The sequence below is a fragment of the Vitis vinifera genome, chromosome 19 (genome assembly GCF_030704535.1).
Source record: "Vitis vinifera cultivar Pinot Noir 40024 chromosome 19, ASM3070453v1".
Classification (NCBI taxonomy): domain Eukaryota; kingdom Viridiplantae; phylum Streptophyta; class Magnoliopsida; order Vitales; family Vitaceae; genus Vitis; species Vitis vinifera.
Genome location: NC_081823.1, coordinates 26,967,102 through 27,022,741, shown reverse-complemented (window position 1 = coordinate 27,022,741; position 55,640 = coordinate 26,967,102). Strand labels below are relative to the sequence as shown.

The window sequence follows — 55,640 nt, the reverse complement described above, 5'->3', positions numbered from 1 at the left end:
AATACACAAGTAAAATTTTGTGAATCACAAAAATCATTAAACAAGAGAAGAAATGGTGATAGCATAAGCGCATACTTAAGAGTGGCATGAGCACTATCAACCGTAACTTGATCACGAGTGGCCTCACGGTTGGGTAGGCCAAGATCAAAGTATTTGATATCCAACTCTAGAAAGGGGAGAATAAGCTGTGGAATACAAAGAAAAAGAAAAGAAAGAATGATTAAACAAAAACAGAAGAAAAAAAAAAGAGGGAGGAAGCATACAAAGAAAAGCATAAGAATTACCTTATCCTTGATTGATTTCCAGAAAACCCGAGTCATTTCATCACCTGCATGATATATAAATTAGTTGAATTGGAATTGGGGCTTTGAAACCCATATCTCAATTGGGTTGGAATTTGAAAATCCATGGTGGGAGTCAGGATTCAATTCAAGAAAAGGGGCGTGTGAAGTAAAACAAGCAAAAAGAAGAAAAGAGAAGAAATTGATTGAGAGAAGAAGATAGAAGAAAAGGGTGCTGACCATCCATCTCAACGATGGGGTTGTCCACCTTGATCTTCTCCAAAGCCATCTCCGATTTATCAGTGAGTTAGACACAGTCTCTGTCTGCGACACACAATCCAACGTAGAAAGCGAAGGTATACTGTAAATTCCCTTCACCTCCAGAATGCATCGGCCACATTGGTTTGATACACCGTTCCACATTTCCACCTACAGAAACGTGAAATTTCTGTATTACCCTCACCAGGCGCAAAAACTTAGAAATGGAAATCAATTATTTTTTTGGAGTAAGCATTTCCTAAAATGTAATGAATATAGTAATATATTATCGCTGAACTTTCTTCTATTTCATTTTTTATGGAGAGAAAGAATATTCTCTCCTTATTCTTTCTTAGTAAAGTTTTTAAATTAGAAATTGACTGATTTGTTCTATAAAATTTGAAGAAAAATGTAAATGAAACATAAATAAACCAGATATTTTCTTAATACTTTTTCTCAAACCAAATATAGCATTTAAATTATGTGTACATAATTCTGTTCATTCTCTAATTAGCATACAAACCAGATTCATTGGTGCAAATAGAAATATTTATTTATATTTGAGGTTACGTTCTTAAATATTATTTTATTAAAAATGAAATATATATATATATATTCGAGGTTATAACACTCGTGGTCCTACCATGTCTAGTCATGAGTCATGAGTCATGACCTTGTTGATTTGATCTAAATTAATAACATAATTTTATTTCTTATTGTTAATCTGAATTGAATCAAACCAAAACAAAACAAAGGAAACCAACAAATTAAGATTGATTAGTGTGTTTTTTGTCAAAAAATTCTTACAAGGATTGTTTGAAGGTAAAACGCATCAAATGATAAAACCCAACAACCCGTATGTTGAATAGATATTCGGCAAGCATACATTTCTTATTCTTTCTACAACATGATATGGTCTTTCTCCTAATATGTATGTTGTTATCATACAAAGTAGGAGGAGCCTATTTCCTAAAAGTACTCGAAATCAACATAAGAAGCATCATTCGGACTATTCTTGTGTTTATCACCCCCAGTATCTGAATTCTTCTTCTCAGCATGGCCCGACTCTTTACTAGCAAAGTGCCCAAAGTCTACTGGTTCGGGTATGTGGGGAGGCATGGCGCTCCTCACTAGGGCCCAGTTCACTCCTTCAAAGAATGGGTGTTGTTTTATTTCTGTGGCACCCCTTTTGTATGCAATTCGCTTCTGCGGTTCCTTCACCAAAAGCCCTCTTATAAGATCACGAGCCATGAAACTCACTGTTGGAGTATCTGGAAATCTTAATGGCTGCCCTACAACATTAAACAGAGTGGCACGATTGCCTTGGCCCTTGAAGGGAGTTGTTCCATGCAACAGCTCGTACAAGAATATACCAAATGTCCACCAGTCCACAGCACTGCCATGCCCCTCTCCTCTTATGATCTCTGGGGCCAAGTATTCATGGGTTCCCACAAATGACATTGATCTCACGTTTGTGGGCTCTGCCATTAGTTCTGGAAGGGACCCTCCAACGAAGAGGCCAAAATCTGATTTAGATTTTCGGTTTTTTTTAGTTGGTAGAATGCGTGGGAGAAAAGTAGAAGGCTGGATACACCCCTGCACTGCATATTCATCATCCAGAATTGCTCCGCTGCTGATACCTCCGCCACCACCACCAACTGTGCTACCTGAATGCCCGGATGAAGACTTGACTAGCGTTGGACTCACAGAACAGCGGAGTGAGAGGTCAAAGTCAGAGAGCATGATATGACCCTCATCTCTTACTAGCACATTTTCTGGCTTCAGATCCCTGTACACGATGCCTAGCATGTGCAGATACTCAAGTGCTAGCAATACCTCTGATGCATAAAACCTACCAAAGTTGAACCAAGAAACATAAGTGATTCTATCTGTTAATCTCAAGGAACTTCATAAGAAACTCAACTTAGCTGATAGAAGAGACATCAAGACATTTCCTCTGTAAAACCAAAATTGCCGAATCCAAATAGAGTTGGAATATCAGATGAAATCAAATTCTTTGAAGCCAAATGCAGCCCAATTCTTTTTGTTTATGTTTGTCAACTGGTGGTGATGGTGGTTGGGAAAAGGGAGATAGAACACTAGTAGACCAATATGAAAAGGAAATACATAAAATTTATGCTCCTATATGGCTAATTGGTATATGATAAATAGGCTTCTAAATGGTGAATATAAGAAGTGTGCTTTTGATGGGAAAAGTTGGGCATCTTAAAGTAATCAATTTTGCTAATCCTCTCCTGGTTCTGAAACTAATTTGTCAGATTCCGAATTATACCTAAATGATCTGGATAACCTTTATCATAGTGCTCATCAAAAGGTATGTATAAAGCATATGCAAGTACAAAAACTGAACCAGACATTCCAAAGGGGAAGAAAGGGAATAAAGTGATAAACAAAATGAAGTGGAAAGGTACTAACCGGGCAGCTTCTTCAGAAAAATGCTTGTTGGGTTGTTTCTGCCGCAGAGAATGTAGATTACCTCCACTGCAGAACTCCATGACCAAGCAATAGAATTTATCAGTCTCAAAGTAGGAATACAGAGTGGGCAAGAATGGGTGGTCAAGGAGTCCAAGAATCTCCTTCTCTGTCTGGGCCCGAAGTAGCTTGTTTCTACTTGCAAGAGATGCTTTGTCCATCACTTTCATTGCAAAGTAGGCAGTGGTTCCTCTGAGTTCAACAAGATAGACACTTCCAATGTCACCATAGCCAAGGCGCTTGAGCAGCCGAAAATGGCTAAGCCCAAGAGGGGAGTCTCTAGAATTGGCCAAATTAATAGCATCCCATCGAATATCACCACCAGTGTGGGGTCTCAAGGGTGTGGTAGAGCTCTCTAAGCTGTCACTACGGGTGCTAGTGCTCATCCCTCTGTTATTGTTGGGGCCAAGATAACTAGTCTTTGCATCATTTGTCTTTGCAGATGGTGGGTTCATAGACGAATTTGCATTAGTTTTGGAAGCAGGATCCACAGGTGCATGTGCAGAGGCCAAATCATGAGTTGCAGTTGCAGTTGCATTGGCGGCGTTACTTTTGACTGCTCGCTCCTTTTTGGATTCCTGAGGCGGGGGGCTGTGGGTTGAATTGGCACTGCTCTTGGCAACTGGATCCATATGTTTGGGCTCGCATCGTGCTTCTTCTTGTGAACTGCAACTCATCTGCACTATTGGAATGGACAATAATTCTAAAAACTAACCAATAACACAGCATATTCATGAAGAAGAATAAAGGCAGAGAGAGTATGAATATCAAGTATGAACACATACCTCAGATGAGTCAAGCCCTTTCGTAGGCTTCAAAGACATCAATTGGGTAACACGGCAATGCCCCTCAATAGGAATTCCTGATCAGAAGATTTTCATGGAATTGCAGTTAAACTCTCAAACACAATGTAGAATAAACAAACAAATTGAATGAAATCGAATCAGAGGAAGTGGTGCTTTGTATTGAAACAGAAGATACAAGTGGGGGTTACTGTTGAATGGGGTAGGAAAATCGTCATCAAAGGCATATGCATGGATGATGTCCAATATCAAAGTCAACAAATGAACATGTATATATATTTATATGAGAATTTGTGAATGTTCCATTCATGGTGGTTCATGGCTTGCATTACATTTTGGGGCCAAGGGAATCAAACCAACCCTTGCTTGCATACAATATTCATGTGTGGAGGGCACGTAACAGAATCGCATTCCAACCAAATCATTTTTTTTTTTTTAACAGAAAAAAAAAAAAAAGAAGAAGAAGAGGAAATATCAGTCGACAAAAGACAAACTTCAAAGGAGGAGGAGGAAGCGATGGACATACATTGATAGATGGGAAGAAAGAGAAGAAAGAGGAAAGATGTGAGGAAGGGAGGGGTCTGGGAGATGTTGTGATCATCCCATGTTAGTCGAAGAAATTCAAGGAAGAGAAAGAGAGAAAAATGTGGAAAAAACAGAAGTGATGGGAAGATTGAATACAAGAGATGAGAGAAAGAGAGAGAGAAGCGGTCACATAAGGCCCCGGGCATGGGGCATGGGGCATGGGGCATAGGGCATAAGAACATGGATGGATGGCCGCTTAACACTGGAGAATCGTGGTGCATGAGGCTTCTCCATTTTCGCCCACTTGCTCTCTTCTTCCAATTCCTCACCTCCACCTCACCCACTTGCTCTCTAATTTGTCTTCCCTCGATTCCTTGCTCTATTCTTGTTTGATACATCATTCTCTTTGAATATTCAACCACCACTTAGCCCTGCACTATAAGAGTCTTTTACCTTTTTTCATCTTATTACAAAATTATTATATAATCTTATTATTTTGAGTTTGGATCTCATTTCCCCATTTTCTTTTCATATGAGTTTCATGTCAGGTTAGATTTACATTTAATAATACGTCTAAATGATTGTTAGGTATGAAACATTTTTCCATTCACTCAACTTATAATCAAATATTCCTTCTTTTTTTAAAAAAAAATCAATTAATTAATTAAAATAATACAATGAGATGAAAATATGACAACAGACTTTTTTTTTTTCGTAATTGAGAAAGAAAAAGACAAAAACAAAAACAAAAATCTCTTACCTCTCTTGTTCATTTATTTGAAGAAAGTGTCAAAAGGGAAAAGGCTGAATGGAAGAAAATAGAAGGGGATGAAAATGGGTGGTTGAAGCCTTGAAGCATTTACAGATTACAGAGAAAGGAGAGTCAAACAAGAGTCAAAACCAAAGATGGATGCCAACAACAGTGCCAGGCCCCCACCTCCCCCGGTACACCCTGCAATACAGCCCCTTTCCTACCTGCTGGGAACATGGAGAGGCCAAGGCGAGGGTGGTTTCCCCACCATCAACTCCTTCTCCTACGGCGAGGAGCTCCTCTTCTCTCATTCGGGCAAGGTACTCCTTTTTCTCTTTCTAAATACTTCCTCTTCTTTTGATGATGATGAAGACGATGACTTTTTTCTTTCCTTTTTTCTGTTTTTCTTTGTTGAAAAAGCCGGTGATTGCGTATAGCCAGAGGACTTGGAAATTGAGCTCCGGCGAGCCTATGCACGCCGAGAGCGGCTATTGGCGGCCTAAACCCGACGGTACCATCGAAGTTGTCATCGCTCAAAGCACTGGTCTTGTTGAAGTTCAGGTCCTTCTCCTTCATTTTACCCCCTTTTTTTTCTTACTTTCTTGTCTGGGTTTTCAATGTATTTTGGAGTAGCTTTAATGGACCTGGGGCTGAAATCTGCATTTCACAATCGGAAACACGAGTGTTATCAGTTCCCATCTCCGGGACTGGTCATTTAGTTCAATTCTTGTTTAGGTTATATTGTTCCCACATCCCTGTCATATGCAATAGGCAGTTCAGTTATTGGACATGTGTTGTTCCTTGGATAATGCACCTTGATTAGATGATTTTAGTAACTAACTGCCTTCATCAAAGCCTTCCCCTGAAGCCTGCAATCCCAATGCGTATAGTGCTTTCCACGAAGAGCACAGCCTCTTGTGTTTTGACAGATAAGTTTACCACTCTACTATATTATCAATGCAAGACTTCATTAACACCAAGAAGACCTCTTCTTTCCTTGATACTTATATTGCTATGTTATTTTTAATATATTTCTTGTGGGGTCTTACCTGTTTAATGCCACTAATACTTCGTTTCTTCCAGAAAGGGACATATAATGCTGAAGAGAAACTGGTGAAGCTTCAGAGTGAACTTGTGGGAAATGCCTCCAAGGTAAATTTTAAGTTGGCCATTAGAGGGCAAACCCATACAAAAAGTTTGATTTATTGCCGTGTAGCTTCGGAATGGTTCATAAAAATAAATTCACATTATATATTTTCATAATGAATGGATAAAATCTTTCTGGAAACACGTGGTATTCATAAAAGGGAAATGCAATGTAATTGCATGGCTCCTTTAGGGATAGTTGTTTTTCAGTCAGAACTTTGAGGGTAGTTGTTAAGAGTAGTGCAAAATCATCTTATTTAGCCTGCATTGATGTTCCTTTCTCAAACTAGGGATCCTTGTGAATCAAGAATCTCCCTTTGCTCTTTTCTGGGAGGATCTTTAGCTGGGGCTCTCTATTCCTAAAGAAATGTTTCCATGTCTCTTTAATAATCTCTCTTGGTTCAGAAGTGCTTCTTCATTGTTATTACTATGTTTTTCTTAGGATTTAGATTTTTTGCCCATAACTGTTGATTGACCTTCTAAATGAGGTCTACATTCTCAATCCCTTCCCTTATTCAAGAATGTGGGCAGTTGAATTGAATGATTGCTAGTGGGATATCAAATGCCTCAGGGAGGTCATTCCAGGGACATTAGCAGTCTTGGAGATTTCCCAATTTGTTGTAAGTTTTTTTTTAAACTGTATGGTCCATGGAATCTGCAGTCTAGTGGACCTATCACACTACAAATTCAGGTGTTGATTTTTTGTTTTTAACTTTAGGCTCCATTTGAATTATGGAAAGTACCAAGGAAAAAGTATGAAGGAATCACAAATTTTTTTAATTATGGAAAATATAAAGGAAAATCAAACACAATGGAAATTATTAAAAAACTGATACATTTTCAAATTGTTAATTTTTCATATGAAAGATGAAAGAATTAGGCCTCTATTTTCATTTTAGTTTATATTATTTTCTCTATTTTGGCCATTTCTTTAAAGGCCTGTTGGTGCTTGCATGTTGTCCCTCTCCCTCCCTTTCGTTCCTCCTTTATCTATTAATAAATTCCACTTCCTAGTCAGAAGTTGAAAACTTGTACTGAGGATGCTTTCTTTTAGTCTTCCATATTAAGCTCTTCTTTATGATTAATATCAACATGAACATATGGACATGGGTGATTTTGGGATGTCCCATGCAAAATAAGACATTCTGTTTTATTAACCAAGCTGAAAAGTCCACCTAGTTTTGACATAGCATATGAATTTACCTCATTTTTGTTGGTTAAGTTCTTTTAGTGATTTTGTTAAATGTTTTGGTTTCAAACTTATAATGCCAAGCATCATGTTGATTGCTTTGCTCTATTGGTTGACTGTTTATATTATAACAAACAACTCTAAGCTAAGGGTGGATTTCATATTTTAAATGCCATGGAAAATGCAATGGATTGATATATCAGACAAGCCCTGAGCAAATGAGATGGAAGAAATGCAGCACTTTCCCCCTGCTTTTGATTTTATTTTCCAGAAAAATTTATATGGAAATGCAAAACATCAAATGGGAATCTAGATTCTAGTTTCTAATTGGCGTTAATTGAGCTGAGTTTGGCTGACCTAATTGCTGTCTAAAATGCCTTTACTTTGCTGAATGCAACATGGTTATAATGAATTGTTTTGAAGTATTGGCCTGCCATTATGTTGACTGGTTCATTAGTCTTCCACATTGGCAGTATGACTTTGTATTAGATGTTAAACAAAATGTTGATGACAGTTCAGAGAATGTCAGGAGGATTAGAATTACTCATCTGTTGCTAATTGATCCCTCTCTATGCAGTATCTATGTTAAAACCAGTTTGCTTCAACTGTGTTTGGAAGTGACTCTTGAGAGTAAACTTGCTTACCTTTCTCTTGGACAGGTGACGGAGATAAGTCGTGTTTTTGAGTTGGTTAATGGAGAATTGTCATACGTGGTTCAGATGGCTACCAACCTTAATAGTCTTCAACCCCATCTGAAAGCTTTGCTCAAGAAGATCTGATGCAGTCATGTCTTACTTAAGATAGGAAATACAGATCAGCTTCCCTCATATCCTGTGTGACCACCTCCCTGATGTTTGTTGCAGCATTGCATCTTTTGCTGCTTGCTTGTACTTGATTAACTTTATTTTCTTTAGGATGGGCAAGGAAGCTTTAGCTAAACTGAAGTTCTCTTTATCACATGAATACTCCAACAAAATAAAATGGTGAAGCTTGTAGAATTTTGTGAATGAATTAATAGCATTTGCATTCATTGTTTGTACAATAGACTTCTTTTTCTCCTGGGATATTCAGTTCATTTAGAACTATGTCAAATTATAAATTCATTTCAAAAACATGAACCTAATTCAAACCAAGGGAATCTATTAGACTAACAGGTTCTACATTTGATGATATGATCAAACTGACATGGGTAGTTATCTGAAAGCAATCATGTTCTTATAGATTGGAATTTATGGCTTAAAAGAAAAATGTATTGTGGCAGCTGTGTAAAGATTCTCTTTTGATTGTTTAGGATTTCTCTGGAAACTCAAAGAAAGCAATTGAGAAAAGCTTTTGTGCAAGAACAAAAGGAAGAGATTAAATCTACTTATTTTCCTCCGTTTATAGAGAGAAAAATATTAGAGGAAATGGCCAAAATCTATATCCCTTTGCAAGTAGTTTTGTCATGTTGGAAATTATGTGCCTTGATTTCCTCCTAAATTTCAGTTCTTGCAATGAAAAAGGGGGGTTTAGAAGCATGCTTTCCTTTCAAGGTCACAAATGCCATAAAGATTTGCCTAGTGCATTGCACGGGTTTATAGGAGAATTGGATGCCTCTTCTCACCCACAAAATTGATTGAGCATTTCCGATTCAAAGATACAAGCGTTTGTCATCTTCTTTTGTTTAATACCACGGGACCATATATTTGCAGATATGTTTTTGAGAAGATACGGTATCAGGTCCAAAGCAGATAATACTTAAATGGGTTGTGACTTGTGACGCAAGGCATATGAGCCAATCCCCAACTCAATGTGTAGAATTTGACCAGCTGTGATGAGTTGATGTCCATCACTTGAAAGAAGAAGTCTTCTTCCTAACACCTACAAGATATGATTCACCCGATACATTTGCGTAGACAGTTAAAGCTGAGAGGTCCATAAAGTGATGTAATGTCGCATACTACTTGGGAGAAGTTCCTTATATGACTGATCAAGCATGTACAGGTCTGTCTTAAAGCTGAGAAACTTATTAAGAGCACAGAGCAAGCTTCGAAGCATGCAAAAACTAGGAGCTTCACTGATGACAGGATCCAAGGCTCTAGCTGAGGCCATACAAGTGGCAAGGGTGAGCGTTTGTGATACTGAAAAAGAAAAATCAAGTCTCCTGATCACCATGCTCTGTTCAGGCTCCATGAAAATTGTTTTTAAGAAGTCTTTCTTCTTAAGATTTCTGCTTGAACAAATCCCTCAAAACAGCATTTGAATATAGAATTGGTAAAAGGACCAAAGACAGCACAGGTATGACAATTATGCACTGGCCTATAGTGGAAGGAAACCTTGAAAAAGACAGATTCTCATTTGCCATTAGTAATAATACATCTAGGGTTGAAATTCAAACTGAACTACATATACCACAGTGAAACTATTTTGACCTGTTTAACCTACACATGAACTCAAATTATAGTATTTTGATTTTCAAGGGGGCACTACATCGCTTATTGTCCTAGATCAGTCTTCATGGCTGTGGGGGTTCGCTTGTCCTCTGTGCAGAAGAATAATAATGAGATTCAAGCTCCTTGAGGCTAGCAGCTGCCTCCTCTCCAATTCTAGCTAACAAGTGGTCAGTTTTTTCTGCCTGTTGGTTAAACTCAGCCTCTCTTTGATCTACATGGTCATTAAGAGATGCAAATCCTGAAAAGATTGCAGTCTGCTTCAGCTCTGACACCAACTTCAGTAGTGAGTCAGCTGCTTGAACCTGTTGTTACATGAATATTAAAGAACAAAGAATTAAAATAAAATAAAGTAAATACAGAAAATCATTCAGGAATCATGCCTACCAGAGAAGTGGTGTTTCATAGAGACTTGAATTGATGTCCATGGACAGTTCCCAACCATATACTTACTTTGGGAAAAATGATCAGTCAACAATAGTATTTGATGTGGATGGAACTCAACTAGTCCATGAAATTTGACAAATCCAATGGAAATACCTTTGAATAGATGACAATTTCAGGGTTGACACACTTTCAAGTTACACTGACCAAATGGGGAATAACACATTTATTACAATCTCATCTTGTTGGGGGATATTGAGTGTTTCAACTTATATCTCTTTTGCTACAGTTGGAAGGTAAATTTGGGAGGGATATTGTGGCCAGTTTATCACTAGCATTGTGATGCAGGGAGGGAAAATCCTGGCTAAAGGTGGGTTGCAGGAGAGGATGGGAGACAGCAGCTGAGATCTGGAAACCCTCAACTCTCACTAGTGGCATTCTTTATCGAGCTGACAGAATGGGAAAAGATTTTGACAATTGACCTGTTGATGCACAGAGAAGGATCTTGGGAAATTGGGGTTACTTGTGCAAATCTCATGTTGTCATCATATCACAATTTGCTCCATTATCTATTTACCCAAGGAATGTTGTCCATGTTCTTATTGTTTTGGTTGGTTTTGCATTCCCAAGGACAGTATTTGTGCCTTCCAGCATCTGGCAAAACAAATTTATCAAGGGGAATAGCAGGAAGCAATGGTGTCTGGCCTCCCAATTCTTGCTTGGAATCTCTGGCAGTAGCATAACAGGAGAATTTTTTAGGGGATTTAATCAGTTTAAAGAAGTATGTTTGGACAGAGGGGCTAGCAGTGGTCGAGCCACTCAAGGCTGAGGGGATCGAATCAGTTTAAACACCATACTGTATATTCCACACAATGATTATGACCCAAAAGCAATGCAAACGGCTAGGTTTTCAAACTAGATTTTGGTATGACCAGTCAATTCTGACCATAGACTAGAAACTTTTTCATCAAACACAGGTCTTTCCCCTGAAGCTAAAAGTTCCATCAGACATAGGTCTTTCCTCTAGGCTTGGGGGCAAAGTCATAAAAATTTCTTATTGCCAGAAATTTCTGTATAGGTACATGTGTATTTGTATGAAAAGAAGTCATCTTCTCATCAAAGAGAGGTATTTCCTTCAAGACTTGGGATTGAATATAATTTTTTCCTTTTATTGCTTTTATGTGCGTCTATCTATATGCATGTGTGCGTATGAGAAGAGGACAACTACAATGAAACACATCTATTACCATTCTGGCTGCACGCATCTCCATCATGAAAGCCTCCTGTGAATTTCTGACTGGCGGGTCATTCACCTACAACAAACAAATTACTGTCAAGAGAATATTACATTAGATTCATTGCAATGCTTTAAAATATTTAGTATTTTCACAATTGTTAAGATGTATTAAATCCATGTTTGACATCTTTAAGAAGAACCAACTAATCCCTTGGTGAATACCGAAATTAATTCACCCTCCCTTTTCCATATCTCCCTCAGCAAACATTAAGTCGCAACATTTATTCAGGGAAAATAATGAAGAGCCCCTTTCTCAGCCAATATTGCTGGTAATACTTGTCTTGGTTGTTAAATTCCTTCCTACAGATCTCCATATCACTTTAAGAACCAGCATAGCTCAGACTTTTGTCACCTATAATTTGAAAATAAGTTCCTAATTTTGTATTTTTGTTGGCTCACATCCTAAATTTGCAGAAATTAGGGGCCCTCGTCAATAAATTCCAAATTTCAATCATATAATAAATCAGGTAGGGGTTCTTGTGAACCACCATGGCTTGCACAAAGGGTGGTGCTAACTAGAAAAATAAAGCATAAGACAACTTTTAGTTCCATCTCTACAACAAGAAACCAGAAACAGACAAGTCAAAATCTCATTAAATCAGGACGACAATGAAACACAACAGGCATGATAAGTTGAAATAAAATATGCTTAGGTATTGCAGAGGCATGACAACCAGTCCATTTCATAGTGGAATGGGTGTTGACTATCATCTTTAAAGAATTATATCACTGTGGCTATCAAGGTAGCTTGTTTTGCTACAATTGAGTTCGCCTATCCATCATTTAAAGATGCTATGAGGGGCATGCACACTAACTCATCACTCATACAATTGCTTACCACTCTGATATGTTTGCATCCTTGATGAATGGCATCAGATTGTGAGACTTGCTTTGCTGAAAACTTCCAGCAAGTGCAAGTTGGTGACATCTATGCACCATGAATTACCTATTGGTAATTGAATAGCTAAGGCAAAGGCAACATTATCAATGCATAACAATGCCAAGTGTCTCATACATCCAAATACACAACTTGTTTACTCATGTAGTGACATTGAACTTAAACTTAAAAATAGTTATTATAAAGAAATTAAATCCTATAAATTATTTGGAGCTACAACCAAAGTTGTGTTAACCTCAGCAGACATAGCCTTTTTTCTTTTCTTTTCTTTCTTTCTTTTCTCTGAAAACCAAAAGTGTAATTTCACCATGGTCATCAAAGCGCAAGGTGTACTTAAGATGGTCTATTAAAGCATAGGTGCAAGGTGCAATCCAACATGCATTTGAGTGAAGTAGGGTGCAACTCAGCAGACTGATGCAATTTTATATGTCACAAATTTGTATCCACAAGAAAATAATATTGCAAGCAAATTTGTGGCTGCAAGAAAATAATATTGTAAATTTCACAAGACACTAACACAATGGTATATAAGTTAATATGCTAACATTTGTCATGTGTCACCAAAAAAGTTTTAATTTAATTACATTAGCACATGATATATCAAATTTAGTAATCAACCGCATAGCACCAATATGTAGATCCAAAATTTCAAATTCCAAACACCAAAAAACTTCCTATCATACAAGAAATTGCAAGAACTTCAAAACTTGAAAGTTAAACAATAAACATGTAGCCTCATAAATCATTATCAATCATCATCAACAGACATAAATCAATCATCCTATTTTCAATTGTTAGATTTATAACCCTAACCATTTTCGTTCTTTTTCTTCTCCAAATTGGCATCTTCATCATCAAGAATTAGTCTTGAAGGAGAGGACCTAGTCCTAGAGGTTCATTCCCCTTGGTTTGTATCATGGCATCCAGTCTAGACTCCCCAACTCTAGTTTAACAACATGAAACCATGTTAAATTATCATCGCCAAACATAAACTCACCTCTGCCTGTTCTCCTACATGTGCCATCCTTTCATTCACCAATCATTACTTTCATCAAGTCTTTCAAATGATGGGATCAATGGTCATTTGACTTTAAAAGAAAAAATTAACCTAGTGAAATCCATGTTCCACATACCAAAAAGGAATGATTCGTCAATCGAGAAGGGGGGCTTCTCTTGAGAGGTAGCATGGATGTGCTTCAAAAAAATAAATAATTTTAAATATAAAATTTCAAAAATACATCCACAAGATAGACTCTCATCAAGATTACTTTTACAAAGTTTCAGAAATTCGATTTGACCGTTGTTTTTTTCTATACGCTATCGTGACTAAACTTGATAAACCCTTGTCTCCAGCTACTTGGAATTTGGTCACATGAATCCTTTTTTCCCATTCAAATCTAAGGACATATTTCCCATTAAATTGTAAGCCGTTACTTCTCCTCACTCCAATTTAATCTTTGTTGCACATGACAAAACCATCTTTAGGCAACTTCCTCTCATATTACTATTGGTTGATGCTACATCTCAATTTTCATGAACACATTCATTTCATCATGATTTTTCTAGTTTCAACATTCCTGCATCTCAGTAACCACATCTCAACTGTGTTAACTTCATGGGTACATTGTTCCCCCATCTCAATGTTTTAACTTCATGGGCAAGTTGTTTCTATTACCTACATTGTGTAGCTTAAAGCATGCCTCACCTTACAAACAACTGAGTCACTGAACTCAATAAAGTTATATATCCCAACTACTCAGGTAAACTGCATGAATCATTTCTCACTGCTAAGGTCAATCCTGAATATCTCCCGTGATAGCCATTTGTCACACATCCATCTTAATACCATAGATTCCAGAAAGAAATAATGCAGGCCTGCCTCTCTGGTCATCAATTTTCTTAGTGTTGGTTTAGATATAAAAAACGAAAAATAGTGGTAACTTTTATATAAAATACAAGAATTAGACTTATATTGAAATATGTTGGTTTTTATAAACTAATTAAAAAAAAATTAAAGTAATTTTTAGCAACATAATGTCAGTCAAAAACAAAAAACAACAAGAAATGTCTCCAAAAGAACTCTTTGTTTTCTCATTTCCACTTGTATTTTGAACAAAAATATAAAAATAAAGAATAACATAGATGCTCAACGCCCTAGATTGTACTGTCTGATACATATATTTGAAACCACATTTTACCAACAAGTTTCTGCCAATAGATAAAATCATGAAGAAAATGAAATTAAAAAAAAAAGAAAAGGAAGAGAATTTAAAAAGAACAAAGTAATGGTACCCGAGCAACGTTAACTAAGAAAGTGAAGTGATCAACCACATTAGCGATGTCAGTTTCAACTCTCTGCAACAAAGTTTTCTGTTTCTGAGCCGCCGCCGCTGCCGCCGCTGCTGTTGGCCCTCCACCGGCGCCTCCGCCTTTGTTCATTTCTGTTCAATACAAAAATCCCTTGGTAAGAAATTTCGGAATTTCGGGTGCTCCCATGATTGGAATTTTCATGGATCTCCCCCATTTTCGGAATACTTTTTGAATTAATTTGCGAATCGGCGTTCAAAAAACCCAAATGTGTTTTCCCATTTCATTGAACAGATACAAGCACGTGAAACTTCCCTAAATTCTAGGCAAGAAATGGAGAGATCAAATAGATAGAAAGTATGGAGAGCAATACCCCGGCGATGGGGTTGAAGTGGGTGCTGCGGATGGCTCGTAGGCAGTCGCTAGTGATGGCGTGATGATCGCCGGCAGCGCTGGGTGTGAAATCAAAATTGAAGAAAGAGAGAGAAGCCGAGAAGAAGTTCAACACAATACAACGCTCTTCCTGTGGGATGTTTGTGAGAAAAGAATGAGGTATTTTTATATCAGAAAGATTAAATTTTTAAAATTGAGTTTTATCATTTATGATCTTGTAATTAAATAACCTTTATTTATTAATTAAGAAAGGTTGTAAAAATAAGAATTATTTTATTAAAATATTAAATAATCTAAAAATGTAAAAATGATCCATGAATTTTAAAAATAACTTTATTTTATATATATATATATATATATATATATATATATATATATATATATATATATATATATATATATATATATATTTATTTATTTATTTTTTTATTTAAAAAAAAGATCTTTTCTACAAGAAAATAGAAACCCTTTTGTTTTTGAAATTGAAATAGATGGGATGCTTAGAATTGTGAATTTAAGATTATTTCATCATTTTGATCTAATAACCCTAAAAAGTAAAAACAAAACATGTTTTTCTAAATCAAATTATCCCAAATAAATAAGAAAAGAAGGGTACCTTTAAAAACCTACCAAATTGAAAACAGGAGGGTTCCGCAAAAACCCTAAAAGATTTTTCCTTTTCTGTGTCTCCTCTCTTAGTCATCTTTTCTTTCTCACACCAAAATAACAAAGATGATCATCCTACAAAGCAAGCCACTCGTCTTTCATTTCTAAGAATCTCAAGGTACATATATATTTTTTTTCTGGCCATACTCAGGAGTTGAACATGTTGCCCATTAGTATTTTGCCTTGATCCATTATGCATTTTGGTCATTAATTAAATATATTCCGTAAATGTGTTACATGTTTGAAGTGTATTTAAATTAAGATTTAGTTTCGTTGAGTTTATTTTGAGTGATATTTAGATTATATTTGGTAGTGATTTTAGGAAGCGTTTTCAATATTTTTAATACTTAAATTTTTTTTATCATTCAAGCATTAAAAATACTAAAAACGTTTCCTATAATCACTATGAAGCACACTCGAAGCACACTCTTTAAAAGTATATTTAACAATGATTTAGGAAGTGTTTTTGATATTTCTAATACTTAAAAAATTTTATTTATTAAGTATTAGAAATGATATAAACACTTCCTAAAATCACTCCCAAACGGACTTTTAGATTGTTTGATAATGATTTTAAGAAAAACTATTAACTTTTTAGCATTTTAAAATTTTTATCTTTCATGTTGGTAGAAGAGTTAGAAAAATTAGAATAATTTGATGAAATAATTTTAAACACCACACAAGATCTCATGTAGACATTAAAGCATGTAGTAAAATAATAGGAATTATGAAATGGTTACCTTGATTGATCCCATAAAAAGTCATTCCTGTGCTCCACTGGTGTTCAAGGATACGCTCAGTTCGTGATGAAGTAAAAGATCCGGGTTCAATGAACTCTTTCCTTTCCTACACCCAAAATACAGTCCTTGTGTGTGCTCTGAAGAGTTCGTGCAATACGTGCTCTTCTTAACCCTCAAGAGAGAACAGAACAGAATAAAAACTATTTTTTTTCCTTTATGTGTATATATATATATATATATATACCATATATTATACATACAGATTGGACCACTTGACTTAATGTAAGTGAATTAGGGTGAGTTCATAAAAAATCAAACAATAATGTGTCTAGCCCCATTATGGACCATAATTCAAAAATTAAAATAACATTGATTTATGACATTATCACATTGATTATGTAAGTCCACACATAAAAATTCCAACAATTCTCCCACTTGGACTACATAATCAAACATCACAACATAATCATAAATCAATGTCCCATAGAATCTCATCAAAACAAATAATCAAAAGCAATCATATATGCTTCATTGCTTGATTCACAGGGAAATATACAATAATAGCAATCCTTCCAACAATAGCATAATATTACAATACTAAAAATGGCTCTCACTAACTTAATGCAACATAGGCTTCCAACAACCCCATTCGAGATACATGTTCCTGAAACACAACTATGGGTAAGCCTTTTGTTAGTGGATCCGCCAACATACCTTTTATGGACATGTGCTCAATATCAATAAGAGACTCTGCCACTTTCTCCTTAACAAAATAGAACTTTACATTAATATGTTTGGAGCGACAAATACTCCTAGTGTTCTTAGAGAAAGCAATAGCTTCGGAATTATCACAAAATAGTTTTAGCGGTTTAGAAATGGAGTCAACTACTCCCAAAGTTGAAATAAAATTCTGCATCCATATAGCATGACAACAAGCCTAACATACCAAGAACAACTTAAAGAATTTTAAGAATATTGTACTATTTTTCCTTCGTTAGGTTTTTCCCATAGGGTTTTTTATTAACAAGGTTTAATGAGACATATTCTTCAATGTGGTGGACATCCAAGGAGGAGAGTTATAACTGAAGTAATGAATGTCACCACAATAATTATAATAAATATTAATTAAATATTGTTTATGACTTCCATTAATACTTATTAATGGAAACCATTAATGTTATTTATGAGTTCCATTACTATTCATTAATGGAAGCCATTTGGAAAGCCTATAAAAGGGCTTCCCATCCCCTGTACTATGCATTCCTAAGCAAGAAAGAAATTTTTTACTTTCTCTCATTCTCTTTGTCTTTCATTATTTCAATTTTCTCAATTCTCTTTTGTGATTTATTCTTTCCTATTATATATTATTATCAATGTAATATATAATTTATCTTTACTATTTTATTTGCATTGCATTTATCCTTGTTTTCCAATAGAAATGTATTTTTTTGTTATTATTCCTATTTTTTCATATATAGATACAAAAGATGAGTATTCTTTATATACAATGGTAATGCACATAAAATGATGAAATTTTGAGGCGATCACAAAGTATTCGTAGGCCTTTTGAAGATTTTTTTTAAATATAATATTTTTAAAAAATATTTTTTAAAATAATGCACATTGAAAAGTATTGATAAAAATACAACACATTTTGCCACATTCCAACTTTTAGTAATAATTGGAATTTATGGAATTGTGAAAAGTGTCTCTTCAAGTGATACCTTTTATATAAATTAAAATTTTTAGGAATTGTAGAAGGTGTCTCTTCAAGAGACATCTTTAGCTTTAAAATCATAAGACATTTAAATTTGTCAAATTGTGGAAGGTGTCTCTTGAAGAGAAACCTTTAATGCATATTGGATTTTTTGTCACGTGGAAAGTGTCTTTTCAAGAGACACCTTTAATATAAATCCAATTTTCTGGAACTGTAGAAAGTGTCTTTTCAAGAGACACCTTTAGCTTAAATTAAATTATTTCATGATTTTGAAAATTGTGGAAGGTATCTATTCAAAAGACACCTTCTACTTGGTCAAAACTGTCGTAGATCTATCAATATTTTTTCAACTACCATTTTTTAATAATTATTTTTTAAAATTGCCGCAAAAGTTAAAAAAGCCCCCTTATTGAGAAGGTAGTTGCTGATGTTATTTTGATTTTACAAGGGATAAGCAAGGTATATTGAGGATTATTTCTATCTGAGTTGTGCTCTAAGGCTATTTTCATTTATTGGATATTAAGTTTTGTGAGGTAGGCTTTTCATTAATTCCTAAGATTTAAAGGCAAATAATATTTGAGATTAAGTCATGTTCTAGCCTCAAATGTTCTTATTGATTGTGTATCATTTCACTGATATTGTTATTGGGAACTATTGTTGGGTTCGTGTGTATTGGATTATTGGTGACACCAACATGGAATTCTTGTGTTGGTGTTCCCTCAGCATTGCTCTGGTATGGTTCTAAATCCCATCTTCTGCTAATTGGTCTTGACTTTGTGTTGGAATTCTATGCTTGGTGATCTTTTGCCAAAAATGCTTAGTAGACTGTGGAATCATATGTTAAAATCATTTACATTTGACAGAAATTGATAGCAAAATTTCCTCTACTATAAGCTAGTGTTCATGGATGAACATATGAAAATTGCCTCTTCTTATTTGCCACAATAAATAAATCTAATGCTGAAACATACAGATTATTGGTGAGTAAATTGGGGGACACTTGGTTCTCACTTGAGGAGTATAAGTCTTCTTTAAAAAACAAAGCATTGTGCCTGTTGTAGTGAGCCTGTATTTCTAGTGAGTGTGGCAAAATTTTGCTTCAAACCAAATTATTTGGATGTGAAGCTGTTGAACTTAACCTTTTTTTATCAGGTGCTGTTGAACACAGTCATGATGGCCTGAAAAAGAGACGATAAATACCTTCTGGATTAGTTGGAGCTGCTCAAATGGGAAGTAATCACATTGATTCTTTAGCTAACATAAGACATGTGCAAGAATGATAGAAAATTGGGCTCTTTCTTGAAGCTTTTGGCCATAGCGTTGTGCTTTGATCAACTTGTTTAGTTTAACTTCACAAAGAAACAGGAAACAATTTTTTCATATACATTGTTAGTGCTAATCTCTAGTTGAAACATTCTATACTTGAACCATAGTCAACCTTATTTCTTTTGTCTTTCCTCGAGTTTAAAGTGGGGTCAACATTTGATTCTTTGTAACTATTATAGAAAAGAAAGAGGTTACTGTATCCAATACACTTTTGTTTTAAATGATTTCATAGAAGACATTTTTTCAACCAAGATGAGACCCTCATCCAATGGTCTCTTGTAACTCCAAATTGTGGAGAGAATACGTTCCTAAGTTGGTTTGTGAGTTGAATGATACAAGCAGTTTGATATAAAACAATTATTTGCACAACTCTGTTTCTTGAATGCCTTAAACAACTTAGGGACCTTTTGCCTTAAATCTAATGGTTCCATGAGAACTGGTAATCAAATTAGTTTAAAAGTCTAAGAAATCTAACACTAGGTGGAGTTAGTTAAGAGGCAGTTTTATGAGTAATTCTTAGAGTTAGACATTCATCTATTTCATGTATCTGGATGTTAGATTCGGGTAATCACGAATCTTAGGGCATTGGGCATCAAGAGCATGGTTGTATCGTTGGTATCTGTTTAGTAGAGAACATGCTGCAAAGTTACATGTGAAACTTTCTAGTGCTTAGAATATGTGTTGTATCTTTAATCGATGGTCTATTTGGTCCTTTTTCATATTATAGATGAAGAATTTTTATGTTATTGAGAACATAGTCCATATGAGATGGATGTGTTTTCTATTTGGAGAGAAAATCAATGCCTTAGGATAATGTTCTTGGTTGATTCACTATGACATAAGCATCACTTTTTCTTGGTTGATTCATGAGTGCATAATCTTCTCTTATGGTTTGTTTGGTAGCTGAGAAAAGGCGTCACGGTATTGAATTTCAGAACTCTAACCCAATTCTCATATGACTATTCGGTGTGGAGCTTTTGATCTGGAGAATTTCAAAACTAGACTGGACTAATGGAAATTGGGAGCCTTCATTGTCTTTTACTTGGGATTTGGGAGTACAAATCCATCAACGTGAATGGGGTCATTGAAGGAAATGAGAACCGGGTTTCTAGGATTTCAGGAAGTGATGCATTTTTGTAATTTTAAAATCATATGTGATGATGATTGATATTGATTTAATTGGAACTTCTATTGGATCATTAATAGGAAAAGAAACAAACTCAATCTCTTCGAGACTAAAAAATGAACTACTCCCTTGATTTGAATACAAGATGTATACCTCAAACCCCAGCTTGGACGAATGATATTGAACAATTAATGGTGATTATAATTCATTTTAATTTAACAAGGCAAAGTTTATCCAAACTTTTTTTTTCTTTCTATTTTTATTTTATACATAAATCTATTTATTATTATAACATGAATTTTTTACTAAACAATAATTTTAAATTATAAATAAAAACCATGCTACCTTGCCAATGTTAAAAGATAAAAAACTTGAGCTAGATAATTTAAAATTATTACAAGATAATTTAGAAGACAAAACTTTATATGGAAGAGTTTTACACTGAACTCATCTTTTCAACAAACAAGTTTTAATTTTAAACTAAACTTGTCAGTTGAAAAGACGAGTTTGAATTTTACACTGTACTTGTCTTTTCAATAAACGAGTTTTAGATTTTACACTGAACTTGACTATTGAAAAGACGAGTTCTAATTTTATATTGAACTCATCTTTTCAATAGACGTGGTCTACGTGGAATCCCACTCACAACAAACTGTTTTAGTTTTAGAAATAGTTTGGAGAGAACGATATTTTAATTAATATTTTTAAACTATGGTGTACTTTTGTAGAAACCTCAACCTTTTTACTATGTTCCAAAAAGAGAAACGTGGCTTGTCAAGATGGCCTTACCGATGGTCAGGTCATGGGTTTGACCCGAAGGTGATGGTTTAGAGGGGTACCTACTAGTGGGAGGCACCAGGTGAGTTTCTTCCCTTTCTCGTCACTGAGATGAAGTATCTTCTCCTAGGGGTATCTTATTTTGGTATAATTGATCCAACAATAGCCATGTAGGCAACTTGTTCATTGGCAAGATTTGTAAACAATATGACAAAAATGAATTTGATAACTAGTGATCAAACATACCTTTTTAATTTTAAAAAACAATGATGTTTAAAGTAATAGTCATGCACAATTTGAAAACTAGACACTTTATTTTCTTGTTGAATTAACAAATACTATTATATTTGTCAAATTCTTGCTTAGCATCAAGAAATTCAAGACAAGTTTAATGCTTTCATGAACAATGGTACATAAGACTTGGTAACTTCTCATCCTTCACAAAATTTGGTATGTTGCAAATAGATGTCTTATATCAAACTTACTCTTGATGGGGCCATTGACTAGTACAAGGTGAGGATTGTGGCCAAAGGCCTTCATTAATGACATGGTATTGATTATCATGATACTTTTAATCTCATCATAAAACCAACCATAACCAGACTTATATTGGGTATGAGTCTCTCACAAGGTTGGTCTCTTTGTCAACTTGATGTCAATAGCGTCTTTTTTCAAAGTCACTTAAGTGAAGATGTGTTTATGACTCAACTATCAAGCTTTGTTGATTCCAATTATATCAATCATGTGTGTAAATCGTAAAATTCTCTTGATAGGCTTAAACAAACTTCACAAACTTAGAATCATGAGTTGAGGGAATTTCTTTTCTCCACAAGTTTTGTAAACTCTTATTATAATACATCTATTTTCATTTACAATGATGATGGTTTCACTATTCACCTTCTTGTCTATATAGAAGATCTTGTTTTGAAAGATAATGATGCTTAAGTTCTTAGCAAGTTTGTCCTATGACTTGCTTGTTGATTTTCCATTAAAGATCTTAGGGCTCTTTCATATTCATGATCTTTTAGACAAGATAAAGTTGCTTCAAGTCAAGGAAGTCCTAACACCTCTCCTAATGAATCAAGTTCTCACTATTAATGACAACTTATCTCTCATGGATGCCATCAAATATAGACAAGTTTTGGGGCCTTACAATATCATCTTTTCACTTGCTCAAATATTGCCTTTGTCATTAACATGCTCTCATAGTTTATCATAAATCAACCATGAGACATTGGACTACAGTTAAGTGATTGCTTTGTTATATTTGTGTTATCAATGATCATAGGCTTTTTCTCTAACAAAGCTCCTTCATGTGTCTTCATGCCTTCTTTGATGTTTGGGTCGACAATTTTGATGATCATAATCCACAAGTGCACATATAGGTTTTCTTAAGCCCAATCCTATCTCATGGAGTTCCAAAAGGCAATAGTACATAGTTTGTTCTTCCATGGAAGTTGAGTATTGAGTCGTCGTTTCTATTACTTTTGAGCAATTATGGATCTAAGTTGGTTTATTTATTTTTTCCCGTGAACTTAGGGTTTCCTTATAATGTCAATTGGTCATAGAGCTACTTATCTTTGTGTCAATCTAGCATTTCACTCTCATATAAAGCACATTATTATTGACTTTCATTTTGTTCATCACAATATTCAAAGTGGTGAACTTTGAGTCTCACATGTGTTTTCTTCAGATCAACTTGCAGATACCCTCACCGAACCTCTATGTTGCTAATGTCTTAATCTTCGAGTCAAAATTGATGTCTCCAATGGAGCACATCGTAGGGGACATGATAATGGTATATGCCGTTGAATATTCACTTTTTTATATTATTAGAAATTTGTGTAACTTAGAAATGGTTGAAGGATTTGAACTTAAAAAACTTCAAAGGGAGCCCCCTTCAAATCTTTGTTGGAAGCTATTAATGAATATTTATGTCTAATAATTCTAATAGATTAGAATGTTGTATTCCTATTTCCTCACTAGTTTTATTTAATGTTAATAATGTACCTTGCTCTCCAAGTGTAAAGGCCAGCAAATTAATCCGGCACAATAAAAAAATGAGAATGGGTCAAATCTCCATGTGATAAGGCTGGATTTGTGATCACTAAACCTTGCCATACATCATACAGCTGGCTCCATTCAGGATTTGTTGAACCCGTTCCCTCAAACACATTCATTTTTTCTTCCAACTTTTTGACATTACCTCCCATGAATCTTATCACACCCTTCCCTTCATACAATATTAAATATTATCATTTGAGATTCTCAAAGCTTCAATGTTAATTTCCCATATGCTTCCACTATATATAAATTATTTCCCATATAATTTCTATTGTACTAATATACTTACTACCTATTACAAACAATAGACATGAATTGATGTACAGAATTACTATTTTAAAATCTTTTCTATCGCTAGTTTTAAGAATTAATTTATGAATATTTTTTTGTTATAACCCCTTGGAAGGGGTCAATCATCATCTTGTTTTTTTATATGATCTTTCCCCCTTTTGTAGGGTCTATTATTGGAATCACTTGAGGATCCCAACATGCATTACCGTGTCGTGGGAAGAAAAATGATTATTTTTCAGTTTCTATATCAAAAGAATATAGTCCTTATTACCAAACTCTCATGATTAGTTTGAAATTTGGGGCATGGTCAAGCTATTGACATTAACAGCCATGTTCTTGTCCAGCTTGGATTGAAAATCACATGTAAAGGTCCAATTGGAGTGGGTAAAGCTAGGAATATTACCTGTAATTGCAACCTATTTCATAATATGAAGCATAGATATATCAATAAAGATTTCTTGATTGATTAAATATCTCATTCAAGAATTATTTTTCATCTAATTCATAGGAATCAATAAAAAAAAAGGCAAATCCCTTATGATACATTAGATTCGACTCGACTATGAATAGAATCAATCAATCTACCATTTTTAAAATTCTTTCTCCTAATTCAAAATCATGGTATAATGTGCATATCTGTTTTGATCATAAAATAGATAAAATAAATTAAAAAATAGATTTTTGTTTAAGAATGAAAGCTTATTAAAAATGTTCATATTCAATTCATTTTTTGGAACCATATCATATTCCAGATATTCCAGATATGATAAAATAGGATGAAATGAGACGGTGTATATATATGAATGAGGTTGAGAGGGTGGTATCATTTGACCAAAGTGCAATTGGCTTTTGTCTAGAAAAGATGGTCATTTATTTATCATTCTTGAGTGTATGCCAAACAAAAGGGTTACTTATATTGTTTTAGATTGCATTACTCTTTTTATATTTTTGGCTTTGAAATTAATAATTCGACCCACTTGCTCATGTGAGAAAATGTTCGGTGGTTAAAGTATTTTATTTATACTCACCTCCACTCCCACCCCCACCTTTTTTGGATTTTTTGAAGTTAAAATTTCAACTTTACCTTCTAATAAAAGCTAAAAATAGATTTTATATATAAAAAGAGAATGAAATTTGAAAAAAGACTAATATAAAATTAAAAAAATATTACTTCTTATGAATTAAATCATTTTTTTGAAATATATAAAAAACCTATTTCATATTTATATTTAATAACACATTGATGATACTAATCAAAAATTTGATTTTATAAACTAAGAAACCCAAGACCAAAAATCACTCTCACAAAATCCTACAAATAAATAAATAAAATGATACAAGAGGCTTAACCTCGTGCCCACTTTTGTCACACAATAGCAAACCCTTAGCCGTATCTCAAATTATTTTTTGTAACTATTTTAAAAAATATTGACAAAGAAAGCTATCATTTCCAATTTTCTGGAGTTATCATCTGTACAGCAATGACTGATGAACCAAGAGGATAAGGGAATAGAAAAAGCAGTAGATATGAAGCAACAGTTTTCTTTGACAACCATTCCTTTTCAGCCAGCTTGGCATGCAGAGCAAGTCAAAACTCAGACTTGTCCACATGGAGTCACAATGGCCGACTTCTCCTTCGTCCCCACCTGCCCTCCCTTGACTTTTTCCTCTCACCCATTTTTTTTATATTTTCAGGCTTTTCCCTTCATCACCACCCCATTCTCCACATTCATATTACCCATCATCCTTGCCATTTAATGATTGATAACCCAATTTCCAGTCTATTAGCCTGCCCATGACAAGGAAATTAGACACGTAAATATAATGAATTGGGTTGAATTCCAGAGCTCAATGATGATGTGGGGGCAGAGGGAGGGATAAAGAAAAGCTAGGAAGACAAAACATCTTAGGAGACAAATCAACCATAAAAATTTAAAAAAACAGCTATGATAAACAACAATAAACTAATGAGAAAGAGCAGAGAAGATATCATCACCAAAACCCCCACATACCACCCCCCCCCCCCCCCCTCCACTATATCTATATGGTATGGAATTAAAGCAACTCCCCTTTTAACCTTTCACAGTATCTTTGTTGCTTTGTTGAGAAAGGACCCCCCCATCTTCATGACCTCCTTTTGCCTTTTGACGCCAATCAATTGAATATGCCTTCTACTGCAAAACCACCTCATACTCTCTGATTCTCTCTCTCTCTCCCTTGTTCTTCTCCCTCTTCCTCTTTCTACTTCTCTTTCCTTTATACAGTACCACAACTAATGTATAGGATGAATTGGAGGTCTATTTCATTCCAACTCTTCGTCCTTCTACTTCCCATTATTCATGGGTTGGCTTCAGTTTATGCAGCGGTACTCTCTCAGGAGTACAATTCAGACACAATGAGGCTTGAATTAATACACAGGCACTCCCCTCAGGTCATGGGGAGGCCCAAAACTCAACTGCAGCGCCTTAAAGAGCTTGTTCACAGCGACAGTGTTCGCCAGCTTATGATTTTACATAAACTACGGGGCGGACAAATCCCGAGGAGAAAGGCTAAGGAAGTGTTGAGCAGCAGCAGCGGTAGAGGCAGCGATGATGCTATTGAAGTGCCTATGCACCCTGCTGCAGACTACGGTATCGGTCAGTACTCTGTGGCATTTAAAGTAGGAACCCCATCCCAGAAATTCATGCTGGTTGCTGATACTGGGAGTGACTTGACTTGGATGAGTTGCAAATACCATTGTAGGAGTCGCAATTGTTCCAACCGAAAAGCCAGGAGAATCCGTCATAAGAGGGTGTTTCATGCCAATCTCTCTTCTTCCTTCAAGACAATTCCATGCTTGACAGATATGTGTAAGATTGAGCTCATGGATCTCTTCTCTCTCACTAACTGCCCCACCCCCCTCACCCCCTGTGGCTATGATTACAGGTACCTTCTCTTCACCATCAATCTCCTTCTACTTCTTTCTTAAAACTTTTAGTCAACTCCAACACAGTCAGCGTCTGCCCTGTTTTTGCTTCCTTCTCCACAGGTCCACAAATTAATTTGGCCAGCCAATTTTCTATAGATGATGCTATAGAATCATATTTTGAGGACCTGAGTTCAATCCTAAATTATAATTCATTATTACTAATCATATAACTCATTTGGCAATCCTAGAATCTATCAATACAGAGTGGCAGACCAAGATACACGAGTTTGTTGAAAAGTGGAGAATTATCCATGTAGCTACAGATACACCCAAACTATACCTCTTCTTCATTATAGAAAGTTAATGGGGATGAGCTAGCTAATCTTTTCGTGATTCTAATCATCATGTATTAATGCTCCCCTGGTTATGGCTAGATTTGAATAAAACATGAAATGACTGGAGGATATCTCGGGTGGGACCATGGGGTCACCATCTTAACTCTAGTGTGTGATCAAATTAATAGTCAGTCTCTGTAAAGTAGGTTAGTTCATAACTGAAAAAGTCATTTGGTTTTTGTATTGAGACATCTTGTTTGATTGTTATCCATGGAAGGGTAGGAAAATGTCATAGAAATGTGAAACCCCCATCTTGAATGAGGCCACACATGACTTATCCTTCCATTCAAACAAAATGACAGTAGCTATGGTGGCTATAAAGGGGACCAACCAAGTCTTAGAGAAGAACACTGTAGACTGGTGACAGGAGTTGATAGGAGATATAAATCTCAAATGGGGTTCTGATCACAATCAATGGTAGCTTCAGGCAAACAAACCTTCTGGTGAAATGATCAAAGCCCTCACCTACATTGAACACAGGAGTTAAATGGCAGTTATTGCAAGTAGGTAAGGCTCACATGACCCACATTTTCATACCTACAATGGGAACTGGTGCCTCTGTGTTAGGTCAACTCCTTAGGGGTCTATCAGGGGGCTGGAAATCCATTACTTAAATGTCCCTGATTACATTAGTGGAGAAATCTATTTATTCTCCTAAACACATGTATATCAATTTGACAGATTGAATATTATCTAGCTAATATTTTTTCTTTCATATGCTACAATGAGGGAGGGAGAGAATCAAACCATAAAATAAGAAGCATGGCTAGAGCATAATATAGTGTGTTTCTCAAGGTTTTTAGTCTTGAATATGCTGGAATAATACTTTTTGGTGCTTGATACTATGAACAATGCCTTCAATTCTTTAAACCCTGATTAGATTAGGAATCTTAGTACATTATCTTTAATTTTATTTGCTAATTCATGGTGTTTAGGTACTCAGATGGGTCAACGGCATTAGGCTTCTTTGCCAATGAGACAGTAACAGTAGAGTTAAAAGAGGGTAGGAAGATGAAACTACATAATGTACTGATAGGGTGCAGTGAATCTTTCCAAGGCCAAAGCTTCCAAGCAGCTGATGGTGTCATGGGGTTAGGCTACAGCAAGTACTCCTTTGCAATAAAGGCTGCTGAAAAGTTTGGTGGCAAGTTCTCGTACTGCCTGGTTGATCACTTAAGCCACAAGAATGTTTCAAATTATCTCACCTTTGGCAGCAGTAGAAGCAAAGAAGCATTGTTAAACAACATGACATATACTGAACTCGTTTTAGGAATGGTTAATTCATTCTATGCTGTAAATATGATGGGCATCTCCATTGGTGGTGCCATGTTAAAAATCCCATCTGAAGTATGGGATGTAAAGGGGGCTGGTGGAACCATACTTGACTCAGGTTCCAGCCTAACATTCCTGACAGAGCCAGCATACCAGCCTGTCATGGCTGCATTGAGGGTGTCCTTGCTCAAGTTTAGAAAAGTGGAAATGGACATCGGACCATTAGAGTATTGCTTCAATTCCACAGGATTTGAGGAGTCCTTGGTGCCAAGATTAGTGTTCCATTTTGCAGATGGAGCTGAGTTTGAGCCACCAGTGAAGAGCTATGTCATCAGTGCGGCTGATGGAGTAAGGTGTCTGGGGTTCGTATCTGTAGCTTGGCCTGGGACCTCTGTGGTTGGCAACATTATGCAACAAAACCATTTGTGGGAGTTTGACTTAGGCCTAAAGAAGCTGGGTTTTGCTCCCTCCAGCTGCACCTGAATTTATTTTTATCTTTTTTAAAAGTTTGGAGAAAGTAATCACCCACCGTCATTGTTAATTCTTGTAACTTTCCTTCTTTTCCTTTTCTCATATATGTTTAATATCTTGTGTATCCCGCTATTTGTTCCAATTTTCTTGTAATATTATAACAATCTCTAGCTCTATTGAATCAGCTCACTGCTTCCTGGTTGGTTTTAAGAGATCTTGTGGGTGAACATGTTTGTTTACACTTAACGAAAACTTTACATGCTAAATTAAATTGTTTCATCTTGAACTTTCCAATCATGTAAATATTGTTTGTCTTCGGCTCAAAAGGTTCTCACAGTTTTAAAACACGTCTATATGGTTAAAAAGAGTCCATATATATACAGTGAATATCACATAAAGAATCTGGTTTGAGCTTTGTTTGCCATTGATCCGGTTTCTCATTCATAAAAGTAAGGTTGCCATCGGAGCACAATGTGTAAAAATGCACCTATAAATCTTGATTAAGTGTGGACACCAGCATAAGAGGACAAGATAAGTTGAGTTGTTGATTCTGCAATAAGCATGATGTATTAGTAGGTCCAAATCCAGATTAGGATCTCCAGTGGATCCAACTGACTTTGCATTAGTTAGTACTGTCATCAATTATATTTTGTACTCTTTATGCAAATTGATGCCACCACTGGCCCATCCTGTGAAATGTCCCTAATCATATTTCTTGGTGAGATTTGATCAGGAAATTAGGCATTGGATCTGCCGATATCTGTGAGAAACAGAGATAATGATGCTTTTAGGGTTGATTATGATGGAAAAAATTCTAAGATGGGATAAAAGTCCATATACATAGATATATATATATAAAATCAATCCAATCAAATTATTAGCATCAAATCTAGGTGAAGACAACACTCCATGAATTCTGGCCGCTAATAATGCTAGATCTTGGCAGTTTCTTGCAGAGACTAATTTCACACTCCATTCCAACAACTTTGTAATAATTGAAAAATGATGATGTGGGTGATGTATTGGATGAAGCTCTATATCATTAAATCATTGATAACATGGAATAGAATTGAATCAAAGGTGATGTATGAATTGAAAAGAGGTGGAGGTGGGCATCCAATCATGTGCTGTACGTAAATCATGCCACTTTCTTCTCTGCCAAACAGCTCTTACCTCCCTTTTTTAATTTTTCATTTTTATTATGATATTATATCAACCAATCATCTCAACTGAAAGTCATGAATCCCATGTGCATTTTGGTCAGCTGAACCCATGCGAAAGTAACCAAGCAAGCTTACATGTGGTAATAATATGCAGATTGAGTTCAGTGGATGACAATGAGGACATGTCTGTAAAGTTGAAACCAAGAATGGAATGGGAATTCTACTCCATTCCTTATTGTCTGAAATGAAAATAACATCCAAATATTCGTTGTTATAAAAATTAAGTCACTCTGTTGACATGAGTTTGATTCTTCTTTGGTATTATAATCAGGGATACAAAACCACGTATTCATACTCCACAGCTAATGTGAAAACCAAACAGTTGTCAGCTTCACCCACCCCCAAATCCTCTCCCATTGCTTATCTCAAAACTGATCTTATTATTGAAAATGTTTTTAATATTTTTAATATTTGAAAATTTTTATTATTTAAATATTAGAAATATTCTCTAAAATTACTCCCAAATGCCCTCTTAGCCTTTTGATCCAATCCAATTTTGGCATGACAATTTAATAATTGATTGGCGAAATATATACCAAATTGACCTTTTTTAACCAAATCAAACTCAGTTCGACAGTGATTGGTTTGGGTTGATCTAGTCTAAGCTTTATGTATATATCCAATCGGAAGTATTAAAAAAAGAAAAAACAATTATTAAAAAAATGATTTTCTTATATTTGATTTTCCTATAAAAAATATAAAAGAAAATTAAATATAATTAAAATTAATTATTTTTATAGCAAAAGAGTTAAAAGAGTTTATAATAGTATATAAAAATAGTTTATTAATTTTAAATTTATTTTTTTTATTTTCCTTCACTTTTCTTTCCATCTACTTTTTCTCTCTATTTTTTTTCTATTTTTTTCCTCAAAATTTTAAAAACCTAACATAACCTTAAAGTTGAATCACTTAACAAATATAATAATAATAATAATAATAAAATATTTTTATTAGAGGATTGAATTGATCTCTTAGAAAAAAACTCCTATACCAAATCAATTCCAAAATTAATTTACTTGGTTTTCATTCTACATTTAATTTGAATTTGGATTAATTTCACTTGAATACTCTAAGATTTGGTGCAAATATACCAATTGATTTTAAATTTCATCAATTAGCATTTTCATAAATATATTATGGTTCTAAAATTTATTTTTAAAGAGATTTTAGGTGGGTGTATTTATCAATTATCTAAAAAAATAAATTTTGTTTTCTAAAAAATAAACTTTATATATGAAATACATCTTAGAGTGACCATTGGACAAAATTTGAAATCCATGACTTATTATATTTATACTAAATCTTAGAAAATTTCAATGAAATTAATCCTTTAAATTTTTTATTTAAAATTTGTAAATATAAAATAAAAATTTATAATTTTCTATTTAATATAAGTAATAACACCCATATACTATGGTCAAACGTTAATTAAACCATTTTATTAAGGAACAAATTTATTTTTATTTTATTTTTAGTTTTTTTTTTAAATTTTACATTTGGACATAATATAATGGTGACGTTGCTTAAGGAACAAATTAAAGAAGTAAATTGAGGAACGGGTGAAAGTGTAAAAATGATTTTTATAATTTATCTTTCTGGGTTTGTATTCAGGAACTGCTTCTTAAAATAGGTTTTTTGAAAGCAATTATTTATTTATTTATTTTTTATTAACATTTCAAATGTTTTGAAGTGTTTTGAGAACTTTGGTAGGTGTAGTAGGTAAGCGTATGCATGATGTTTTTATGTGAAATTTTGGTGTCTTTATGAGACTATATTTCCTGTTTGAATTTCGAAAGCATTTTATTCCTCGACGCAACAAGTCCTCAATTTATGCGTTTTGAAAATTTGGAACCTCTGCCCTCCGACCAAGTCACTTTCAAAGTTTACTCTTTCAATAGTATGCTCCACTACGCTTTGTTTGGTTGCTAGGAATGGGTTTTCTGGCCTTCAAGACTTGGCATATATATATATAGGAGACTACCCTCCAATTTTATTCAGTCAGCCCATCATGCTTGTTTTGTTGTGTTGTATATATGCTTCATGTCCTCTGGAAAAGTTCGATCGGTAGATGATGTTGTTACTGTCTTCCTCTTAAGAACATTCTATATAAGGAGGGTGAAAGATGAACCTTCTAATCAGATTACATTTTCACTACCATCTCCTACGGAGAAGGCAAGAGTAACAGCCTAGACACTCATATGATACGCTGCTATTTCAGGGTGGCGAATGTTGAGGAAGAGAAGAGACTAAGCGTTGAGCATCATCACTCTCCTCTTAGAGCTATCGAGCTAAGGAGAAGGGAAACGCACTCAAGTATTGAGACGCTCGGTGAACGGTAAATACTGTACCTCCTATCTCTGTAGAGAAGAGAAACGATGTCATCATCAACCACAAAATGAAAGTCAAAGATGGAGATTTCTAAAAGCACTCCTTTTCCCATATTTTTCTATATATTCTTAAAACTGCTAGAAGATGTGAGGGGATCATGAGCATTGGGCTGTGAGGCAGAACAATCATGGGCTAGTTAACTTCATGGGCTAATTGAAGAAGACTTAAAGTTGTATATAAAAATGACTCCACATATTTAATGTGTTGACTGTACATATATTTATACATAACGGAAGTCTTGATAAGGCATTACAACCATACAAGAATTATGTTTCAAATTTATTTTCATGTGATTGCTCCAAAGATTTATATTCATTGCATGATTGTATTATCCCGTCAGATGCATAAGGATGGATGATGAAGATGATGGTGCCACTCTTGAAGAGGAGCCTTAGTATTGAAACAAGCTTATGATTGTTTAGAGGAAGAAGTCATGCCCATTGGTCATTTATATGATGTGAAAAACCTGGATCTCTCTGTTTTTCAAGTCTAGCTAGATTATATTAGGAACATACATAACTATCCTAAGGTTTTCTAAATCCTATACACAATGGAAAATTTTCATTTTTAAACTTTATACGAATTTAGAATATGCTAATGAAAAACATACCTGAGATTCAGATGTTCTCAAATAGATTCCATACGATGAAGATTAAGAATAAAGTCACAAGAAGTCTCATAACTCCAACATCTTCCGCTTGATGACTTGAACCTTAATCTTAACACTTCTGATAGGAATGGAAAGAATGGTGGATGCTATGACTCTATTTCTCTAGAGATGGAAGACGACTCTATAAAAAAAAGTTATGGAAACCCTAACCCCTAAAAGGGTATTTATAGGGTATCTCACTAGGCTTAAGTGACTTGAGCTCACTAAGGGCTTAGGTCACTTAATCTAGCCTAAAACATGTCATAATTGATTAATTAACCTAATAAGACTTAATAATAAATCAATTAGCCCAATTCAGAAACCTTATTCACTTACTTTTATGTAACTTTGTGTAATTACCAAAATGCTCATATGCACAAAAGTGAACCTAGATCCAATTTGACCGTCATAACTTGTACCAACAAGGTTATGAGTGTAAAGCAGGAACCATTTGACCTATAGGAGTAGTGACTCCCTTAGAATCCAATTTTGAAGTTGATTTAACATCTTACTATACAGAATCAACTGCACTCTAATACCCTATGTAAATAACTAGAGATGGAAGACAACTCTATAAAAAAATGCTATAGAAACCTTAACCCTTAAAAGGGTATTTGTAACATCCCAAAATTTAATCTAAGAGCAAAATAGTAATTTATAAAGTAATTAAATAATTAATTAAATTCATTAAAGGTGAAAGAGTCATTTTATAATTAAAAATCTTAGGCATAAATTAGATTTTCCTCGTCTTCTTCATTAAAAAAATCCTATAAACCAGAATTAGAGAATTGGAAATCATAGGGCTTAAGAGTTAGAGATTTAGAATTTGAAGTTTATATTTTTTTTTTCAAGGTAAGATTCTAAGCCTAAATTAATATATTATATTTTAGTTAGTTCTGAACACGCTAGATTTCTTCGGAAAATAAAAAGAACACGTGTGCACTAGAGGAAGACTTTTACAAAATATATATATATATCTTGGGTGTTGAGCATGTGAGAAAGAATTAGTAGGATGAGGAAAATAATAATAATAAAATAATATTAAGAATAAGGGAGATATGTACGGAAGAAGTGTGTTTGGTGGTTAATATATATATATATATATATATATATATATATATATATATATATATATATATTAATTATTAGTAATAATGGAGAATTGTTGGGATACAGATTATGTTTGGTAAAAAAAAAAAAATGAAAATGAGAGAATAGAAGTTTTAAATAAAAGAAAGTAAAGTTTTTAGTATTATAATTATGCTAATGATGGGTGTAAGTTAATAAATAATATAGAATTTAATTAGTGAAATAAATTTTAGTTTAATTAAATTATGTTGTGCCCCAAGAAATAAATTGAAAATAAAATTTAAGTTTTATATAAATTAGAAATTTATTAATTTTTCTAAAATAAGAATAGATGAAATTATATTTCATAATTAAAAACATTAATTTGAATGTCTAAAATATTAGGATTTTCAAACCTATAATTTAGATAAATAGCAATGGTTATTTCTCTTATACTTTGTTAGGTGAAGAGTAGATTTTTTGGAATTATTTTTCTCCAAAGTTTTTGAGGACTTCTTTTGAGGTAAGGGAAATTAATACAGATTTTGCAAAATAAATAATTATATATATGTTGTTTGAAATGTCTAATTGTTAATTTTGCTTTTAAGCATGGATCAAATATATTTTTGTATGGAAAATGTGTTATAACATTTATTTGGTTTATATCGAAATACTTGGGGATTTTCTACTTTTGTAAGTTGGAATAAATAAAATAAAGAATTTGACTCTGATTTGTTTAACCCTTGTCAACGAGATATAATAGTTGACCTTTACATTTTTGTGATGGGAAATGTAATTGATTTGAACCTCGACTTCTAGGGGTTTGGTTAGAGGTTACTAGTACTAGTAGTGTTTGGTTTCATCCACCTTAAAATGAACATTTAAGGCTAGCCACCTATTTGTAAAATCCCACTTAATTGGACACTATTTGTTATTTGATAACTAGAGTAAAAACAATTGAAATGTATTTGATTTGAAATGGATATGAAATGATTTTGATATATAGGAAAATGTTTGGTTAAACACCTTAGGATGTATTAGCATATTTGTACTCAGATGTTCTTATGAAAATGACTTCACACTAAATCTCCTATTTGTAAGCATGATTGAAACTATTTAATCCATGAAACTGTATTAATATTCCTTATTGCGCTTTGAGCTCATTCCCCTTTGTTGATAATTTTCAAGTACCTTCAGTTCGGGTGAGGAATGACGGTTAGGAGGGGAAAATTGGCTTGTTGGGACTTTTGTCAAAACTCTGTTTATTTTGAGCATTGTTAGAAGTTAAAATTTATTTTCCATTGGAATTATTTGAGTTTGGAGTTATTTGGACAATAACACTTGGTTTGATGTTTTAGTTTCAAAAATTGTTATTTGGAGATTTTAGATTTTTTTTTCTACTACTTTGAACAGGAATTTGGTAATTGGTAAATTTTCAATTACAATATGATCGTTTGTGTTGTTTCCACCCTAAGCCTCTTGAGGTGTGAATGATTGTCATGCCCTTGGAGTGGGTTTTGGGGTGTGACAGTATTTATAGGGTTTCTCACTAGGCTTAAGTGACTTGAGCTCACTAAGGGCTTAGGTCACTTAATATAACCTAAAACGAGTCCTCATTGATTAATTAACCTAATAAGACTAGATAATAAATCAATTAGCCCAATTCAGAGACCTTATTTACTTACCCTTATGTAACTTTGTAATGACAAAAATACCCATATGTACAAAAGTGAACCTAAATCCAATCTGACCCTCATAACTTGTGCGAACAAGGTATATGAGTTTAAAGTAGGAACCATTAGACCCATAGGAGTACTAGCTCCCTTAGAATCCAATTTTAAAGTTGATTTAACATCTTACTATAGAGAATCAACTACACTACAATACTCTATGTAAATAACAATGAGACACTATGTGTTCGAGTTTATAACTTGTTATCCATTGCGTTTAGTCTCCCCATGAATTGATGTTCGTAATCTAACAAAGTGAAAATGATCAACTTGTCAACATTACTATTATTCTTGAGTTACAAATCCTCTTATTATGTGTTCAACAGACATATCTTAACTCTCAAAGAGCATAATGTCAAATTTCACTTAAGAGACTACTACAACCATAGTTTTTATAAACACATCTCCTTAAGATCACCCAAGAGGACACATTGTCTCAATCCTATAAGATATCATTATGCCTTTATTTAGAATTTCTATTGCTATCGTCTTCCATCAATAGTGATCCAATCCATAGGGAATATATGATTAGCTTATGATCTCACCCATAGGTTAGAGTCACTGTTAACTTTAGCATAAACTTAATATTCTCTTAAGGTTAAAAGATAATATAATGAAGCAGCTTAGTGAAATCATAACTACTTGATAACATTAAGTCACGATCACTCACCGTAGGTCCAGTTCAATGTGTAATTATACATATTAGTGCACTTACATGAGAAACCCATCTCGATAGTCAAGACCAATCATCCCTCCAATTAGAAGGTGGGACACGACAACCTCTAATGGGTTGCCTAAACCCATGAATCGATTGTGAATAAGTCATTTATTTGTAAGGAACATGTGAATTGGATATTCCGTGCAACTCCTAATGCACCTAAGTCACGTACAATGTAAAAGATGCAAGTCAAGTACTTATAAGATATAATGTATGGAAATAGGATTGACAAAAATGAATTGGAATTAAATAATAAAATCTAAGAGTTTGTTACATTATGTCGTACTTTTAAGGGCTCTATCATAACATCATAGTCATTGTCTCGACTCGAGCCTTTAAGCAATGACATCCCCATTAGCAAATCCATTATAACAAAATGAGAGGGAAAAAATTCAATGGACACAATGTTAGTTTTACAAAATGGGAAAATAGAAATAAGGTTCTTTTGAATAGAAGGTACACATTGTCTAAAAAAAAGGATTGAGTAGGTGCAATAAGTATGGTAGAGTCAATATGAGATATGGTAAGAGTAGAGACATTACTGATAATCATGTCATCACTACTATCATAGTACAAATAGAGAGTAAGGTTCTTTAGATCACTAGTCATATGATGCAAAGTAATGAAGTTTACTAACTAGTTTGCAATAGATGTTCCTATAGCAATAGTATAGTTAGCAATAGGTTCAGGTGACTTTGGTAAATGAATTTTGAAGCACCTCTTTGTGGTATGGCTTGACTTATCATAGACTTGGCATACAATTAGAGAAGATTTTGGGTTGGATGAATGCCCATTGTAGATCTGGTGAGGCCATGTGCATTATTGCCACCTTGTTTGCCATTTTTGTTGTTTTGATTACTATTATAAGGACGATTTTAAGTGAATTTGTTAGAGAAATTAGTAGCAATGGGTATTGCATTTTGGAAATCTAAATGTTTTAGGAACATTTACTACTTTACAAGTTTATCAAGAAGCTCCTCAAATGTTATTAAATTTTCACGTGCTCGAATGGTAGCCACGATCACCTTGTAGTCAATCCTAAGCTCATTGAGGGCATAAATGATGACATCATCACAAAAAATTAGAGAATTAATTAATGCAAGATCATCGATAATGCACTTAATGGCTTGGAAATATTCAAAAATAGACTAGTTGTCCATGGTAAGAAGGAATAACTTGTTTTTCAAATACATGATACTTTGTCTTGAATGATTAACATATAATCTTGTGAGTTTCTATGCCTCACATAATGTCAAGGTTGATGTAACTAGCAACTTAATCGTCTGAGAGAGAGAAAGAGAGAAGAAGATTTCATGAAATAGTGAGTGATCTTGACAAATCCATGAAGTATAGGAAAGGTTTAGCGCTACTTGTCCATTTTGGTTAATGGTTAAAGAAGGGGCAAGTGAAAGTTTCATCAATGAACACCAGTATATCATATCCATAATAAAGAGATAAATAGAGCATGCCATGAAGGAAAGTTTGAGGGTGTTAGTTTGAATGGTAATTGTGTAGCCATGTTGAAAGAGATAAGATTTACTCCTTGGACGGCTTGAGTGGTTTGGATGACTTGAATGGTTGTGGGAATGCCAACAACAATGCTTTGGACATTGTCAATAGTAACTTTGCCATTGATGGGTTAAGGTAAAAAAAAAAAAAAAAAAAGGTTTTGATACTACTCATCAAAGTTTCAATGCTCTGATACTTGGAAAAGACTTAAAATAACATATAAAAATGATTGTATATTTAATGTGTACACAAATTATGTTTCATATATCTTTCTTGTGACTTCTCTAAGGTTTTATGTTGACAACATGATTTCTACATTATCCTATGTTTGTGCCATGATTGTTGGTAAGATGATTTTCTCTATTATTTATGGGGTAAGAGCTTTGTTGGGTTTTAGTGACCAAGGAGGGAAAATAGAGATATTTAAAAAGGGTGTCTGTTATGATCTATTAGCCCAAGAGTTCTCCTAATCAGGTTTTGATGATAACAAACCATGGTTAAGTTACTAATTGGTTTGAATTATAAAGAATTTCAGGTATTAATTTGGAAATTCATCAAATGACCTAAAGGATGAAAAATCAAGACTTTTGGAAGACCTTTAATCATAGAAAACAAATGTAAGATGAATGCATGGGTGCACTTAGGATTTACATATCATTTCATGCATTTTTTAAAAACTCGGTTTATTCTTTAAAGTTACATTTCCATTAAAACCTGAGTTTTATCAAATGGACCTTAGGCAAATCACTTCAACATCGGCATATTAATTTACCTAAAGACCTTGCCTAAGTGTTAAAAGAGAAAATAATAGAAAAAGATAGGTTTTCAGACAAAAAATGGTGAACCGGTTGAGGCACTGGCCAATCGGCTCAATCAACTAGGGGTACCGGTAGACCGGTTCCCTTTTTTTCGGTTGATGTCCCGTCAAGGAGTGCAAAAAGCACTCTCTCTCTCTCTTTCAGTAGCCTTTCCTTTTCATTCGAGGTATTTGTCTTCCTAGTCGACTTCCGATCAAGGTCTGGTCAAGATCCGATTGAAGGTAACGGTCACCTGCCAAGCATTAAATGCTCCAACGGCTAGTGAACCGGTCGACTCCTAGCTTGACCCATTGAGGCTGCTTTTTGGTTTTCTTGGCTCCCGAGATTAGAAACCTATAAATAGAGAGCTTCATTTCATTTATGAGTAAGATAACACCTACATTATTTGTCTACCCACTTGTTCTTGCCTTAAAAGCTCTCATTCCTTTCTTAGTGCATTAAATCTTCATTTGCATATCCTTTAGTGCACCTTTGTGATACATCCTAGCCTTAAGTTATATTTGAGTTATTCTTAAGCTAGGTTGATAGATTCATTCTTGTTAATTGAGTGTTAAAGCCTTAAAATGAGTTGAAACTTGAAGAGATTGTGTAAGAGCCCATTAGAGTTAGAATCCAAGTGTAAAGGTGATTAGAAGCTTGGTTGAAGCTTCAAGTTAGTGGAATCCTCACTCGGTTAGGAGTTTGAGGAGAGTGGATGTAAGCAAGGAAGTGTCGAACCACTATAAAATCTTAGTTTGATTTCTCTAACTCTATCTCTTTATATTTGCTTCTCTTGTGCTTAAATTTGTTGTGTTTAAAAAGAATTTTTTTAAATCCCAATCCACCCCCCTCTTAGGTGTTTTCTCTTTTAAAGATTAACCTTTATTTTCTCATGATCTTTGTTTCATAGAAAAGTAATATAAAAACAATTCAATTTGATTATAAAGTAGGTTTCTTCCTTATCATATGTTATAGATTATAAATACATATGATGGTCTTTTTACCTTCTATCATGGATTGTGATGAATGGATGTTAATGGTCATTGGTGTGAAGAAGGAAATGGTTCTACGTTGGATTCTTTGGATACTCAGAAAAACATCACATCTTATCAAGTGGGAGAAAATTGGTAAGTATTTTGAGCCTCAATTTATCTTCGACCCCACGTTCTACACTCTATCTTCTATAATTGATTGCTTAACTTTTAATTTGTAGAAAAATAATTTGCTAAAATTTGTGTATTAATTGGCAAAATGGGTCAGCAATTAAAAGAGAGATATGAGACCTAATTTTCACAAGACATAATAAATTATTGTAAAAGTAATTATAGTTAAACTTATTTACAAATAACACTTGACATGCAGGTGTGTCGATGGAGTCAATCATGTGCATGAGTATGTTGTGTCCCTTTGCAATTAGAGATGTCACTCCTCCCTTTGAACAACTATAACTTTTCTTTCTAAATTGTTTTGGCATATTGTGCAAAACATATGAATTGTTTATCTTTGATGTGTAATGCCCCAAACCCAATTAGGGGTAAAATCATAATTTAGAAATTATTAATTAATTAAAGTAATTTAATAAGGATAAAAAAGTCTTTTCGTATTTAAAACCACTAGATATAAATTAGATTTTGCCTACATTTTCTATTCAGAAAACCCTTTTACACAAAAATTAGAAAAATCAAAGAGCATAGGGTTGAAGATTTAGAGGTTGAGGGTTTGAAGATTAATTTTTCAGGTAAGATTTTTAATCCTTAAATTAATATTTTATACTTGTTAATTAGTTTTGAACACTTTAGATATTCTTTGGAATATCTCAATTTTGATTACAATTTATTTAATTAATGTATAGGTCAAAAATATTAAAAAAATTATGAACACAGTTTGATTTATTAATGGAGATCGACAGATTTTGATTATTCAAATGAATAGATCTAGAAAAATAATAATAAATAAATAAAATAAGAGTAGCGTGATTTTTTGGAATGGTGAAGAGAAAAAACTAATAATAATAATGTAGATGTGTGTTGTGTAGCAGATGGTTTAAAAGAAAAACAAAACAAAACAAGAATGCGTGTAGACGTCTAGGAAGGAAGTAACAAAAGAAAAAGAAAAAAAAAGTGTTATTATAATAATAATAATAATGGGTTTAGTTGGTAGCCTGGAGTAATAGTGTTGGGTATATATATATATATATATATATATATTATATAATGGGGTGTGGGAGTGGAATTGTGGTTAAGTGACACTTGGATTATGGGAACAACAACAATAATAATAATAATAATAATAGTTTCTTGTATATGTTTTAATTTAATTTAAGTATATAAAGAAATAAATAGTGAAGGTAAGATTAGGAAAGAAAATGAATTTTACAATAATCTAAAAACTCAGTAAATTAATTTATTATTGTTTAGTAAGTTGAAAATAATATTGAGTAGTAATAATATTAGCATGAGAAATTAATTAAGATCACTACTAAATAAAATATTTTTAAGATTGTCAAATTTTTACCTTTAGATAATTGTATATGATATTATGTTAGCTGTGGACTAAATTCATTAAGCTATATACTTCAAGTTTTTGAGTGCTTCTTCAAGGTAAGGGAATTAATGCAGAATTTTATAAAAGAAAATAATTTCCTTTTTATATTTTATTTTGAAATGTGTAAAAATATTATTTTTATCTTTTTGCATGGATCAAATATGTGTTTTGTATGGAAAGTATATTTGAGAATTTTCTTTGTTTATGAAAAATGAAAAATTTTGGAAATATGATATTTTGTGTTGCAAGTTTGAATTAATGAAATAAAGTGTTTGACTCTGGTTTCTATGGCCCTAATCAACGGGTTATAATTGTTGACATATTCGACCCTAATCAACGAGTTATAATAGTTGATATTATATAACTCTAGTCAATGGGTTATAATTGTTGACATTTGGTTTTGTTCACCTTAAATGGAACAAATTTGAAACTAGTTACTCAATTGTAAATTCCCACCTAATTGGGCATCATTTGTCATACGATAACCAGAGTAAAGATATTTTGAATGTATTTGATTCGGTTTTGATGAGAAACTGTTTTGAAATGGATATGAGAAAATTTTGTTGAAAAGTTTGAATGTATTAGTATTTTGAACTTAAAAGAATTTATGAAAATACTTATACGTTATATCTTCTATTTGCAAGCATGATTGAAAATGTTTTATCCATGAAACTATATTAATGTTCCTTATTGGGCTTTGAACTCATCCCCATTTGTTGATAATATTTTAGGTAAGCTTAGTTCGGGCGAGGAGTGACCGTTAGGAGAGAAATTTGGCTTTATTAGGACATTTGTTTAAACTCTTTTTATTTTGGACATTGTTTAGATGTTAAAACTTAATAACACTTTGGTTGATGTATTAGTTTTTTTTTTTTAAAGTTGATACTTGGAGATTTTAGAATTTTTTTCATACTACTCTGAATAGGAATTTGGTAATTGGTAAATTTTCAGTTACAATACAAATGTTTGTGTTGTTTCCACTTTGAACCTTTGGGCTTGAGGTGTGAAATGACCATCATGCCCTTGGAGTGGGTTTTGGGGCATGACTGAGTGGTATCAGAGCACTAGGTTATGATCTTTTTGGGAACTTGTTTTAGTTTACTTTGGGAATAGATGAGTGACACATTAGTTTTAGTTTCAATTTCATCTTCAATAAATTCCTATTCTTCCTTATGAATGTAATTTGTCTAATTGGTTTTCTAGTGACTAATTTAGTTATACCTGATGCTTCATAGGACAACATGTCACCAAGAAGACCAACATCTTCCCAAAACAATTAGGTTAATAATGATGTACCTCGTCCGCTTGAGGGTTTGCCTCCCATGAATGTAGAATGACTTTATAGGTATCTTGAGACTTTAGCTGGTTTGGTTGAGTGTCAGGCTAGACCTATTGAGACTCAAGCTCTTGGACAACCCTCATCTTCTAAGGGTAGCTCATTTGATGACTTTAAGAAGTTAGGTCTTCCTTACTTTTCTAATACTTCAGACCCAACAGAAGCAGAAGTTTGGATTCTTAAGATAGAAAAATTCTTTGATGTTATAGATTGCTTTGAGGAGTAAAAGATCTCCTATGCAACATTTATGTTAGATAAAGAAGTAGATCATTGGTGACATATGACCAAAAGGCTTTTAGAGAATCAGAGACCTATAGTTTGGAGACTATTTAAGGAGTTATTTTACAAGAAGTACTTCCTCGATAGTGTTAGATGATAAAAAGTAGGAGAGTTTGTTCGTTTGGAATAGGGGGATATGACAGTGGCCCAATATGAGGCTAAATTTACAGAGTTGTCACGTTTTACTCCACAATTGATTGCTACAGAAGAAGAAAATGCATTAAAGTTGCAGGATGGATTGAAGCCCTATCTAAAAAACAAAATATTTACTTTGAAGCTTAGTGTCTATTTAGAGGTTCTAAATAGAGCCCTTATAGGGAAAAAAGATAATAAGGAGCTTCAACAGTACAGAAAACAACAAAGGAAGACGAGTAGGAGTGATGGTGCCCATGATAACCAAAAACCAAAAAGGTTTGTTTCAATTAAGAGTCAAATTAAAGGGGAAGTAGTGCAAAATTTAGATGTGACTTGTTCTATTTGTGGTAAGAAACATTGGGGTAAACCTTGCTAGAAAGAGTCTGGAGCTTGCTTTGGTTGTGGGAAGCATGGACATATGATTCGGGATTATCCAGAGAATAAGAAGTTTATAATTGGGAAGCTTAAGGAGGATATACAAAAACCTAGAGTCCAAGGGCGAATGTTTGCTATGACTCATCAAAATGCTCAAGCCACTTCTGATGTGGCGACAAGTACTATTCGAATTTACACTTTATTGCTAGAGCCTTGATTGACCTAAACTCAACACACTCTTTGTTTCAATATCTTTTGTTGGTTTGTTGGGTATGATTGTTGGTAGCCTAAACTTTGATTTGATTGTTACTATTCCTATGGGACATTCTATTGTGGATAATATAATGTTTGGAGGTTGTCTTATGATTACTAGTTATATGGAGATGTTAGTTGACTTAGTACTTCTTAACCTTGAGGATTTTGATGTGATTTTGGAGATGGATTGGTTAGTTTCCTTCTATGTCTCTATTAATTATTTTGGTAAAAGGGTGATTTCCATATTCCTGACCAATATAAGTTTAGTTTTAAGGGAAAACATGTGGTTAGATCATTGTCTATGATCTTGGCTTTAGAGGCTACTTCCTTGCTTAGGAAAGGTTGTTAAGGGTTTTATGCCTATTTGGTGCGAGATGGAAAAGATACTATGTTTTATTATTGTCTTGTTGATAAAAGTCTAGTGAAGTAATCTTAGTATTTAAGAAGTCACTTAGGAAGTAGATGAAGAGATTAGAGAAAAACATTTTCATTTATTTCAAGACTCATGTATATCAAGTTTAGAGGACTAAACTTCTGTTAAGGAGATGAGGATGTAATGCCCCAAACCCAATTTAGGGGTAAAATCGTAATTTATAAATTATTAATTAATTATAGTAATTTAATAAGGGTAAAAAGTTCTTTTTGTATTTAAAACCACTATATATAAATTAGATTTTTCCTACCTTCTCTATTCAGAAAACCCTTTTACACAAAAATCAGAAAGATCAGAGAGTATATGCCTGAAGATTTGGAGGTTAAGGGTTTGAAAATCAATTTTTCAAGTAAGATTTTTAATCCTTAAATTAATATTTTATATTCATTAATTAGTTTTGAACACTTTAGATATTCTTTGGAATATCTCAATTTTGATTAGAGTTTGTTTAATTAATTTATAAGTCAAAAAGATAAAAAAATTTGTGAATATAGTTTGATTTATTAATGGAGATCGAAAGATTTTGATTACTCAAATGAATAGATCTAGAAAAAAAATAATAAATAAATAAAATAAGAGTAGCATGATTTTTTGGAATGGTGAAGAGAAAAAAATAATAATAATGTGGATGTGTGTCGTGTAGCAAAGGGTTTAAAAGAAAAGAAAAAAAAAAAAAAGGATACGTGTGGACGTCTAGGAAGGAAAAAACAAAAGAAGAAGAAAAAAAAGGTGTTATTATTATAATAATAGTATTGCATGGTCTTTGAAAGTAATAGTATATATATATAATAGGGTGTGGGAGTGGAACTGTGGTTAATTGACAATTGGATTATAATAATAATAATAATAATAATAATAATAATAATTTCTTATATAGGTTTTAATTTAATTTAAGTATATAAAGAAATAAATGGTGAGGGTAAGATTAGGAAAGAAAATGAATTTTACAATAATCTAAAAACTCAGTAAATTAATTTATTATTGTTTAGTAAGTTGAAAATAATATTGGGTAGTAATAATATTAGCATTAGAAATTAATTAGGATCCCTAATACTAAATAAAATATTAAGATTGTCAAATTTTTACCTTTAGATAATTGTATATGATATTATGTTAGGTGATGAGTAAATTCGTCAGGCTAAATACTTCAAGTTTTTGAATGTTTCTTCAAGGTAAGGGAATTAATGCAAATTTTTATAAAAGAAAATAATTTCTTTTTTATATTGTATTTTGAAATGTGTAAAATTATTATTTTTATCTTTTCACATGGATCAAATATGTGTTTTATATGAAAAGTATATTTGAGAATTTTCTTTATTTATGAAAAATGAAAATTTTTGGAGATATGATATTTTGTTTTGTAAGTTTGAATTAATGAAATAAAGTGTTTGACTCTGGTTTCTATGACCCTAATCAACAGATTATAATTGTTGACATGTTCAGCCCCAATCAACGGGTTATAATACTTGATATTATATAGCCCTAGTCAACGGATTATAATTGTTGACATATTCGGCCCCAATCAATGGGTTATAATAGTTGATATTATATAACCCTAGTCAACGGATTATAATTGTTGACATATTTGGCCCTAATCAATGGGTTATAATAGTTGATATTATATAGTTTTAGTCAACGGGTTATAATTGTTGATATATAGTTTTATTCACCTTAAATGGAACAAATTTGAAACTAGTTACTCAATTGTGAAGTCTCACCTAATTGGACACCATTTGTTATACGATAACCAGAATAAAGATATTTTGAATGCATTCAATTTGGTTTTGATAAGAAATTGTTTTGAAATGGATATGAGAAAGTTTTGTTGAAAAGTTTGAATGTATTAATATTTTGAACTCAAAAGTTTTCATGAAAATAAGTATATGTTATATCTCCTATTTACAAGCATGATTGAAAATGTTTGATTCATGAAACTGTATTAATGTTCTTTATTGAGTTTTGAGTTCAACCTCATTTGTTGATAATCTTTTAGGTAACCTCAATTCGGGCAAGGAGTGACCGTTAGGAGGGAAATTTGACTTTATTAGGACATTTGATTAAACTCTCTTTATTTTGGATATTGTTTAGATGTTAAAACTTAATTTTGATTTAAATTATTTTGAGTTTGGAGTTATTTGGATAATAACACTTTGGTTGATTTATTACTTTTTTTTTTTTTTTTTTTTTTTAAGTCAATACTTGAAGATTTTAAAATTTTGTCATATTACTTTGAATATGAATTTGATAATTGATAAATTTTTAGTTACAATACGAATATTTGTATCATTTCTATTTTGAGTCTTTGGGCTTAAGGTGTGAAATAAGTGTCTTGCCCTTGAAGTGGGTTTTGGGACGTGACATGATGTGACAAGAAAGAGCAGCATTAATAATCCAAAGATCATGTTCTTGGAATTAAACAATGCCTCAACCTTGACATGCGAGGAGGAAAGATTGGCACCATCATAAATCCCAAGCCCAGCGTCCAGAGGCTGAGGCTAATAGGAACCCATTTTTAATGAACAGCCTCTTCACCAGTCTGATGATGGGCATGCATGGTACTGTAATGGGGTGTAGCAGTCTCAATCGAAGGTCAAGGGTTTCGCACATCAAACCTGAGAGTCAAAATATGAATGTATTAAAAAAAAAAACAATGGCTGGTTGGGTTGAGTGTGGAGAGAAGTAATATATATATATATATATATATATATTGTACTAGCTAGCTAGTTGAATGGCATAGTAAGGTTAAACGTGGAAGCTTCAATCTCGTAATAAATTTGTGTTGAATGAATGGCTGGGAATTGGAAGACTTACTCCTTAAGCAAGCATGCCGTCTTGCTGTGCTTTTTGTCCTCTCTCGTCCTTCCCCCTCCTAACTCTGCTTTTGACTTCAATTCAACTCGGTGATTAATAAAATCTCCATATAGAACGGGATGAAATATTTGTGCATGGAATTGACGGGACAAAAATCCAAAGGGAAGCGTTGCATGGGACCTCAACCTCCAATCCCATCCGAAAACATCCAATTTTGATTTATGAAAAGACTAACGAAATCACAACCCCTACAATTCTATTCTAAGAATAAAAAAGGGCATAAAATCTTCTTGTCAAGTCAAAGAAGCAAAAAACGACTATAAATAACAGGGCAAGAAGAAAGGAAAGGGGGCAAGTCATCTTTCCATGCTACATCCCCCTCTGTGTTTGCCAATTAAACTAAGGTTATATACAATGATGAAGCGGCTTAGGAGTGAGGAAAAAATGTGAAAGCTAAATAGGAAGGGCTAGAAAGATAGTAAATTAACTTTCATTTATGTGATATCATGCCCTAAGTTTCTCCATTAAAATGTCTCATCTCAAATCAATTACATGTGTAACTCTTAGTCGTCTAGCATAGATCGGACTAAACAATTTTTTTTGGTCCCTTGTTAAACACGATTGCTTCTTGAATTGAATTGCTCTCAATAAGTCTTTACCATATTGTTGGGGCTCAATTTAGCTTAGTCCCACCCAAAAATAAAAATAATGTGCTTTGTTATTACTAAGCTAAAGTCTATAAAATGAGTTGAAGTATAGGGCAATGATTGAGAAAAGGCATCGATTGGGGCATCATGTTGGTAATATCACATAATATAGAAGGGCAAATTGGTAATTCAGTTGGAGTGGGTGGGCTGCACGCGCATCGGACACATAATCAACACCGTGTGTCAAATGAAATTGAATAGAGAGGATACGGGATGATGATGTTGACGTATATAATTTTAATAATAAAAAAAGAAAGAAGATTCCACAGAGAGGCAGTCTCGGGGTCATCGGACGGATGGGAAAGCAGGGATGCGCAACCGGACACACTATATGACGTGGAAGCCTCACCACCCCTTTCATACTTTTTGTTTTGTTTTTGGGTTTTTTTTCCTTCTTTATTGTTTTGAAACCCAATTCCTAATTTGCTACTCTTCTTTCTATCTTCATCAGCTCTAACAGCGCTCCCATGTCACGGACTTAGGTGTTTCCAAACAGAAGCTTCAACCATTTTCACAGCTATATTTGTTATTTTTAAGGCTTTAACTTAGACAAATAGGTTTTTTTGGTTTCCAACAAGAATTCAGGAGTCGGGATAGGATTTGGGTGGCGTTTTTCCCCCTAAATTTCTGGGTGTAATAGTAACTGTAACAACCGGAGGGATTCTATTGCGGGGATTTGTGGTGTCATCTTATTAACAACAATATGGCCTCTCAATTCCATCCTCACAACCATGGTATCATATCCTGTCCTCGTCCTCCCCCCTCTTCTGTTTCCTTTTCTTTCTTTTTCTTTTCTTTTTTTTTTTTCTTTTTGTAGGAAAATAAAAATATTTATTTTTTCCATTGAATGTTGTGGGTGATGTATTGATTGTGGTTTTGATTATTGTGATTATAAAAAATTATGGTTGATGGTGTTGACTTGTTTGGATTCATGCATCATCAGCTCTCGAAGAAATGATTAGGAACCTCAAGGTTGATCCTTGTAGTCAACTGGTAATTGCTTTGCTTCCACCTGTTTGTTTCCTTGGAAAATTTTGAATTTGTCCTTTTTGGTTTCAAATCTATTTAAGTTGGAAGAAAAATGAAAGTGGGTATGTGATGTGGGTGGCCAGGGTGGTCCTCCAAAGGAAGGAAGCCCATCTGATGCAACATCATCTGGAGAAGCAACGGGAAGTGTTAAAGAAAGTGAAGTGGATCAAGAGTCCTTGACAACAGAACCACCACCAGTCATGCCTCCTCACACACCATCATATTATGGATACTACTATCCAGGTATGTTGATGCAACCCTTATCAACAAATTTCAATTTTACTATTTTCTGGGTTTTTGTTTATTTATTATGTTTTCTGGGCATTTTAACAGGTTTTGATGGTTCCTTTGCTGAATTGGATGACCAAGGACTGCCTTTGGAGATTCAGTATCCTGTAAGTTTTTCGATCACTTTACTGACTAGACTGTACTAGTTGACAATCAATCGATTATTGACTTGTTCCTTTATGGGTTTGGCCTGAGTGGATTTTGGTTGTTTCATCTAGGTTAGGGTTTCTTGCTTTTAGTTTTATTCTCCTTCTGATTTCTGGGCAAGTTTAGAGAAAATGGAAAATGAAAAAGAATTCAGAAACCCCAAGTGGGTACCCTCGTCTTAATTGGTTTACTATTTCATCTTTCTTGTTTTCCTAGAACAAAAAAAATGGACTCTTGGATTCTGTTTCAATGGAAATGGTTTCCCTCCAGGAAATTAAATTCGATATGCCCAATGATGATGGGCATTTTTGCTAAGGTGCCTGAAACATGAACTCTTCCATTGTTTTAAATGGGAACCTGCTGGCATAGAAATAAAAATGCCTTTGACATTAACATCTATTATGTGCTGTCTCTGTTTCCCTTAACCACAATTCTGATGGAAAGACTCTAGTGTCGGTGGCCGGGTTGTGTTATTTTTTATTTTTTTTTTGTTTTATTATGCCTTAGACATTAACATTGCTAATGCAATTGTTTTCTTTACCTATTCAAACACAACATGCTTGATAACAGCACCTTAGGAACTTGCTTTACTAGCATTCTTGGTGGTAGGATTATTCATATCACCTTAGGTGTATCTGTTGTGAGACTTTATTCATGCATGTGTTTGCAGTCTGTCTGATGCAGGCCGTATGGCTAGACATAGCATTTGAATGAATATTGGAATGAAAAATATTTGGATGATGACTAACGGATTGGTTTTTTTATTTTTGTCAGTTGGAAATATGACTGTGAGGAACTAACTCACTTCATTGCATGTTTATATCTTGTAATCACATTTAATAATAAATTGATTTTTGTTTAGGTCATGCAAGCAGATAATGGATCTCTCCTTTACTTCACACCAGGATTCCAACCTGGTTACAGCCTCTACAGCCCCGTTGTACCTGTAGCCACGATTGGTGTTGATGGACAGTATGCTGGTCAACACCCATATCCGCCAAGCACTGTGTTTGCACCAGCTATTGCTTCCCCTGGATATATTCCAACCCCTCTCCCCTATGGGTCAGAGTTGTTGCCATCATCTTACTTGTGGGATCCATCTTTTCTAGTTGGAGATGGAGCATATGGAAGTGGTTATATTGGAGTTCCAGATATTGCAGACTCCAAACAAAATTTATCCTCCCCCAGTCATCCTCGTAATCCTCCCTCAAAATCCTTTTCACTTTCTGAGTTCAACAGTCCATTAGAAGTTAAAGGCAGCTCACCATCATCGGTTCATGGCATGCGCAGTCAATTCAAATCAGCAAACAAGGTAAATATAGGTTTTTGCCTTTGCCAACATTATGCCCTCTCCTCCTCAGGTAGCATTTTTCATTACATTATGTGGCAATTTGCAGGCCTCCCAATATGGTTCACCTTTCCAACCAGATGATGCTCTGGGCAAGGATTACTTTCCGATTGCAAAACTTCAATCCTATAACCAGGGAAAGGGTGGATTACTCTATCCCAACAGCCCTGTTAATCTAAAAGCAAATAGTAGGGGTTGGGTTAGCACAGAAAAGCTGAAAATGAGAAGCAAGGCTAATGCTATTAGTGATTTTGGGGTGCTTGAGCAGAACCATGGTCCCAGAACAGCCAGTGCCAAGGGCGCTTTGGTGTCTGGAGGTAATGATGCTGGATCTCTTTCTGCTGATGGGAATGGAAAGAATAACTGCATAGCCTCGTTGATCAGGAGGGATCAATATAACCTTCCTGACTTTCCGACTAAATATGATCACGCGTTCTTCTTTGTCATCAAATCTTATAGTGAAGATGATATTCATAAAAGCATCAAGTATAATGTGTGGGCTAGTACTCCGAATGGCAATAAGAGGTTGGATGGTGCATATCAGGAAGCAAAGGAAAGGATGGGAGACAGAGGCAGCAAGTGTCCCGTGTTTCTTTTCTTTTCGGTAAGTTTAGAATTTGATGTTTCTGGCTGGAAAATTATTTTCCCTTTCATCCAATAAATTTTAATTCATTTGTCCATGTATTGCCATGTTTAGGTTAATGCAAGTGGGCAGTTCTGTGGAGTAGCTGAGATGATTGGCCGAGTTGATTTTAATAAGAACATGGACTTCTGGCAACAGGATAAGTGGAATGGATTTTTCCCTGTCAAGTGGCACATCATAAAAGATGTTCCAAACCCACAGTTGCGGCATATAATACTTGAGAACAACGACAACAAGCCTGTGACCAATAGCAGAGACACACAGGAGGTGCGCACAACAAACTGTTCTCTATCTCATAGAATTTGTTTTCTTCAATTTCTTGTGCTTCCTTCCAACTAATCTTGTTTTGTTGTCATCCTTTTTCAGGTGAGATTTCCTCAGGGGATCGAAATCTTGAACATTTTTAAGAACTATGTGTCAAAGACATCTATATTGGACGACTTCGATTTTTATGAAAGCCGCCAAAAGGTGATGCAAGACAAGAAAATCAAGCCATCTATGCCACATTTTGATCATCTACAGGTTTGTCTTTTATGTGCTATTCTTTGCTTTCTCCTATATCTGAAATTATTTCAGTGAGCACATTTAACTTTGGGATTTGGGATTGAGTGGGCATAATATGTATGGGGCCATCAAATGTGTTGTCATCATGCACAACCATGAAAACATTTTTCTCTATAATGGGAAAGGTTGTTTATCTTAAGATTCTAAAATGGATTCCCTGCGATTAGAAGATAATTAAGAATAAAGGAGGATTCTTTCTACAAGTAGGGATAGTGGACACTATCATGCCATTTTATTTTATTTTTTAAAAAAAACTTTATTCTGTGCCTTAGAATTGGGGCAACAACAGTAGAGGTGTTTTTTAAATTCACTATCGGGTATCTTGATCTGTTTATATGCTTCTTTGTTTGTTTTCTTTTGGGCAGCAGAAAGCAGAAGACGTGATCACTGGTTTTCAGGCGGTGGATCTGTCTGCTGTGGAGAAGATTGAAGAACCTCAGGTGGGAGACAAAGCAAACGAATGAAAGAAATTAATCCGACTGATGGATTTACTGAAGCTACTGCAGCAGCAACATGAGAAGAAGTTGAAAGTTGGGGAGACGGCTGAATTGCTTCTGACTCTGATGCCACTTTGAGTGGAATAAGAGTGAAAACATTCAAAAAGAGAAAAAAAAAAAAAAACAGAAAAGTGAGAAGATATTTAGTGGGGTTTATGAAGGAAGAAGATGACTAATCATTTGGCTGGAGAAATGGTGGCTAGGCATGTCAAGGCTAGTTGTTTGTATACCATAAAATAAAAAAATGGAAAAAAAAAAAAAAAAAAAAAAGAAAGAAGAAAAAGAATCATGGATGCCTCCACTAAATGTGATGGTAAGCAGGAGTAACCCAATCCAAGTATGTGCTCATTTCATAGTGTGTATCCATCTCGATCCTTTTGCTTTTCTTTTAGTTCTCACATTCACATAACCTGATTTGATATGAAGAAATGTGGTTGTAAAGGGGTGGGGGGTGGGTGGCTTTGTCTTTGTATATCTCCATGTCATAGGAGCGTGTGTGTGTTCCAGGCTGCAGGAGGGAAGGTGATAAGTTTCTTTAAAGCTGGGGGTCCCTTCTCTTTTGTCCACTTGTTTTTAGGTGGAAGGACAATAAAGGCTGAAATGGGATATAAAAAATATACAAGAAAGAAACAGAATCTCTAAGCTTTTCATTCATTAATAATTTTTGTGATGGCTACCTTAAAAGTATTGGTGTACTAACTGTATCATATTGTAAACACTAAAATGTTTGTATGCTTCGACTTGAAAAAGTAAATGGTGGAAGCATGTGCATGTGCATGTGCATGTGTGGTGTTGGGTGGTCTCTTCTTCTTGGAGGTGAAGAAAAGAAAATGATTCACATGCCAATAAAATTTAGAAAAAGGAATCCAGAAGCAAACAAAGGGAATCAATCCATCTCTTCAACTTTATTTCTACTTCCTCCTCCTTTCCATTTCATTGCCCAATTTCCATATAAATACCTTGATGGTCTTAAAATCTAAATTTAACTTAAGTCCAAATATGCTTAATAGGATTAAGTATTTTTAATTTATTTCTTCATTTCTGAAGTCTTTAAACTTTGCATCTTTAAGACTTAAGTTAATTCACAACAAATGGTGAATTTGAGATTGAAAGAAGAGCCATTCATCATCATATCTCCAAATGATAAATCTCTCTCGGATATGTATGTATGTATGTATGTATGTTTACCAATATTATTTTCCAATGATTTAGGGTTGTTTGACCATGTTTTCTATGCTACATCTTAAAAATTGTTTTTAAATTGGAGAATAAAAATTTTGTAAAAATAAGGACGTTTGACAAGTTTTTAAAAATAATTTTTCTATTTAGATTTTAGAAAAACATTGTAATTTTAATTAAACATAATTCAAATCTTATTAAAAATGAAATTAGTTTTATAATTTAGTAAAACATGAATAATAATATTATAATAAAATCATAAATTATATTTTTATAAAAAAATATTATTTTAGCATATGCTAAAAAATTATGGATATTAAAATCTTTATAAAAACATAATTAATGCCTTTATTAAAAATGAATAACAATAATGATTTAAAAATAATAATTATTTATAATATTTTATTTAAAGTGAGTGAAAAATAAATTTTAAATTTTATAAACATAGAATGAGTTAAATTTTTCATTATATGTGCATATTTAGTACTCAATTACGAATATCCTACAAAAACCAGAATATTTTTTATGGAAAAATAAGGAGCTTAAAGAGAACTGATGAATTTTATATGTTGCTGAATAATCTGAACAACTATAAATAAATAAATGCAATTCTAATAACATACTGTAAACCCATCAAACAACTTAGATACAGCCAAGAATTTTCTCCAGGTGGACACCAAAGGGCTCTGAAAACCTTGAGCCAGCACCCATTCAAACCTTTTATGGCTCAACCAACCAGAAAAAAATGCTACCTTCCTCAATTTTTCTGACTTGATAAGCACAAATCTATCGCAAAACTAGCATCGAATTGCTGAATCTCTGTACCATAACTCCAAGTTATGCTATTAATTGGATCGATTTTTTCATTTTAAATTATACTTAAAATTAAAAGATTCATTAAAAAATTTAAATTAATAATTATATCTTACTTAATTTAGAATATATTTACCTAATATAAAAATTAAAAAATATAACTGTATATATAAGAAAGACAACAAAACCATGATTTAAAATATATCTTATTATTATTATTTTTATAATGATTATATATTTTTTTAATAAATTCAATAAAAAGTGTTACCCAATTTGACATTCATTTCTTTAGTGAGAAGATTTATAAATATATATATATATATATATATATATATATATATATATATATAGTTATGTAAAAAAAAAAATTCATTATGAACTATTTTTTTTTTCATAAATTTTTTGTATTACTGAGTTTACTATTTGATTTTCAAATTATTTTTAAAAATTATTAGACTCATTAATGAATCCAACATATTAACTCTTGTTTAATTTGATTGAATTATATTTGCATAGTGAAAAAAAAAATTGAAATCTATGTAGAGGAAGTTCTCCTAAAATAATTTTTGTCCATAAATTTCTAATATTAATTGGATATTAATGAATTCAATGCATTAAGAGTGAAAAAAAAAAAAAATCTATGGTTTTATGTATAAGAGAAACATTAAAGTTATTTTAAACCAATTTTTGTTCATAAATTTCTAGTATTAATTAGATCATTATTCAAGTTTCAAATTAATTTTAGAAATTACTAAACTTATTAATGAATCCAACACGCCCAATTTATTTGCTTATTGAAAAAAAAATATATGATTTTATGTTGAAAAAAGAAAAGAAAAAACAATAGTCATTCTAGAGCAATTTTTGTTCATAAATTTATAGTATTAATTGAATCACTATTTGAGTTTCAAATTATTTTTAAAAATTATTAGATTCATCAATAAATCCAATACATTAATCTTATTGATTCAAAGTTTATTTACCTGATAAAAAAATTTGTAAAAATATGATTATATACCAAGAAGAAACTAGTTTATTGAGTTCTAAACTAGTGTTATTGGGTTTGTAACCTTCTATTATTATTGCGTTCCAAAATTTTCTAATTCTAACTAAATAGGTTTTAAAGTTTTAAATTATTTTTAAAAATTAATAAATTTTACATATAAAATATGATTTGATTTAAAATTTATTCAATGAATGAAAAAAATTTATTAAGTTAAAGAAAATTCATAAAAATACATGGAGTTTAAAGGAATATCATGGTATTG

At 33.5% G+C, this 55,640-nt stretch overlaps 6 protein-coding genes across 9 annotated transcripts in view; 3 read left to right on the top strand and 3 right to left on the bottom strand.

The window, feature by feature from the left end:
• LOC100243260 (isocitrate dehydrogenase [NADP]) overlaps positions 1-816 on the bottom strand; it is a 3,874-nt gene extending 3,058 nt beyond the window's left edge. The window contains exons 1-3 of the mRNA XM_002268946.4: positions 522-816; positions 285-328; positions 76-185 (exon numbers count right to left, since the gene is read on the bottom strand). Of these exons, the coding sequence (XP_002268982.1) occupies positions 76-185; positions 285-328; positions 522-570 (203 nt within the window). The 5' untranslated portion in view covers positions 571-816. The remainder of the gene's footprint in view (positions 1-75; positions 186-284; positions 329-521) is intronic.
• A 513-nt stretch (positions 817-1,329) lies between these two features.
• Positions 1,330-4,689, bottom strand: LOC100241619 (serine/threonine-protein kinase AGC1-7). 3 transcript variants are annotated; one of them, XM_010646774.3, is made up of 4 exons: positions 4,362-4,689; positions 3,818-3,894; positions 2,976-3,709; positions 1,330-2,391 (listed from the first exon to the last, which is right to left on the bottom strand). In XM_010646774.3, the coding sequence occupies exons 2-4, from the start codon at positions 3,854-3,856 to the stop codon at positions 1,509-1,511; spliced, it is 1,656 nt and encodes a 551-aa protein (XP_010645076.1). In that variant the 5' UTR covers positions 3,857-3,894; positions 4,362-4,689; the 3' UTR covers positions 1,330-1,508. The 3 variants fall into 3 exon arrangements, with proteins under 3 accessions (XP_010645076.1, XP_019072445.1, XP_010645078.1); XM_019216900.2 differs by having other exon boundaries at positions 2,976-3,714; positions 4,362-4,381; XM_010646776.3 differs by having other exon boundaries at positions 2,976-3,714; positions 3,818-4,689.
• A 392-nt stretch (positions 4,690-5,081) lies between these two features.
• LOC104877790 (peroxynitrite isomerase Rv2717c) lies at positions 5,082-8,488 on the top strand. The gene is made up of 4 exons (XM_010646777.3): positions 5,082-5,431; positions 5,532-5,672; positions 6,195-6,263; positions 8,106-8,488. Exons 1-4 carry the CDS (start codon positions 5,267-5,269, stop codon positions 8,223-8,225), a joined length of 495 nt encoding a protein of 164 aa, XP_010645079.1. The 5' UTR covers positions 5,082-5,266; the 3' UTR covers positions 8,226-8,488.
• Positions 8,489-9,762: 1,274 nt separating this feature from the next.
• LOC100253502 (mediator of RNA polymerase II transcription subunit 22a) lies at positions 9,763-15,330 on the bottom strand. The gene is made up of 4 exons (XM_002268742.5): positions 15,135-15,330; positions 14,747-14,895; positions 11,507-11,572; positions 9,763-10,180 (listed from the first exon to the last, which is right to left on the bottom strand). Exons 2-4 carry the CDS (start codon positions 14,891-14,893, stop codon positions 9,941-9,943), a joined length of 453 nt encoding a protein of 150 aa, XP_002268778.1. The 5' UTR covers positions 14,894-14,895; positions 15,135-15,330; the 3' UTR covers positions 9,763-9,940.
• A 10,806-nt stretch (positions 15,331-26,136) lies between these two features.
• Positions 26,137-29,119, top strand: LOC100246744 (aspartic proteinase NANA, chloroplast). Its single transcript, XM_059735419.1, has 2 exons — positions 26,137-26,790; positions 28,104-29,119. Exons 1-2 carry the CDS (start codon positions 26,137-26,139, stop codon positions 28,917-28,919), a joined length of 1,470 nt encoding a protein of 489 aa, XP_059591402.1. The 3' UTR covers positions 28,920-29,119.
• A 19,031-nt stretch (positions 29,120-48,150) lies between these two features.
• On the top strand, positions 48,151-53,064 carry LOC100258644 (YTH domain-containing protein ECT1). 2 transcript variants are annotated; one of them, XM_010646778.3, is made up of 9 exons: positions 48,151-48,598; positions 48,808-48,857; positions 48,977-49,136; positions 49,227-49,288; positions 50,191-50,640; positions 50,726-51,280; positions 51,374-51,586; positions 51,686-51,841; positions 52,252-53,064. In XM_010646778.3, exons 1-9 carry the CDS (start codon positions 48,568-48,570, stop codon positions 52,345-52,347), a joined length of 1,773 nt encoding a protein of 590 aa, XP_010645080.1. In that variant the 5' UTR covers positions 48,151-48,567; the 3' UTR covers positions 52,348-53,064. The 2 variants fall into 2 exon arrangements, with proteins under 2 accessions (XP_010645080.1, XP_002268572.1); XM_002268536.5 differs by having other exon boundaries at positions 48,157-48,598; positions 52,249-53,064.
• The last annotated feature ends 2,576 nt before the right edge of the window (positions 53,065-55,640 follow it).

Excerpts from the sequence above, each read along its gene's own strand:
- LOC100241619 (XM_010646774.3), bottom strand. The coding sequence starts at position 3,856 with ATGTCTTTGAAGCCTACGAAAGGGCTTGACTCATCTGAG. Across the intron at positions 3,710-3,817 it reads AAGGGCTTGACTCATCTGAG|ATGAGTTGCAGTTCACAAGA; the intron begins GTATGTGTTCAT and ends CCAATAGTGCAG. Across the intron at positions 2,392-2,975 it reads TTTTCTGAAGAAGCTGCCCG|GTTTTATGCATCAGAGGTAT; the intron begins GTTAGTACCTTT and ends CAACTTTGGTAG.
- LOC104877790 (XM_010646777.3), top strand. The coding sequence starts at position 5,267 with ATGGATGCCAACAACAGTGCCAGGCCCCCACCTCCCCCGGTACACCCT. Across the intron at positions 5,432-5,531 it reads TCTTCTCTCATTCGGGCAAG|CCGGTGATTGCGTATAGCCA; the intron begins GTACTCCTTTTT and ends TTGTTGAAAAAG. Across the intron at positions 5,673-6,194 it reads CTGGTCTTGTTGAAGTTCAG|AAAGGGACATATAATGCTGA; the intron begins GTCCTTCTCCTT and ends CGTTTCTTCCAG.
- LOC100253502 (XM_002268742.5), bottom strand. The coding sequence starts at position 14,893 with ATGAACAAAGGCGGAGGCGCCGGTGGAGGGCCAACAGCAGCGGCGGCA. Across the intron at positions 11,573-14,746 it reads TCTTAGTTAACGTTGCTCGG|GTGAATGACCCGCCAGTCAG; the intron begins GTACCATTACTT and ends TGTTTGTTGTAG. Across the intron at positions 10,181-11,506 it reads AGATGCGTGCAGCCAGAATG|GTTCAAGCAGCTGACTCACT; the intron begins GTAATAGATGTG and ends ATGTAACAACAG.
- LOC100246744 (XM_059735419.1), top strand. The coding sequence starts at position 26,137 with ATGTATAGGATGAATTGGAGGTCTATTTCATTCCAACTCTTCGTCCTT. Across the intron at positions 26,791-28,103 it reads GTGGCTATGATTACAGGTAC|TCAGATGGGTCAACGGCATT; the intron begins CTTCTCTTCACC and ends GTGTTTAGGTAC.
- LOC100258644 (XM_002268536.5), top strand. The coding sequence starts at position 48,568 with ATGGCCTCTCAATTCCATCCTCACAACCATG. Across the intron at positions 49,289-50,190 it reads CTTTGGAGATTCAGTATCCT|GTCATGCAAGCAGATAATGG; the intron begins GTAAGTTTTTCG and ends ATTTTTGTTTAG. Across the intron at positions 51,587-51,685 it reads ATAGCAGAGACACACAGGAG|GTGAGATTTCCTCAGGGGAT; the intron begins GTGCGCACAACA and ends ATCCTTTTTCAG.